Source organism: Perognathus longimembris, chromosome 27 (assembly GCF_023159225.1).
Source record: "Perognathus longimembris pacificus isolate PPM17 chromosome 27, ASM2315922v1, whole genome shotgun sequence".
NCBI classification, from domain to species: Eukaryota; Metazoa; Chordata; class Mammalia; order Rodentia; family Heteromyidae; genus Perognathus; species Perognathus longimembris.
This window is the reverse complement of record NC_063187.1, coordinates 7,616,119-7,685,398: the sequence shown is the minus strand read 5'-3', so window position 1 is coordinate 7,685,398 and position 69,280 is coordinate 7,616,119. Positions and strand designations below refer to the sequence as shown.

The 69,280-nt window shown below is 48.1% G+C and overlaps 2 protein-coding genes and 1 long non-coding RNA gene across 5 annotated transcripts; 1 reads left to right on the top strand and 2 right to left on the bottom strand.

Annotated features, from left to right (window-relative positions):
• Positions 1-4,704: 4,704 nt before the first annotated feature.
• Positions 4,705-14,214, bottom strand: Ccdc77 (coiled-coil domain containing 77). Of its 3 annotated transcripts, none has more exons than XM_048335167.1 (12): positions 14,096-14,214; positions 13,648-13,701; positions 12,669-12,909; positions 11,270-11,412; positions 10,195-10,291; positions 8,940-9,012; positions 7,954-8,045; positions 7,055-7,203; positions 6,640-6,859; positions 5,896-6,021; positions 5,630-5,782; positions 4,705-4,894 (listed from the first exon to the last, which is right to left on the bottom strand). In XM_048335167.1, the coding sequence occupies exons 2-12, from the start codon at positions 13,683-13,685 to the stop codon at positions 4,748-4,750; spliced, it is 1,479 nt and encodes a 492-aa protein (XP_048191124.1). In that variant the 5' UTR covers positions 13,686-13,701; positions 14,096-14,214; the 3' UTR covers positions 4,705-4,747. The 3 variants fall into 3 exon arrangements, with proteins under 3 accessions (XP_048191124.1, XP_048191123.1, XP_048191122.1); XM_048335166.1 differs by having other exon boundaries at positions 13,648-13,722; positions 14,086-14,207; XM_048335165.1 differs by having other exon boundaries at positions 13,648-13,722; positions 14,096-14,207.
• Positions 14,215-16,594: 2,380 nt separating this feature from the next.
• Kdm5a (lysine demethylase 5A) lies at positions 16,595-63,797 on the top strand. The gene is made up of 28 exons (XM_048335147.1): positions 16,595-16,802; positions 20,843-20,920; positions 22,012-22,134; positions 22,892-23,062; positions 25,128-25,262; positions 26,964-27,069; positions 28,249-28,340; positions 29,136-29,294; positions 29,896-30,015; positions 31,226-31,384; positions 32,367-32,548; positions 34,306-34,468; positions 36,368-36,487; positions 39,043-39,237; positions 40,288-40,469; positions 40,933-41,057; positions 41,596-41,746; positions 44,330-44,444; positions 45,817-46,172; positions 47,862-48,000; positions 49,148-49,327; positions 49,905-50,066; positions 52,560-53,111; positions 53,447-53,590; positions 54,951-55,110; positions 56,548-56,768; positions 57,247-57,657; positions 62,263-63,797. Exons 1-28 carry the CDS (start codon positions 16,638-16,640, stop codon positions 62,467-62,469), a joined length of 5,073 nt encoding a protein of 1,690 aa, XP_048191104.1. The 5' UTR covers positions 16,595-16,637; the 3' UTR covers positions 62,470-63,797.
• On the bottom strand, positions 50,769-51,568 carry LOC125342839. Its single transcript, XR_007209269.1, has 2 exons — positions 51,509-51,568; positions 50,769-51,275 (listed from the first exon to the last, which is right to left on the bottom strand). It is a non-coding gene; the product is annotated as an uncharacterized LOC125342839 (long non-coding RNA).
• Positions 63,798-69,280: the final 5,483 nt, after the last annotated feature.

Sequence of the window (69,280 nt, the reverse complement as noted above, 5' to 3'; positions counted from 1 at the left end):
CCCTCACCTGCAGGTGTGGCGGGGCCAGGCAGGGGCTGCCAGTCAGCAGTTGGAGGTGACCCAGCTGGGAGCAGCCAAGGCTTGGCCAGCCTGGGCTTCTTCAAGGTGACCTGAAGGTCAGAGAGCCTGGATCCGGGTCTTTAGCCCGCTGGTGCTCAGAGGCCTTCCCCGTGGCCAGCCTGCTCTTCCACACGTGTGTGCACGCACACACACACGTGAGCGTATGCCCACGCGCACACACACGGGTGCACATGCGGATGTGGGTGTGTGGCTGTGTGCTCCGAAGCAGGTGTGCTTGTGTGGGCATGGAGTGGGGTTGTACGTGCATGCGCACGTGTTGCACATTTGCATGTGTGTGTGTCCGTGCACACACGTGTGCTCATGTGCCTACAGTGTGTGTGTGTGTGTGTGCAAACCATTGCCGCAAGCCATCGGTGTCCCTGGCTCATATCACGGGGAGGAAAGGGGCTGGGCTTCGTGGAGGAGTTCTAACTTCACACCCGAGATCCAATGGGTTTTCTTCCTTTCTTTGTGCCAGTACTGAGGCTTGAACTCAGGGCCGCAGGCCCTCTCGTGGCTTTTCTGCACCCTTTACTTCCAGCTTTTCCTGGGTGGGCGGAGATAAGCGTCTCAGGGACCTTTCCGCCCGGGCTGACTTCGAGCCGTGGTCCTCCGATCTCAGCCTCCCGAGTCGCCGGGATGACGGGCGGGCGCCGTGAGCCGCCGCTGCCCGGTGCAGTGATTTCTGTTGTTGATTTCCTTTTCCTGGTCGGCGGTGGAGAAGAAACCCAGGCGAGGCCTTGGGCCCCCTCTGCAAGCGCTCCACGACCGAGCCTCAGCCCAGCCCTTGGATCCGGTGCGTTGTCTTGTTTGGTGGAGGGAGAGAGTCGCACTGGGATTTGAACTCGGGGCCTTGCGCTTGTGAGCTCAACCGTGTGACTCTCCTCTTTGCAGGGGGGAGGGGCTCCCCCGTCCCAGGCAGCATCCCCTGCTCCCCGCTCTTCACTCCAGGGAGGATCTTTATCCCTGTCCTTCCTTCCCTGAGTCCACGCCTCCAAATCTTTCTGCAGAGTTGGTTACTATGGGGGTCACCCCCCCCCAGAAGGTGGTGAGGGGCATGAGCTCACGGCTTTATATGCTGTACCGTTGGAGTTCCACAGCACTCCCCCTCCCCCCGGGGTCCTTTCTCCGGAGAAGCTGGGATTGCAGGGGTGTGCTACCACGCCTGGATCACTGAATGTTTCTTACTACCGTTCAACGAGACGCTGGGATACAGGGGCCCTGGGTTCATTCTCCATCCCCGTGAGGCTCTGGTGCTCTGTAGTTGCTCATGGAAGGGTGCCTTCCCCTGATCACACAGGGTATGGCTCAGTGGTAGAATGCTTACCTAGCGCGTACGAGGTCCTGGCCAGCATGGAGAGAGAGAGGGACGGGAGTGGGGGGGGTGGGGGTGGAGACAGAGAAAGACAGAGAGTGACAGAGAAAGAGAGAAAGAGAGAGAGAAATAGAGAGAACTGGGGTACGGAAGTTTCTCCTCAGGCACCAGGCCCTGCACTCAGCTCTACTAACCCACCTTAGGGCTTTGCGGGGAAGAACAGTGATCTAGAAGCCTGGCGTATGTGCGCAGAGCCACCCACCAGCGCCGGCGGCCAAGCCCCCAGACAGACTTGGTGAAACCCTTCTTTGTGTGGGTTTGGAGGTGCAGGCGGGCCAGGGAACCCCAGCCTGCCGCCTGCTCCTCAATCACTGCGAGATCTCCTATCTGGAAAGCCGGGCTCGGGTTGCAGCCGCCCCCCCCCCCCCTTGATGATGGGGCTGGGGCTCAGGTTTCCCGGGCGGGCCTGGCGGTGTTATCTAAGTATGGCTGCTGGGGGTCTGGCTGGGGCCCACACCGTCCTCTCCCAGAACAGACTGGCCTTTGAGTCGGTGGCCGCCACCCCGGCTGGCTGGCGATGGAGGGGAGAAAACAAAAATGCCCAGTGTATCCAGATGGCTCCCTGGAATTCGGGGAGGCCCTGGGGAAGCCCCGCGAGGCGGGGTTCAGAGCCACGCTGCCCGGCTCCCTCCCCTCCGAGCAAGCCCACCGCCCCAGCCCCTCCAGCCGCCTGTACCACCGGGCAGTCGCCAGCTTTACGGTTGGAAGGACAAGTACAACTTGGTGTTATTTTTAACAAAAATCTTTTGGGGGGTGGTTATGGGGGTTTGAACTCAGGGCCTTGTTCTTTGCTGGGCAGGCCTGCTACCACTTGAGCCATGCCTCCAGCCAGCGCTTATTGATTGAGAGATGGGTGTGTGTGTCTGTCTTATTTCCTTTTTGCCCAGGCTGGCCTCGAACCTTGATCCTCTTGATCTCTGCCTCTGGAGTAAGCTGATGTGAGGCCAGGTCTTTTTATCTTGCTGATATCCAGCTGGTCTCACACTCGGGGTGGGGGGGGGGGGTTGCTCAAGCAATCGCCTCGCTTCAGGCTCCAGAGCTTCTCTTTGACAGGTTCCGAGTGAACCCTGAGGAGGCTTGAGCCCGGCCTCACAAAGGCTGGCCACCCGCCTCCCCCGTGCGCTCAGATCTCCTTATCTCTGAGCCCCATTACCTTGGCTGTCTAGACGGGAAAAGGGGGGTAGGTTTCGCTTCAATTACACGCGCCGTTCTCGGGGAAAGCAAGCCCACAGGGTTTCTCTTTACTCGGTGGTAGGGCCGGGGGACGAAAGCCAGAACCCTGCGTGTGCCAGGCCGATGAGGGACACTCGAGCTCTGCCCCGGTCCTTTGTGTGTGGCATTTGCTGCTTTGAGCCGGGGTCTCCCGGCTACCATGGCCTGGCCTGGGATTGCATCTGACACTGCACCGGGAGCTGGGATTACAGGTGTCTGCCACTACGCTCAGCTCCAGGGAATAAGGAGAGGACACCGGTGGCTTGTGGCTACAACTTCGGACCTGGGCAGGGGCGGCTCCCGCCTGTCATCCCAGCTACTCAGGAGGCTGAGACCGGAGGATGGAGTCCGAAGGCAGCCCGGGCAGGAGAGTCCGTGAGACTCTCACGTCCACTGAGCCAGCAGGAAACTGGAAGTGGCCCCGTGGCTCACGTGGTAGAGCGCCAGCCTGGAGCAAAAGCCATTCAGGGACAGTGCCCAGGTCCTGAGTTCAAGCCCCAGGACCGACAGCCGACTGGAGGTGAAACTGGCCGAGGATGCGGAACTGGAGGAGCTCAAGGCTTTGACGGGAAGGCAAATGGGAAGGGAGCTATTCTCTGCAGGGCTTATCAGGGGGCAGGCGGCCTGGACTCTCACCTGAGGGGGGGCCAGGAGGAGGGCCGGCGTCCTGGGCGGAAGCCCAGACGTCACCGTGCTTCTGCCCCGATGGCTGAGCCAGGACCAAGCGAGATCTACATGATGATAACGCACAGACCTCCTTAGAAATCTGGGTCCCCGTTTAATATTTAATTGCCCTCTCTCAATGTCAAGGCAAGCTTGCCAATTAAAAGGCTCGCGGCAGCCAGCAGGGGCCGTACTGCCCTGGTACCGATCGGAGCCGGCGGTGCCGTGGCTAGCTGGCGGGGTGACCGGCGGGCGGGCAGGGGCGGGCAGGGGTGGGCCGAGGGGGAGCTGCTGTTTATTACGGTTGCAGTCGGGTTCACAGGTAGAGGGAGGCAGAGGAGGCAAAGCTGGGCGCTGGTGGCTCACGGCCGTCATCCTAGCTCCTTAGGAGGCCAACAACGGGAGGATCGTGGTTCAAGGCCGGCCCAGGCAGAAAACCCCAGAGACTCGGTCTCCCCAGGGGAAGCTGGATGTGGGGTGCACATCTGTCATCGCGGGGGGGGGGGGGGGCCTCCTGTGCTGGGATGGGAGGCATGTGTCACCTCGCTCAGCCAAACGTTTGTCTCACACACCGCAAGGTTGTGGCTGCGTGTGCGTGTGTGCGTGTGTGTGTCCCCCATCCTGCTGCTGACCTCGAGGCGCTTCCCGGAATAAACCCAGCTATGCAGCCCCAGGGCACGGAGGGACGGGCGAGTTGTTACAAAGTGTTCCCCGAGCTCATTTGGGGAAAGTTACAGACTCTTAACCACATCCTTTATTGAAAATAGTTCACTTGAAACACACAGATTAAAACAAACAAACATGGGGCTGGGGATATAGCCTAGTGGCAAGAGTGCCTGCCTCGGATACACGAGGCCCTAGGTTCGATTCCCCAGCACCACATATACAGAAAACGGCCAGAAGCGGCGCTGTGGCTCGGTACTCGGACCCTGAGTCCAAGGCCCAGGACTGGCCAAAAAAAAAACCAAAAAAAAAACCAAAAAAAAAACCACAAACAAACATGGATAAAATGTCAAACTTTTTCACACAAGGGTCCCCGTGCCTGGGCTCTGGGCTGAGGCCGGGCCCCAGGGCGGGGTGTCTGGTGCCCCCTGGTGGCCGCCCGGGGCAGGCTCGCGACAGGAGCTGCCCGGCTGATGGGCAGCGTGGCCTTTGCCCCACTACCCCCCCCCCCCAAGTGTCCTGCCCACTGACCCCGGCCAAGCTCACGGCCAAGACGGTTCTTCCTCAGTTTCACCATCGTTTTAAAGACATAAAAAGTCAAAACATCTGAGAGAAATGATAAATAACCCGGGCCCCCACCCCCACCCCCCAAACAAGGCTACGGTAGGACAGTGAAATGACAGGTAGGGTGTCACCCCGGCGAGCCCCCGCCCAGCTCTCCGCCTGCCGGGGGCCTGGGCGGGGCCTGGGCGTGGTCGGCGGGGCCCGCCCGGGTCAGCAGAGCCTCAGCTGGTTCTCCAGCCCGAATACTTTGGACTTGAGGTTCCGCAGCTCCCCTTGGATCTTGTGCGCCCGCCGGTTGCTGCTGCGGACCTCGCAGAGCATGGCCAGGTCCTTGTTGGCCTGGGTGCTCAGGGTGGCCTGCGGAGTGGGGGGAGGGGGAGGGGGCACGGGCTGAGCGCGGCCTGGTGCCGGGCACCGCCAGGCGGGCGCGATCCGAGGGTCGCCTCCGGCCACCGTCACGCACTCGGTGACGGAGGGAGCGTGGGAGAAGGCAGGCGCGTCCCCGCCCTGCCGTCGGGGGAGGAGCCTGCAGGTGGGCGTCGGTAAGCAGGCGGCAATGGCTACCAGAGAGACCGCGGAAACAGCGGGGGCGCGGCTCTCCCCAAACGGACCTTGCCATGCTCGGCCACCACTGGGCTTTGCGGGGGACCCCGGATGTCGGCAAGGGGTCCCAAGGTGACACGGAACCACAACTCCCAGGTTTGCTCGGAAGGACTTGGGGTGTGTGCCGGTCCTGGGAAATTTGAACTCGGGGCCTGGGTGCTGTCCCTGAGCTTTCTCACTCATGGCTGGCGCTCTACCACCTGAGCCACGGCTCCACTTCCCACGTGCTGTGGCTCATCGGAGCTAAGGGTCTCATGGCCCTTCCTGCCTGGGCTGGCTCTGGACTCCATCTAGGATTACAGGCGTGAGTCACTGGTGCCAGGCCTAGACACACGTATTCGTCACTCCCTTTGTTTTTTGCCTGCGCTTATGGGAGGGCACCTAAACTGATTTTCAGGGTGGGGGGGCTTCTCGGGGTGCCCGGGGCTCTTCTGGGGAGCCCTGCGTCTCCGCCCGGCCCTCCCGGCGGTCCTGGGGTCCAGCTCCTACCCTGTAGAGCATCTGCTCCAGGTCTTTGAGCTTCTGCCGGAGGCCCCGGATGTCGGTCTTGAAGCCCTCCACCTCCAGGGCGCGCCGGTGCTCCAGGGCCTCGTAGCGTTTGGTCATCATCTGCAAGCGCTTCCCCATCTTGTGCGAGCGGTCCTGACGGGGCAACGGGGTGGGTGAGCTGGAGGGAGGGGAGGGGATCCACTGGCAGGCAGGGGTGCGGCTGCCCCCCCCCACCCTCCCACCCCACCAGGTAGAGCCTCTCCTGCCTTGAAAATCTCCCTCCTGGCGCCCTCCTCCTCCCGAATGCGGGCGAGCTCCTCCTCCAGGGAAATGCACTGCTCCTGGTACATGGCGGACAGCTTCTGCTCCTGTACTAACTTGTCCTTCAGGGACTGCGGGACAAAGGGACAAAGGGCCGCGGGGATGAGGGAGGCGGCAGCGGGGAGGCGTGCTAAGCCCCGGGGAGGCGGCTCAGCGGCAGAGCAAAAAGCTCACACAGTGCCTAGGCCCCGAGTTCGAGCCCCAGGACTGGCAGAAGGAAAGGAAGAGAAAGAGTGTGGCAGAGAACTCTGGAGAAGGCGTGGAAACCTATTTCCAGACTCTTCTCTCAGCCCTTGTCCCCAGGTACACTACTAGAAACTGATGCTCGTACTGGGGCTTGAACTCGGGGCCCGGATGCTAGCCCTTAGCTTTCTGCTCAAGCCCAGTGCTCTGCCACCTGAGCCACAGCTCCACCTCTGGCTTTCTGGTGGCTGGTGGACTTCAGAGTCTCACGGACTTTCCTGCCTGGGCCGGCTTGGCACCAGGTCCTCCACATCCCGCATCTCCTTGGCAGCTGGGGTGGCAGGGGTGAGCCGCTGGCCCCGAGCGGGCCCACGGAGGGAGTGAAGGAGTGCATGCATGCACGCATGCACGTGTGGCACTGCCAATAATACCCAGCAGCCGTCGCGGCACTTACTCCCCGCGCACGAGCGCGCGGGCTTCGCTTCCAGGAAGACGAGGGCCGTTACCTTCAGGTACTCGTGCTGGGTGGGGTGCGTCTCGTGGAAGGCCGGCAGGGCCCGTCCGCTCCTGTCCTCCTTCTTCCTGCCCTGCCCCCGGCACTGCCTGAGCTCCGACACCAGGTGGTCCTTCTCCAGCATCCACGACTGCTCTTTGCTCTGGCTGTCACACCGCAGCTGTAAGAAGTCTTTGGTGCTCTCGTACAGCAGCTCCTGCGTGTGGTGGAGGCTGGGGGTGGGGGGAGGGGGGCAGAGGCGGACACGGGGATGTTCGGGCCGCACGCCTGCCAGCCCGAGGCCAGCCTGGGCCGGGAAGTCCAGCGAGGACCTCGAGGCGGGGCTCCCGCGGGAAGGCGGGGAAGGCTGAGGGCTGGAGGCGCGTGGCGAGGGGGTGGGGGGGGTGGGCGTGGTCGTCCGGGCTCACCTCCTCGTGAGCTCCTTGATCCTGTGCTGGTTCCGCTGCTGCTGAACCTGGATCTCCTCCAGGTGGATCCTCCGGTCCTCCATCAGGCTGTGCACCTGCTCCCGGGACAGCCTGGTCTGCTCCTCCAGCTGCGCCTGCAGCGCTTCTACCTACACAGGCCGACAGGGGGCGCCACTCGCTCCCGCCTCCACCGCGGCCCGCGGCCCCAGGCCCACGGCCGGCCCCAAAGCGTGGCGGGACGGCCACTCGGCTCTGAATCTACATCACAGGGGGACGGTGGCAAAGTCTCCTCCCCCCCGCCCCCCGCCCCCCAGGCCTGTCCTGGACTCCCTTTCGCCCCTTGGGGACTGGCGGCCATCGAAGACAACCTCATGCACACAGGAACAGGATGACGCTTTTCAGTTCTGGGGTTTCAAAACGTACAGCAAAATGAACATGTAAGCTGGAGGCAGAGCTTGAGGCCCTGAGTTCAAGCCCCAACCCCTGTACATCAATGCAATGGCAAGAGCATTTCCTTTTGCTGTCATGACCCTAGAGAGAGAGGCCCAAGGTAGAACCTGCTGTGGAAACCAGCACACCCAAGCCACAGAAACGTCAGTGCAACTGGGTGAAAACATCTCGACCCAGGTGCGCTACCGAGGCCAGGAAGACAGGATGCGATTGGCTGCTGTCCCGGGTCTGACAACCCGTGTTCCGACCAGGGCCATCTGTCAGCGTGACTACCAGGCAAACGCCCACTTGAGGACAATGTGGTGGGCTGCAGATTGGGAGAAGCCCTTCTAGAACGTTCGCAGAGAACTCAGGGTTTTACAACCTAAGCGCTTAGAAGCCAGGGGCCTCCACTTCCTGGGTCGCGTGCCACGGTCCTGCCCGGAAGCAGGTGTGGGGGACACTGTCACCTGCAGGGCCAGCGTGTCCGTGTCCCGCGGGTGGTGCTCGGAACCGTCTTCCTTTTCTCTCAACGCGGCTCTTTTCCTGCTTATTTTAGGGTCTGAAATGCAAAACAAAACCTCGTCAGGAACTTCCCTCAGCTTTTCTCTCTGCTGCTCAAGGGCCAGCACCAAGCGCATAGGCAGAGGAGACAGGGACAACGTACAGCTAAGTATTCAACCTAATTATCCCAGGATTTCCTCCAGATAATCGCGTGGACCTTGAGCGGGTCAATCAAGTTGGGTCTACAGTCTCCAAAAAGAATCAAGCGGGGGTGGGGGGGAGGTGGAAAGGCACACAGGGAGGGAGGGAGGAAGGGAGGGAGGGAGGGAGGGCATTCACATGCAGCCATGGCATTCGATGTATGCAACCTGAGGGTGGCAGCAATGAGGAGGAAGATGGAGGAAGAACCCCAACTAACCACCGGAACCCCGGAAGTGGCACTGCGGCTCAAGTGCTACAACCTTGGGCCAAAGAGCTCAGGGACGGCGCCCAGGCCCAGGCCCTGAGTGCGCACGCGCACACGCACGCTAAAGAATGAACGAGAGATGCCTATTTGAAAACCACCAGCAGACAGCCTGCGATGAGTCTCTGAAGCGAAACGAAACCAAGTGAAGTGAAATCAAGTCAACCTGAGTCAAGCAAAATGGAGGAAAGCAAAACAGAAGAAACGAAGGCGCGTGGGTACGGTAGCGGATACGTTCACTGTCGGGGACACTGCTCTCCTGACTCCGTGTAACTAATACCTAAGTGCTGTCTGCACCCCACGGACGCGTGCCATCGCTGTGTCAGTAAGAAAGGGACAGCGACCCTAAAACAACAATCACGAGCAAAGAGAGCCAGCGCTACACAGCACTGAATTTCCCGCGTGGCCTGGGGGAGCTGGGGGCGCCAGAGGCTGGGCGGCGTGGGAGGGAGTCTGTCTGTCCGGGGTGAGGGTGCTGCGGCTGGTTACCTGCTTTGCAGGAGGAGGGCCGCCCCGGCTCCTGTGCCCCCACAGGCTGGACGGTCTTCTGGGGAATGGTGACCTGAAGCGGTAAGGAAGGGTGAGGTGTTGGCAAAATCCAAAGCATGAACGCGTGCACCCAGCCAGGGGGCGGGCCGTGGGCTGTGTGGGCAGAGCTGCGGCTGGCTGGGTAGAAGCCCGTGCTGAGGACGCGAGTGAGGACATAGTTCACTGGTGGCTCATGCCCGTCATCCCGCATGCTCAGGAGGCTGAGATCTGAGGATGGAGGTTCGAAGCCAGCCTGGGCAGGAAAGTCCTCCCAGAAAAGCCAGAAGTGGAGCTGGGGCTCATGTGGTAAGAGTGCTTGGCTTGAGTAAAAAATGCTAAGGGACAGTGTCCGTCTGGGCCCTGAATTCAAGCCCCAGGATGGGCACGCGTGCATGAAAATAAATACATTAAATATATTAAGCACTTAAATGTATTTACCATTTAACACATATTACATACACTTAATATATTTGGAATATACTTAATATGCACTACTAAAACGTATTAAGTAGAAATACACTAAATACATAACTACGTTAAAGAAATGTCGCAAGGCCCTTTATAAAATGCCTGTGGAAAGTGTTCTTTACCAGTTATGGAAAATACACACGCACAAAAAAACCTACTGAAACCCTTTATGAAAGTGAACAATTGCCTGGGTGTGGTGGCACACCCCCCAAACCTCAGGGTTTGGGGAGTCAGGAGGACCTGGGATTCAAGGCCAGCCTGGTCTGCATACTCTCACGCGCGCACACACACACAGATATAGATGTGCAAATATTTCTGAGTAGAAAGCTAGATGTACACATGCCTATTAGTAACGGTTTGCCTGGGGTTTAGAGTTAGAGGGCACTTCTGTATAATGGGTCCCTGTCTTCGAGTGTGTTTACACGTGTGTCGTCAGTATAAATAAGGTTTTAAACGTGGACTCCACACGGAGACGTTCTCCTCGCGGTCGGCCTCTTGTCTGTGACCGTCTGGCACTGGCCCCTTTACGCTTTCGCTTTGTTTTCTTCTTCTGTGGTGCTGGCCATGAACTCGGCCCTCCCGCAGGCTAGGTGAGCGCTCCCCCCCCCCCCCCCCCCCCCGAGGCCGTTTGGTGTTCTAGTTCTACATAGTGGGATGGAGGTCAGAGTGGGGAGGGGACGGCTGGGCGCGCTCGGTGCCGTCGGGGCCGTCTGACTCCGGGCTCGCCCTGCGTGCCGGCTGCACTCACCTTGTGGGGCGGCTCCTTGTAGAAGTACGTCACTTCCCCGCTGTCCGTTCCCACGAGGGCCAGCAGGCTCTGGATCTTCTTCTTGTCTTCCAGCTCCCTGCCGTGCTCACGGGAAGCAAGTGCACGTCACGTGCCACGCACACGCAGACACACCCCTCTCCTTTGACAGGAGCTCCCCTCTGACAAATCGTCAGGCCGCAGCGACCTCGAATTGCAACTGGCCCGGGGCTGGGCACTGGGGGCTCATGTCCGTCACCCTGACCACTCGGGATCTGGGGGGGTCACGGCGTGAAGCCAGCCCAGGCAGGAAAGTGACATTCTTCTTCCCAATGAGCCACCGGGAGGCTGGAAGTGGAGCTGTGGTTCAAGGGGTTGAGTGCCAGCCTTGAGTTTGGGATGGCGCCCAGGCCCCGAGTTCAAACTCCAGGACTGGTACGTAAAAAAATAAAACCCACAAGTGGAGGCGTAGGGTATGGTTCAAGTGGAAGAACACCAGCTTTGAGTAAAAGTGAAGGGACGATGTGAGGCCTTGAGATCAGCCTCAATACTGCTCCCTGCTACCCAAAAAAAAGAAAGAAAAGAAAAAAAAAAGCTATTTGCCACTTGCTGAGCATGGGTGAAACCTGGCACGAGGCTAAGACTCAAAGGACCGCACGGTTCTGCTCCTCGGGCGTCACAGACTCAGAGAAGCAGAGAGCAGTGTGTCGCCAACGAGCGGAGCCCTTCCCGAGGGCAGCGCCGGACCCAGGGCCTCCGCTGCGAAGTCTGGGCTCTGCCCACGAGAGCCGCCTGAACCCCACCGCTGGGCGGTATGGGGAAGAGCAAAGGCTCTGCCTCTCAAAGGCACTTCGGCCCCCGTCACCACTGAAGGGCGGTCGTAATCCTCGTACGTGTCCCGTGCCCAGAGAAGTCTGCTCACAGGGGCTTGCCCTGGAAGCCTCCCGGTTACTGTCCTGCATGCAGGCAGAGCTCCGGCTCAGTCTGCTTCCCGGGGGACAGAACCTGGGGACGGGGCTACCGCCTGCAGTGTCATTTAGACTTGTTCCTCTGACCTGTCCCTTCTTCTGCATTATACCTGATTCTCAGCCGGTCGTTTTCGGAGTAGAGGCGTAAAACGTGCTCCCGTTCCTGGAAGAGGCACACCTGCATGTCGCTCAGGGCTTTCTGCAACTCGGCAATTTCTTCCTCCCTCTGCTGCAAATCCCAGTCGAGCTTGTGCTGCAAGAAACCAGTGTGTGTGTGTGTGTGTGTGAGTATGAGAAAATCCTGGGGCTCAAAGGAGCATGGAGAAGTCCATTGGTATGGAAATAGTCTCAAGATCCAGGTTCACTAATCAGAATTCAACCGGGATGTGTAGTTTCTAATTGTGTGCGTGTGTGTGTCTGTGTACAGGTACTGGGGCTCGAATCAGGGCCTGGTCTTTTGGCTCTTTCACTCAAGGCTAGAACTCTACTACCGGAGCCACAGCTCCACTTCCAGATTTTGTGGTGGTTCATTGGAGATAAGAATCTCACAAAAGACTGCCCGGGCTGGCTTCCAACTGCGATCCTCAGATCTCAGCCTCCTGAGTCGTTAGGATGACAGGTGTGAGCCACCAGTGCTTGGCTGTTTTCAAATTATTATTATTATTACTGTGGTACCAGGGGTCTGGGCTCAGGGCCTTGGGCTTATTAGGCAGTTTACCACACCCTCAGCCCTGGACTTGAGCTGAAGGATGAGCTGGGGTGTGGCTCAGTTGCAGAGCACATGCTTAGCTTGCTTGAGGCCTTGAGTTCCATCAGGTGACAGAGACAGAGCTGTAGATTACCGTGTGGACAGGCAAGAAGGGAGTTCACATTTGTGAGCCCCTCCTTCCTGTGGGAGTAGAAGCCCGATCTGGGCTGACAGAGCTCTAAGATAGGCTGCGGGCCGCAGACCTGAGGGAGAGAGTTGGACAAGGACCCAGCCCCTACCCACTTAGGTAGAAAACTGCTGGGCGGTGATTGAGAGTGTGGCCAAACAGGCCACATCAGCTTGTTCTAGAACGTGAAGGGCCTTTCTGGCTCTCACCTTGACCTCTAGCTCTCCCCAGCCTGCCCAAGAAACACCAGGTGATGCCTGGTGACACTCGATTGGTGGCCCAATCTAGTGGGCAGGGGCCAGAGAAGCTACTCACACCCTATTACCCACAGGACAACCTCCTCTCCCCCTGCATGGTTATCCAGGCTGTGAGTCAGCAATGCCAAAAGAAGGGCCAGAGGTGTGACTCGGTGGCAGACAGAGCACCTGCCTCACATGCATGAGGGACCCGAGTGCGAACCCCCCCAAAGCAATCAGAAAAGAAGCTACGGAGGCAAGAAGGATGCTGACCGGTAGCCAGCTGGCAAGGAAGGAATAGCTGCAAGTGTGTGCGCCGCTAATGGCAGAGAGAAGCTGTGGTGTCTAGACTTGGGCTGCTTGGGAGGCGGAGACCGCGGCACCTGGACTGCTTTTACCTGCCCTTCACAAACTTCCTTGTAGAGCTCCAGCTTCCGCAGGAGGTCCTCGTTTTCCATCTCACACGCCGCCATCTTCTTCTGATAATACTCCAGGAGCTCCTGGGAAGGGCAGAGGACTGCCAGGCGGTCTTTGGTTGAAGGCAAGGGAGTCGACTCCATCGAGTCCGCCATCGCCCTCCATCTGGGGGGGCTCCTGCACTCCGAGCAGGTGCCGCAGCGGTGGGCGGCGATGGTCGTTCTAAGGGGAGTCAGGAAGCAGGTCTTCGTTACAGGCCCTGGACAGCTGCAACCCGTTGTAATCGCATAGATGGAAGGTTGGGGGGGGGGGCGGTGTTCTTCAAGCGCTTGCGACTAAAGTGCTTGTACGTGTTCAAACTCACTTGTAAACTGTCTTTAAAACTGGATGCAATGCATGTGAGAGACTAAAAAATAAATCTAGCGTGTAAATGGAGGATGGCGACCCTGTAACCACAAAACCGAGACGGCAGTGGGAGCATGTGTTCAAATGCTGGCTGCTCCCTAGAATCTGGGAGCCAGTGGCCCCATGGCTGGCCCTGACCCGGGATGAGCCTTGCACTCCACTACGGTGTACTGTTTGTTCCTTTTTTTTTTTTGGCCAGTCCTGGGGCTTGGACTCAGGGCCTGAGCACTGTCCCTGGCTTCCTTTTTGCTCAAGGTTAGCACTCTGCCACTTGAGCCACAGCGCCTCTTCTGGCCATTTTCTAGATATGTGGTGCTGGAGAATCGAACCCAGGGCTTCATGTATAGGAGGCGAGCTCTCTTGCCACTAGGCCATATCCCCAGTCCCCCCCCCCCTCGCCCATTTTTTTTAAAATCTAAATTCTGAGTAAGAGTAGAGAAATGAGATCTACCATGGTTCAAATCAAGACTGAACATGAACCCTTCTAGCTCCCGTTATGTCTTGGACTAAGGCTGCGGCGTCTTAAGCAATTTAAAAACAAAACACATATCTTACTTTTTGCAGACTGGGGTGGGTGTCGGGGTAAAGTTCATGCTGTCTTATTCACACCTAACAAATACATGGAAACTCCTAATGAAGGGCCGGGAAGAGAAGACACAGGTTATACCTTCCCTCCTCTTTCTCTTGCACACACACACATACACACACACATACACACACACACACACAGAGTAAACCAACAACAAAAGGGTTTAAATTTGTTTTAAAATTTAAATCACACCTCCTGGCCTTTGACCCCCCCCCCCCCCATTTGTTTGCCAATGAGGAAACCGAGGGCCAGTGCAGTGTGGGGCGGGGGGATGCGGGGACCCAGCTTCGCTTCATTCTGGCCCCTCAACACCCCCCGGGTCTCCCCCAGACCCCGACCCCGGGTTGCTTCCCCCACCCCTACCCCCGATCCCCTGCCTCGACACCCCAAAACCCGCCACTCACTCCGCGGCGCCGAGTCCCAACCGAAAACCCCACACTCAAACCGGGAAGCTCCGCGGCGCCACACGCCGGGCCAATCGCTCGCGAGCTGGCACGGCCGTTGGGACTCTGCGCCAATAGGAAGGTCGTTCGCGCGGAAGCCCCGCCCCGTCCCTCCCTCCGCCGGGCGTCGGGCCGCGCTGAGGCCGCCGGGAATTGTAGTTTCCTCCTGCGCACACGCTCCAGCCAGGCCCGGGACGCTGAGGCACTCCCGGGGCGTGGATCATGGGTCAGGGGTGGTGCCCAGTTTCTCGACTCTGGGGTTCTGTGCTCGACTTCCATTTCTATAGTGCCCATTAGCGCACTGTTTCCATCCTACAGCAGCAGTCCCTGCCTCCTCCTTCCAAGAGTGTGAGGCACCCTGCGCAAGTTCAAACCCAATGCGGGTCACCTCTCCAGAAGAGCCAGCTACAGGGGCTGGACGGATAGATGAAAGCCGGGGACTATTCGTGGGGTAGGTCTTAAAGATAGCCGAATGAGAGCTGCAATGGCCGGCCTCCCAACTCTTCTCTCTGGCCACGTTGTCTTTATCATCAACATCTTCCTAGCCATCAAGAATCTTTATTTCCAGGGCTGGGGATATGCCCTAGTGGCAAGAGTGCTTGACTTGTATACACGAGGCCCTGGGTTCAATTCCCCAGCACCACATATATAGAAAATGGCCAGAAGTGGCACTGTGGCTCAAGTGGCAGAATGCTAGCCTTGAGCAAAAAGAAGCCAGGGGCAGTGCTCAGGCCCTGAGTTCAAGCCCTAGGACTGGCCAAAAAAAAATATCTTACTCATGCTTTTTTTTTTTTTAACCAATACTGGAGTTTGAATTCAGGGCCTCACATTTGCTAGGCAGTCACTTTACCACTTGACCTATGCGCCTCCACACCGCCCCCCCCCCCAATCCCTTTGCTTGAACTTTTTGCATAAGGTCTCTTCATTTGTCCTGGGTTGGTCTAGACAAAGAACTTCCTCGCGATGCTTTTCATGTAGCTGGGATGATGATAAAGTGACATTGCCAACGCCAAGTTTATGCGTGGGGATGGAAGGAGTCCCGGACTTTTTTTTACCCTGGCTGGCCTTGAACCATGATCCTCCTGATGCTTAGCTGAGATTCTAGGTGAGAGCCAGTGTTGACTAGTCTTGTTTTTTGGGTTTTGATTAGGTGAACGTACCCATCCTCTTAGGAGTGATTCAGCAAACAACTCCCTAGACATCAGATCCTACAGCAACCACTGTGGAAGCGGAGGACGCAGGGGATGCAGGACAACCTGTTAAGGCTTTCGATCATTAGCAACCAATTGGCCCAGTGCAGGTGGCTCTCGCAGGAGGCTGCCATCTGAAGATCGCGGTTCAAAGCCAGCCCTGGGCAGGAAAGGCTACGAGATTCTCATCCCAATTACATCGGCATAAACCCAGAAGTGGAGGTGTGGCTCCAGTGACAGGGCGCCATTCTGCAGTAGACAAAGCTCAGGGACAGCTAGCTAGCTTCCCCGGGGCCCTGAGTTCAAATCAAGCTCCGGCACCGGCGGACACAGACACGGTTATTCTAGCGGGTGGTGCCCAGGAACCGGCCGGAGTCAAAAGCGGTCGCCGATCGCTAGACAACCAACGTGGAGGCAACTCGGGAGCCGGCGGGCGGAGGAGCGGGAGGTTCAGAGGGACGGGTTCGAGTCCAGGCTGTCGGGGAGAAGCGGCAGGTGCAAGCGCGGCCCGGGGAGGGCGTTCGTCCAGTACTGGCCGTCCAGGGGAACGAGGGAGCACCGAGAGAGGAATGCCGGACGCAGGCAGGGGGCGGCAGGCTCCCGGGAAACCCAGGGCCGGGCCCGGGCCCAGGCCGCACCGCGGGCCGCAGGCCAGGCGCGTCCCCGGGCCGCACACGCGCACAAAAGGGAAGCCGTCGGCCGGCGCCGGAAGTGGCGCCTCCACGCCGGAAGCAGAGCCTCCGCTCTGGGAGGCCGCGCACGTTCCTCCGCGCCGGAAGCGCGCGGGAGTCCCGCCTCGCCCGGGCCCGCTTCCGGCCGCTCCCCGCCCCGCCCCCCCCCCCGTGTTTCTCTCCGTGGGTTCCCCTCACGGCTCGCCTGTGCGGAATGGCCAGGCCGCGCACCATGTCGGAGGGTCAGAAAACGAGGCGCTCGCGGGCTTCTGGGAAGGCGAGGAGGGGCGAGGGAGGGCGTCGCGGAGGAGGGACTCTGTTTCCGGCGGTGGCGGAGGGATTTGCGCGTGGGAGGGGTGTGCGCTCACTTCCGGGACGCCGTGGCGGAGGGATCTGGAGGCACTCTCACTTCCGGAAAGTCCTGGCTCGCAGAGGAAAAGCCCTGAAGGAAACCATAACAAACGACCGGGGGAGGCGGCTCCGGGTCCCCGAGGGTGGCGGTTCTCCTCAGAGGATGAGGCGCCGCGGCCCGCGCCTGGGGTGGTGAGAGGGCGCGGCGGGTCCCGGCCCTCCGTTCTCCAGTGACCGCCCCTCACGCGCGCGGACCCCCTCCTCCTCACCACCCCCCCCGCCCCCGGACGCCCGGACTGCCATGGCGGGCGTCGGGCCCGGGGGCTACGCGGCGGAGTTCGTGCCGCCCCCGGAGTGCCCGGTCTTCGAGCCCAGCTGGGAGGAGTTCACCGACCCGCTCAGCTTCATCGGCCGCATCCGGCCTCTGGCCGAGAAGACCGGCATCTGCAAAATCCGGCCGCCCAAGGTACCCTGTGGGAGCCCGGGAGTGGGGGTGGGGTGGGGGGGGGGAATGGGAAGATGGGGAGAGGACGGGAGCAGTGTGGGGGCCCTCGGCGCCGACTCTTCTCCAGAAGGACCTTTTCCTGGAGACCCCCTTCCCTCAGTTCTCAACACCTGGGGCTCCCATTTGGGCACGGCTGTCTTTGCTTAGTATTTTCTTGAGGTCCTCTGGACGGGTCTCATGATGTGTGTGTGGGGGGCGGGGTGCGCCCTTCCTAAGGGGGAGCACTTGCACACTGATATGTCTCTGGATAGGGGGGCAAGAGTAACAAAAGGCGTCTGATACATGCCCTATCCTCAGGTACAGCCCTTGGGGTGTGTACGTCCAGGCCCGCGAATGCTTTGCGTAGCCGTTGTTTGCAGGCCGCCTCTCGGGAGCAAGAGTTTTTTTTTTGAGGGGGGGGGCTTTTTCTTTTCTGAGTACTGGGGATTGAACCTAGGATGTTGCACTTGCCAGTCAAGCACCTTGCCACTGAGCTACATTCCATCCCAAGAATTTCTTAAATGGTAATGGTGTGGGGGGGAAGGTGGAAGATGACACAAGTTTTCTTGTGCGCCCCCCTCTCCTCCACCCCCCCCCCAATCCCAGACAGTCCCAAGATAATTACTGCTGCAATGAGAAAGATCAGCCTGGGGCGGGGGATAAAGAAATTGTTATTTTTAAGTTTAGAGGTTTAGGAAGAATTGGTCAATAATGAAGATGGGAGGGAGAACCTGTTGAAACATCTTGATATAAGGAACTAAAGAGCAAAGATGCCAGAACTGTAATTATTATGAATAAGTAGGCTTGCTTGCATGTTGTTTAATTAGAACTCTGTGTGTGTGTGTGTGTGTGTGTGTGTGTGTGTGTGTTCTGGGGCTTGAACTCTGGGTCTAGCCACTGTCCCTTAAGCTTTTTCTATTCTAGGTTACCTACGGCTCAACCAGCTTGAGCCACAGCTTCACATCCCACTGTTTGGTGGTTAATTGGATGAGTCTCATGGTCTTTAGTGCTCAGTTTGTCTTTGGACCTCCATCCCCAGATCTCAGCCTCCTGAGCCACTGGTGCCAGCTTGCTTAATTATAATTACTGTTTTAAATAGCTATTATACTTTGATAAAGACAGTTAATGACAAGAGGTTGGCTGATAGACTCAAGGTCAAAAAAGGTTTTTTCTTTCCACACGAGACTGCTGGACAGCATGCGTTAGGGTCAACTGGATATTTGTTAAAGGGCAGATCTCTGGGCCTTACTAACAGTGGGGTCAGCTTCTGCATATGAAGGTTTTGGACTTTTCATTGGAGTTGTCAAGACAGGGTCTCACTGTGTAGTTCAGGCTGACCTGAAACTTGTGACCCTCCTGCCTCACCTTCTCAAGTGCTAGGATTACGATTGTGTGTCACCGTGCCAGGCTTCAGATGACTAGATGCAGATGAAAGATTGAGCCTTTGCCTTACACAGTGCTCCTTAAGACATTGTGCTTTATTGCCCAGTAATAGCAGAGAGAAACAGGCACTGTGACCAGTGTTGCTTTTGAAAAATTGTTTGCTCTACCAAACAGCCACAGTAATATGAACTATAGCGAGTGAAAAGCTTAAGAGAGGAGTTGATTTGGCACTTTGGGGTTGTTCAAAAGCCTAGTCTGTAAATAAGGTTCTTGCTTTACAGACAGGCAAGTCTAGGTAAGTTAAGACACTAGGTGTGTTACCTTGGGCAGGTGGCAAAATGGGTTTTGTGCCTGATGTTCTTGAGTCCATTCTTTGCTCTTCCCACTGTGCTGTTGCGGTCCAGCACAGGTTTGCTGAAGGCCTCTTCAAGAGTGTAGATGATCATTTGCCAGCCAAGTGCTGAGTCGTTGCTGTGAAGATAGGCATCCCCACCCCCACTTTCCTTCCTCCACCACCTTAATAGTTACAAAATCTTAAGCCTTGACGTTTTTCTCAAAACTTTTATTTTCATCTAACTCCAAATGCATTTATTTGTTAGAAATTCTATTCAAGGGTCCTTTAGCTACAATACTTTCTTTTTAAAGGTTATAATTATTACTGTGTACCCCCAGACTGGCCACGAAATTGGATTCTTCCTGTCTCAAGTTTCTCCAGGCCTGGAATTACATGTTTGCACCATATATGGCTTTATGTTTTTGATTGAAATGGAGTCTTGGAAACTGTTTGCCTTTGATGGTCTTGAACCACAGTCCTCCAAATTCCAGCCTCCTTATATAGGTAGTATTGCAGACATAAGTCACTACACCTGGCTTTATAACCTTATTTGAAATATGTGGTCTCTTTTTAGTTATAGCACAATCTGGAAGGTGCCGTTGGTCTACTGGTTTGTTTACTGGTTGTGGGGTTATGTTTTTATTTTTTCAATTAACTTATTTATTGTCAAAGTGATGTTACAGTGAGGTTAGAGTCTCATACATAAGGCAGTGAGTACATTTCTTACCAAACTTGTTACCTCATTTTTCTCCCACCTTTCCCCTACCATAAAGGGTAGGGGTTTTTAAGGTTGAACTCAGGGCTTCTTATTAAGCAGATGCTTTACCACTGAGCCATGCCTCCAGCCCTGTTTGTTTTTTTTTTTTTTTTTTTTTGGCCAGTCCTGGGCCTTGGACTCAGGGCCTGAGCACTGTCCCTGGCTTCTTCCCGCTCAAGGCTAGCACTCTGCCACTTGAGCCACAGTGCCGCTTCTGGCCGTTTTTCTGTATATGTGGTGCTGGGGAATCGAACCTAGGGCCTCGTGTATCCGAGGCAGGCACTCTTGCCACTAGGCTATCTCCCCAGCCCCTCCAGCCCTGTTTTTGACAGTTTTTTTTTTTTTTTTGGCCAGTCCTGGGCCTTGGACTCAGGGCCTGAGCACTGTCCCTGGCTTCTTCCCGCTCAAGGCTAGTACTCTGCCACTTGAGCCACAGCGCCGCTTCTGGCCGTTTTCTGTATATGTGGTGCTGGGGAATCGAACCTAGGGCCTCATGTATCCGAGGCAGGCACTCTTGCCACTAGGCTATATCCCCAGCCCTTTGACAGTTATTTTTAAGATAAGGTTTTGCTTTCTGCCCAAGTGTGCTCCTGGAGTACAGTCTGCTGATTTTAGACTTCTTGTAGGTGCTGAGGTAACAGGCATGCAACACATGAATCCAGTGATGGGGTCTTGTGACCTTTTCTGTCCCATCTGGCCTGGAACTGCAGTTCTCCAGTCTCTGCCTCCTAAGTAGTTTAGGATGACAGGAATACACCACTGTACCTGACTATGTATGTGTTGAGAAAGGGTCTCATGGACTTTGCTACGCAGGCTGGTCTGTGGCCATTGATTGTCCTGTTTTTGGCCTCCAAAATTGCTAGGATTAGAGATATGAGCTACCCGCAGGATTCGTTCCCTTTCAAAGAATATATCTGGGCTGGGAACGTGGCTTAGTGGTAGAGTGCTTGCCTTACATGCATGAAGCCCTGGATGTGATTCCTCAGTACCACATGTACAGAAAAAGGTGGAAGTGGTGCTATGGCTTTCAAGTGGTAGAGTGCTATCCTTGAGCAAAAAGAAGCCAGGGACAGTGTTCAGGCTCTGAGTCCAAGCCCCAGGACTGGCCCCCCAAAAAAAGAACATATTTGGGTGCCCAGAAGCTGGCCTTCAAACATAACATAACATTTGTTTAACATAGATTGTAATATACTTATAAGTATAGAAAAACCCTAAATACTTTAAAAAATATTTCTGTTTAACCTTTACCCTTTTTAAAATAAATATTTTTTTCTTTTGGTTTACTGGGTATTTGTGGTACGTAAGCTCATTGCATTTTTCTTGAGTAACATTGGAAAGCATGACTGTGGAATGTAAATAGCAGGTCTGGTGAGATTTAGGACTGCTTCCTGAAGTAATGGTGAAAAATGAGGACATACATATATATACATACATTATATATATATATATATGCGAATCTGATGTTGCTGTAGTTTGTGGCAATTCACCCCTTATTAAAGGGAATAAATAATGGACTCCTTGCACACATACAAAAATCTTTCTGTCTAGGATTGGCAGCCTCCTTTTGCATGTGAAGTAAAAACCTTCCGTTTTACACCTAGAATCCAGCGCCTGAATGAACTTGAGGTGAGTATCATGACACCAGTTTTGCTTCCTAATTTTTGTCATGCATGCTAAGCAAATACTTTACCGTTGACTGCAGCCCAGCGCAGCCTCTTCTGACACCTTGTGTTATGCCTCTAGGGAGAGAACTTTCAGAAGCTCATATGTCAGAGCCCAGAGTATGGGTTAATAGTGAATGGTTTGGTTTGTTTGTTTTTTCCCCCAAGTCTGTACCAGCTGAGTCACATCTCTTGTCAATTTTTGCTGTTTAATTGGAGATATGATTCTCAGATCTTAGCTTCTTGAGTAGCTAGGATTTACAGGCATGAGCCACTAGCATCCTGGTTTCCTTTAGGCTCCCCTAAAACATTAATTTTCTGAGATGTTGATTGTTTCTGTTAGTCTCTTACAAATGTTTAGTTGCTAATGAAAAGGTTTCTTTTTGTTGTTATTTTTGTGCTAGTACTGGGGCTTGAACTCCAGGGCCTAGGCACTGTACCTGAGCTTTTTGTTGTTGTTGTTCAAGGTTAGTATTCAATCACTTGAGCCACAGCTCCACTTCCAACTTTTTTTTAGTAGTTAGTGATAAGAGTTTCATGGGCTTTCCTGCTCAGGCTGGCTTTGAACTGTGATCTTCAGATTTCAGCCTCTTGAGTAGCTAGGATTTCAGGCCTGGCTGCCTATGAGAATTTTTTACATGTATTAAAGTAACTCTGGGGGGCTGGGAATATGGCCTGGTGGCAAAGAGTGCTTGCCTCGTATACTTGAAGCCCTGGGTTCAATTCCCCAGCACCACATATACAGAAAATGGCCAGAAGTGGCACTGTGGCTCAAGTGGCAGCCAGGGACAGTGTTCAGGCCTTGAGTCCAAGGCCCAGGACTGGCCAAATAAATAAATAAATAAAGTAACTCTGCCTGAGTAAATAAAGCTTATTAGAAGTATTTTGCCTCTGTAGTATAGGTGTTGTATGTGTGTGTGCTTGTGTGTTTAGACTAAGCAGTAATGAAACCTTTGAGCTTCTTTATAGGAATGAACATCTTTATTATGGTTAAGGCTCAGTTGTTTTCAGATATAAAAGTTTCTGCTTCTCATTTCTATACTTGTCTACTATCAGGCAATGACCAGAGTGAGACTGGACTTCTTGGATCAACTGGCAAAATTTTGGGAACTTCAAGGATCTAATTTGAAGATACCTGTGGTGGAAAGAAAAATACTGGACCTCTATGCTTTGAGCAAGGTAAGGCTTGTGCCTGACATATAAAGTGGGCAGGGGGGTGGGGTGTAGCTCATTGGTAGAAGTGCCAGGTCCCAACCCCTGCAAAACACGCATGTGCACATACAATACACGTGCACTTGCTAGGCTGGAGGTCCACCACTTGAGCCACTCCTCCAGTCTTGTAGCTTCTTGCCGTTGTAAATTTCTACGCTATGACATCATGTCATTCCAGCCTTCATTGTGCCTTACCTCCGTAATAACTGTACAGTTGCCAGATGCTCTGTTATCTTTTTACTCTGGTACATGGCACAGTCCCACATTCCAGCAACAAAGGGACACATAGATGGGAGGGCCCATAATCCAGGCTGCATAAAGCAAGATCCTCTCTTGAAAATAACCAGTATACTGAGTGGTATTTCTGTGTATGTATAGTTTTCTCACAGTGTAATTGTACAAAATATATAAATTGGTTAATTTGTGGTGTTAGTATTGTACCCTTGGATTCAGGACCTTCTGGACTTGGAACGGCCAGATAAAACAGAGTCTCAAAGATTTGAATACCCTGTTTTGGAGATAGGACACTAATATTGATCAAATTTTAGAGTTTAAAATCTCCAAAACCATTGTGTCTACTTCTTTAAATACTACCATATACTTGTTGAAAGGAAATTTGAAATCTCAGCCTAGAATTGCTTTTATGTTAAACAAACATGACGTAGTGTTATGATGCTGGAATCTACCTTTGTTCCTTCACTGAGGCTCTGTGTGCTTTTTTCAGATCGTTGCCAGTGAAGGAGGATTTGAAATGGTCACCAAGGAAAAGAAATGGTCTAACGTCGGGAGCCGCTTGGGATATCTACCAGGAAAAGGAACTGGCTCTCTTCTGAAGTCCCACTATGAAAGAATTCTCTACCCCTACGAGCTGTTCCAATCTGGTGTCAGCCTTATGGTAAGAAGCGTCGTTGTTCCTAGTGGATAGATCTGAGTTGTCAAGTAGGTGCTTTATTTAGACTATGTTCTCCACAAGTCAGGCAGGATGCATAGGGAGGTGGAATAGATTTCTTCAGGTGGCAGCATTTAGTTAAACATCATTGCTGTTTCTGGTGGTTTAGAAGACAGAGCAATGGGAATTGAAGGATATTTTCTTATTTCACCATAAGCCTTCATGAGTTAAGTGTTTTGAAAAATTCTTCGTGTTCATTTCATAGGATTTCATTGTAGCTCAGGCTGACCTGGGCTTAAACTCAGTCCAGGTGCTATCCTGAGCTCTTTTGCTCAAGGGTAATGCTTCAGTACTTGAACCACAGCTCTACTTTGGGCATTTGGGTGGTTAATTGGAAATGAGTCTCACATACTTTGCCGTCTGGAATTACTCTGTACTGTGATCTTCAGATCTCAGCTTCCTGGGTAGCTAGGATTACAGGCATACGCTACTGGCACCCAGAAGACCTTGAAATTGTGATCCTCTTACCTCAGCTTCCTAATACTAGGATTATAGGCATATACTACCCTGCCCAAACTTGGTATCCTATTTAGTAAGTCCCTAACACTAGGTCACTAAGATTTTCTTCTTTGTTTTTGTGTAGAAGTTTTATAATTTCGGCTTTTGTACTTAGGTCCATGATTATATTGAGTCAGTTTTGGGGAGGCAGAATAGTGATAAGGAGGGTATAAATTCTCTCTCTCTGTCTCTTTTTTTTTTTTTTTGGTGGGGAAGAATGACTTGTACAGCACTATTTTACAAAAGAGTATCCTTTTCCCAATGAAGTAACCTGTCTATCAACTTGGTTAAAAATCGGTTGATTGGGGCTGGGGATATAGCCTAGTGGCAAGAGTGCCTGCCTCGGATACCCGAGGCCCTAGGTTCGATTCCCCAGCACCACATATACAGAAAACGGCCAGAAGCGGCGCTGTGGCTCAAGTGGCAGAGTACTAGCCTTGAGCGGGAAGAAGCCAGGGACAGTGCTCAGGCCCTGAGTCCAAGGCCCAGGACTGGCAAAAAAAAAAAAAAAAAATCGGTTGATTCTAAGTATGTAGACTGATTTCTGGACATTGCTGTCCCATTGGTCTGTGTATAGTAGGCCCCCACCCCCTACATCTGGTTTCATTCTCACTGATTAATTGCTCTGAAAATATGAAATGGAAAATTTCAGACATAAGTACCTCATAACTTTTAAGTTGCATGTACGATAATAGTAACTATCACAGTTTTTAGATCTGTGGTTGGAGTTATTATGGTGCTGTGTTTAAATCACCCTTGCTTTATTTACATAATGGCCCCAAATTTGAGGGTAGTGATGCTGGAGTTCAGATCCGCTTGCAGAGAAGCTGCACACAGTACTCTCAAAATGTAGGTGGAGAGGTGAAAGGCCAGGAGATGTTTTGGGGAGAGAGAGAGAGACCACATTCACATGGCTTACTGTAGTATGTTGGACTTTAGGTCCACAGAGAACCTGTCATGTATGTCTGTCCTAGCACTCAATAATTACCATGCCATGTAGTATACATTGTAGTTTTCTAGTAAATTTTGATATTTAGTAATATAAGTCCTCTAACTTTTAAACTTTCCAAACAGTTTGCTTTTTGACACAAATTTTAGAATTAGCTTTCAGTTTTATAGAAATCCCTGCTGGGTTTTTTTTTTCGTGGTGGTTTTTTTGTTGTTGTTTTTTTGCCAGTCTTGGGGCTTGAACTCAGGGCCTGAGCACTGTCCCTGGCTGCTTTTTGCTCAAGGGTAGCACTCTGCCAACTTGAGCCACAGCGCTACTTCTGGCTTTTTCTAGATAGTGGTGCTGAGGAATCAAATCTTCATGTATACAAGGCGAGCACTCTTGACACTAGGCCATATCCCCAACCCCCCTGCTGAGTTTTGGTAGGTCAGTTCTAGGGAGAATGACCATCTGATTTTGTGTCGTTTTAGGGAGTTCCTGGAAATTTGTTATTTCTCCACCATTTCTCCACCAGTGGTCTCTTATTAATGAAAACTGCTGTTTTTCTGTACTCTGATCTGTTAGGGTGTCCAGATGCCGACTTTAGAAATGAAGGAGAAAGTGGAGCCTGAGGTCCTCAGCACTGATACTCAGGCTTCCCCGGAGTCAGGAGCAAGAATGAACATCCTGCCAAAAAGAACAAGACGGGTCAAGTCCCAGGTATCAACGTGCCAAGGCCATGCTTGTCTTGTTGTTGGTTGTTTTTGTGCTGGTACTGGGGCTTGAACTTAGCTTTTTGGCTCAAGGCTGCTGCTCTACCGCTTGAGCCACAGCTCTACTTTGGCAGTTTTGGTGGTTCATCGAAAATAAGATTTCCTGCTTGGGCTGGTTTGGCACCTTGAGCCTCAAACTTAAGTCTCCTTTATTAAAAGTATGATGACAGTGAGAGCCAGCAGCATTGCTGTGAGCTGTATTTGATCGGAGGAAGTGTGTGGACATGGGGAAACCATGCATATGCTGTTACCCTTTAGCACTTGAGAAGACACATCCTTCTTCCCTTTCCCCCAGTTGCCCCCTCCCGTCCCCACAAATTATATAGTTCATTTTGCAGACTCAGTATTGTTCAGTTTGCATTTCTTTTATGGCTAGAGAGGTTGAGGAGTTTCTCATACATTTATTGGCCATTGTTGCTTTATCTTCTGAGAGGTCTCTTTATTCCTTTGCTCATTTTTTTAGTTGAGCTACTGATTTGGTGGGGGTGGTTATTTTCTTGAGTTCCTTGTATATTTCAGCTTAGAAATTAGGTCTCTATCATATGAATAGGTGTTAAAGATCTTCTATCTGTAGACTGTCTTTTTAACTTAGTAACTATGTTCTTTTTTTTTTTTTTGCCAGTCCTGGGGCTTGAACTCAGGGCCTGAGCACTGTCCCTGGCTTCCTTTTGCTGAAGGCTAGCACTTTGCCACTTGAGCCACAGCGCCACTTCTGGCCTTTCTATATATGTGGTGCTGAGGAATCGAGCCCAGGGCTTCATGTACATGAGGCAAGCACTCTTGCTACTAGGCCATATTCCCATCCCAGTAGCTATGTTCTTATCCGTGCAGAACCTTTTTAATTTGATGCAACCCCATTTGTTGATTCCAATTTGCTGATCCCTAAAGGTATTTTTAATAAAACTATTAGAGGAAAAAAGTAAAGAATGTACTAACCTGTAGAACTTCTATATTATAGAAGGGACGTATCAAAGGGAAGAGGGATAAAACATGGTTTTCTAGGCATCTCTTTCCTTACGTACAGGGAAGAATTTTCTCAGTAGCTGACAGCACACCTTTCAACCTATATAGAGGGTCATACTTATAAGTAAATAAATTGTTGGTAATGGAATAGAATTACTCTTTTTGAACATAAGCCCTTGTACTTGGTAGGCAGGAGCTCTGCTGCTTAAACTATGCCCTTACAACCCCTTTTTTTTGCTTTAAGTTATTTTGTGATCTTTGCCTCCCAAGTAGCTGGGTATGGTAACAAGTGTAAGCAACCTCACCTGGTGGAACAGAATTATTCTTAAAAGCCACTAAGTATAGCTCACTCAGTGTAGAGTACCTGTTTGCATGTATCTTGCCCTGGGATCAATCTGTAGCATGGAAACAAGAAAGAAAGAAAGAAAAAAAGAAAGCAAGCACTCAGGAGATGAGAACGGAATCAGCTTCCCCCAAGACCAAAGTAAACTGGGAGCTAGAAATTTTTTTCATTTGAATTATAGGACCCAAGACACAGGATTATTTTTTTTGACTTGGTAGCTCAACCTTGAAAAATAGTCCTAGTGTTGGCATTCAAGGCCAGCCCAGCAAGAACCTTATCTTGGAAAAATAAATGTATGAATTAGCTCATCGTGCTAATGTGAGTTTTCGTCTTATATTTTAGTCAGACTCTGGAGATGTGCATAAAAACACAGAACTGAAGAAACTCCAGATTTTTGGGGCTGGACCCAAAGTTGTGGGTCTAGCAGTGGGAGCAAAAGATAAAGAAGGTAAAGTCTGTTACTGGTCTTGAAAAGAAATGAAATGCAACAGTATGTTTGTAAGAAGATTCAAATGATACTTGAATTTCAGATTGTGCTGGGAGTTCAGAATTGTAAATTTGAGACTCGGTTTCTAGGTAAACTGCCTCCTTCACAGCAGATACTTTGAAGTTAAGATGTGAAGAGCAATTAGCATGTTGAATTCTTACAGTTTTAGAATTTTCTTCTCCATGTGTAATATAACACAAATGCATTGCAGCTCTAAAATGCTAGTTCAGTCCCACCAGTAATGGTGAAGTCACTGGTTTTCACCTAGTGATCTGAGGCTTGTAAGGTTCAAATTAGAAGGGAAATAGAGGGTCCTTAGACATTTAATACAAAAACATACTGGAAAGAGCTTACAACTTTAAAATTGTAACCATTTAATTTTAAAAAATAATTGCCCTTGATAAAATATGATATCATAAATAAACTCATTTTTCTTTAAAATGCCTAGTTCTCTTCAGCTTTGCATGTTGGAAACTTTGTGAGTAGAACTGCTAATGAAGAAATCAAGTTCCTGTTCTCCCAATGTGCTGTGTCAGTGTGAAAGCTCATTTAACACAGAGCAGCTGGGCATGTTTGACTTACATTTATGAGAATTAATGAAGTACTAATCACATATGTTAGGCATTTATGATATGGAAAGTCATATCATAAAATTCAGATTGTGGACAGAACTGTAAGGGATCCGATAATACTGTTCCACACTCGGGAGATTTAATGTGGTAGAATTTGCTAAGAACATTACAGTGGCTTTTGTTGCCCTTTTGAGAATGAAGGACGCTACCTTAGTCATTTGTGGTTACTGTGCCTGGCTGGCAGTGATCCTACAAATGAGCGTGAGCCCCTTGAGACCTGCCTGTGGGCACACGCATAAGTGCCACGTACTTGCCCACTGCACACATGCTGCAGTGCAGCACCAGTGGTTAAACTCCAGCTGGTGCTTGATTGTCTGGATTAGAATCCAAACCCACCACCAACTGGCTGTGTGACTTTAGCAAGTATGTGACTTTTATATAGCTTTATCCAGAGATAATTTAACTCATAGTGTTGTGAGATTAACTGAAATAATTTAAAGTAGTGTCTGGTCCATAGTAAGCTCTCAACATTAGTTTTTACTATTACTATATAACTTTTTATTTCAAGATGAGGTCACCCGAAGACGAAAAGTTACCAACAGGTCAGACGCATTTAACATGCACATGAGACAACGGAAAGGAACTCTGTCTGTTAACTTTGTAAGTGCTTTGGGATGTGTCAGGAGGGAAAGGATTTGTTTCGTTTCAGTTTTGCTCTTTTTATCTTGATAAATCCTGGTGTGCTTTACTTAGCTCATGTGGTTACAAGACCTGGTGGCAAATACAGAGCTGGAGCTTGGGTGTTGGTGTGATGTAACCTTGCTTTGTCTCGTGTATGTAGACTGTCTGCCCTTAGTCATACGCCTGTGGGTGACTAAAATGAGAAGGTGATAGAAATAGATAGATATTGTGGAGCCCAGCGTCCACCTCTGTGGCCCCATTCAAGTGTAGACTGAAAATCTACACTCGTCACTATTTCCTGAGTAGTGCAGTAGCACAGCTGGGTTTGCTGTTGTGAGCGCTCTAGAGGTGACTGAGCATATGTGACGGCATGCATCACCAATACACGAGGGGCTTGAGCATCGGTGGGTTTTGGTAGCCATGGGACTGTCTGGGTGGGTGGGGGCCTGGAACAGATCCTGGCAGATACCAAAGCCTCTTACCACATCTGGGCAAGGAGTGTTGCAGGCAGTTCTCAGTTCTCCTCCTGTACCAAAGCGTATTCGTGAATGCAGGAAAAGGAATGGCATCTTGAAAACAAATTGATTTGCCCTCTTGATTGTAACGAATTGATTTACTTGTATTTGCTAAAAGTTCTAGAGGAACATTTAGGGAACTTTATGGAAAAAATGTTGAAGTTTTGTTCGAAATAGCGTACATTTTGTTGTAGCGAAAGAGTTTGTGGAAAAACAGCAGTTTCTATCACAGAAAGTAGACTGTGTCTTATTTTAACAGGTTGATCTCTACGTGTGTATGTTTTGTGGTCGAGGAAACAACGAGGACAGGCTGCTTTTGTGTGATGGATGTGACGACAGCTATCACACTTTTTGTCTAATTCCACCTCTACCGGACGTGCCCAAGGGAGATTGGAGGTGCCCTAAGTGTGTTGCTGAGGTATGGGCCTAGGAGCAGTAATGCACGCGCACATAACCCGCTCCCAGAGCTGGCAACATAACCATGTGTCAGCTTGTCTCCAAAGCCTGTTCTGACTCCTAGCTACATCATTCTGTTTTTTCAGTTGAGGGAGATTTGTGATTAGATCATTGGTATTGCTACACTAAAGAGGAAGAAAAATTATAGCTTTTGTCTTTTCTTTCAGTAATGGGGTTTGAGTTTAGGGCCTTGCACTTTCTTGATGTATTTTCTCAGTTGGTGCGCGACCACTTGAGTCATGACTTTAACCCTGCTTTGTGCTGGTTATTTTGGAGTTGGGGTCGTGTGTGTGTGTGTGTGTATACATGTACGTGTACATACATATATATGTATACCACATTTTATTGACCCATTCATCTGTTGTATGGCATCTGGGCTGTTCCCATGGCCTGGCTATGGTGAATAGTTCTCCATGGCTCTGCAGGTACCTTCCTTGTATCCTGCGTTGCAATCTTTTGGAGTGCCCAGGAGTGGTATCGCTGTATCATCTACCTGCAAATTTGGTGGTACTTCAGTTAGTACAGTTTTAATTAGTTCATCTTAGACATATTTTTCTCTCTAGGAATGTAACAAACCCCGAGAAGCCTTTGGATTTGAACAAGCTGTACGAGAGTATACACTTCAAAGCTTTGGGGAGATGGCAGATAATTTTAAGTCTGATTATTTCAATATGCCAGTCCATGTAAGTAACCGTCTTTTCTGTCCATTTGGAGAGGTCCAAAGTGTAAATAGTTTGTGTTTCATTTTCAATATTTTATGGAAAACCAGGGACCGAGTGCAAAAGATGAGAGAATACTGAATCTTGAAATGAGGGGGTTTGGGCCAGGTGCCAGTGGCTTGTGCCTATAACCCTACCTACTTTGGAGTCTGAGATTTGAGGATTGCTGTTTAAAGCCAACCTCAGTGGGGAAATCTGATGAGAGAGTCAGTCTCTCCTCCCTCTCCCCCTCTCCCCCCCTCTCCCCCTCTCCCCCCCCTCTCCCCCTCTCTCCCCCCCTCTCCCCCCCTCTCCCCCCTCTCTCCCCCTCTCTCCCCCTCTCTCCCCCTCTCTCCCCCTCTCTCCCCCTCTCTCCCCCTCTCTCCCCCTCTCTCCCTCCCCCCTCTCTCCCCCCTCTCTCCCTCCCCCCCCCCTCTCTCTCTCCAGTCCTGGGGACTGGACTCAGGACCTGAGCACTGTCCCTGGCTTCTTTTTGCTCAAGCCTAGCACTCTGCCACTTGGGCCACAGCGCCACTTCTGGCCATTTTCTGTATATGTGGTGCTGGGGAATTGAACCCAGGGCTTCATGTATACGAGGCAAGCACTCTTGCCACTAGGCCATATCCCCAGCCCTCTGATGAGACTCTTAACTCTAATAAACTACAAAAAAAGCCAGAACTGGAGCTATGTATGGCTTAAGTGTATGGCCTTGAGCAAAAGAAGTAAGCCCCAGGAACTGCACAAAAATAAAAAGGGGGTTGGCATTTTGTACTCTCCTATTATGAAACCTGTTCCAGTGTTGGTTTCGTGAGCTTTTCTTTGAAGAATCCTTTATAGAAAAGCTGAAGTACTTGGCTGTTATGTGGAGTTTACTCCTTTCCCTAATAAATGTTGGGCGTTTTAAGTTCTAGCAGAAATAAGGCTCCGCTTTGTTATTGGCATTTCCTTGTTTCACATTCTGTTCATCTTTGTCCTGAAGAAAGAAGCAGTTTTTTCTAGAAAAAGAGTTCACATTCATAGTTTTTCTGAATATCCAGGTTATCTTTAGCTTTCCACAGCTGTTGTCATTATGAAAAGCTAGGAGCCTGTTAATTTTGCCTGGGAAGTGTGGATTTGTAAAAATGTCATCTTGCATTCACTTGGGCTGTGTATTATTAGAGAGTCAGCAGCAGGTCATTCTTGTTTTCCTGTGTAGATGGTGCCTACAGAGCTAGTGGAGAAGGAGTTCTGGAGGCTGGTTAGCAGCATTGAGGAAGATGTTATTGTCGAGTACGGTGCTGACATCTCCTCAAAGGACTTTGGAAGTGGATTTCCTGTGAAGGATGGTCGGAGGAAGATGTTCCCAGAGGAAGAGGTGCATAGAAAACTACCTTTCTCTCATACTAAATCTGTGTGGTTCCGACATAACAGTCTTCGGTCTCATGAACAAGGCAAAATACTTTTAAGAAATGACTGCATTTTAAAGCTAATTAGTTCTTTTAACTTATTCCATGTGTGCATATGTATATATTTATTTTTGGCTGCATTGGGGTTTGAACTAAGGGCCTCATGCCTTTATTTTTTTATTATTTTTTTTTTTTGGCCAGTCCTGGGCCTTGGACTCAGGGCCTGAGCACTGTCCCTGGCTTCTTCCCGCTCAAGGCTAGCACTCTGCCACTTGAGCCACAGCGCCGCTTCTGGCCGTTTTCTGTATGTGTGGTGCTGGGGAATCGAACCTAGGGCCTCGTGTATCCGAGGCAGGCACTCTTGCCACTAGGCTATATCCCCAGCCCCTCATGCCTTTATTAGCTTGCTTGGCTGGCACATTCTCACTGGAATCACATTTCTAAACCTGCTTTTTGCTGATTATTTTTGGAGATGGAGTCTTAGCAGACTTTTCTGCCTAGACTGGCCTTGTGATCTTTTCGCCTTCTTAGTGGTTAGGATTATAGGAATAAGGCCAGCGCCTGGCTATTATTTCCTGTATTTTTAAGTGTGTGACTCTCTTCTGTTGTTTTACCTGCCAGACTTTTAATAATGTATACTGAAAAAATTCTTTTAGAGCCTTGGGGGTTAACCTAGAACTTTGTACATGCTAAACATGTGCTATACTACAAAATAATATTTAAAATTTCTTGTTCTCTTCAGGAAAACAAGGAATATACTGCATTAGTAGGGGGTGTTGTAAACATACATGTCGGCATAAGGCAAATGCTGACAAAAATTAATATTTAACTTTTTTGGGTATTGACCTTGTCTCTTAACTGAAGAGATTATTTTTTAGCCAACTAGCTTTCAAGTCAACCAAAACATATTGAATAGCATGTGTTGAATCCCCGTCCCATCTTCTCTTACAGGAGTATGCACTATCTGGATGGAATTTGAACAATATGCCCGTCCTGGAGCAGTCTGTTCTTGCGCACATTAACGTGGACATTTCTGGCATGAAGGTGCCTTGGCTCTATGTGGGGATGTGTTTCTCTTCTTTTTGCTGGCACATTGAAGATCACTGGAGCTACTCCATTAATTATTTGCATTGGTAGGTACAGGTCTCTGCATAGCATGCGCATTTGAGGCCTCTTTTTGGTGCTGGGGATAGAATCCAGAGGCTCACACATCCTGAGTCCGTGCTCTACCACTGAGCTACTCCCCTGTGGGGTCTGTGGTCTTTTTTGAATATGTAGTAATGTTACATATACATGTAATAATTTATTAGGGAGACTGACTTAATAAGTATTTACTACCCAAAAGGAGGATACTTTGGTGGGGAAAGGATGGAGAAGTGGCTCAGCCACCTTCTTTTATAAAGCATATTTAAATAGCAAAACCTAGAGTTTTAGAGTATGTGAGTGATATGTGTGTGTGTTGTCAGAGGAGATGTGCACTGTCCACTGTCCTGATGAATTAGGTCCTCAGCCCAGTTTTTTATCTTGCAGCTTCACTTCCGGCTTTGTTGTGGTTAATTGGAGATGAGAATCTTATAAACTTTACTGTTGGGGCTGGCTTTGAACTGTAATCCTCAGGTCTAAGCCCTGAGTGGCTAGGATTATAGGTATGAACAACTGGCTACCAGCTTTCACCCCAATTTCAATGAATCTTGATCTATGAAAAAAATAAGATGCTTAGAGTTTATGTAAGGAACTTACCTTCACTTTTTGCAATTTTAGAAAGCTGTGGGTGCCCCCCCCCCCTTCTTTGTGGTTGAATTCTCAGTGCTTGGAGCACCTCTAGCACTAAAATGTTTCTTTCAGTAGTATTTTCCCTTAAAATATCCCTTTAAATTCATTTGTTGAATTTCTTTAATCTCACAGCTTTTACTTACTCTATCAGTTCCTTCCAATGTACTATGATATTACTATCTTAACTAGATATTTTGTCTTCATTGAGAAAATAATCAGATTGGTTAAGTAGGAAATGTGATCTTCTTGCTCTCCCTTATTGTTGTGCTGTGTAGGAGCTGCTAGCCTTATGTGTCTACTTAAACTAGTTAAGGAGAAGTAGAATTACAGACTTCGATAGCCCACGTTGCACTGACCTCATGAGGTGCTTTATAGTTGTATGTGACTGGGAGCTGTTGCATGTTCCAGCAAAACAGAATCTCATTATCCTCTCAGTAAACTCTGTTCCTGATGGAGTAGCACTGGCTGGTCTAGAGTCCCCGGAACTGCAGGAGGATTTGAAAGTATTGCATGAGTATCTCGCCTAATCAAATATATTCCCTAGGGGTAAACTACTTTAGCATTCTAAATGAGCTCTGAATAAATAACTATAAATATTCTACTAAAACCTAATAAACATGATGCCATGTTCTTGGTCCTTAAGGTTTATAGGAAGCTATCTTTAAGATTTCATTAGTTTCTAGTGTTGGCTTATTTCCTTGGCCAGGAAAACTGAGCTCAGGGAAGTCACTCATAGGTATTCTGGAACTTCTGTGTTGTTCCTTGTGGGGATAACTGGAGTGTCTGGTGTGCTTGTGATGAAGTAGATTCCTGTGGAACAGTGCTTATTTTTTATCTAGTGTCTTCTCTATTTGAAGACATTTTGGCTGACTCCCCTTGGGTGTGTTGCTTTATTTTCTAATGGTGACAGTGTGTACCTCTATCCCTATCTATCCCTTTGCTGTACCTCCAGTGATGACCAGTAGCACAGACTGTGGGGGGGTGGCCAGCGGTAAGGGCATGTCGCCTGTGGCGCTGGGCTCTCCACAGCTGTTCTCCATTTAGTGGGTGGGAGTTGGGGGCTTGGTCTCATTGGTACCGTGTTCTCTGTAGCTGAACTCTTGACTTCTTTTGCTAGGGGCGAGCCAAAGACATGGTATGGGGTACCGTCTCATGCTGCAGAACAGTTGGAGGAAGTGATGAGGGAGCTGGCCCCTGAGCTTTTCGAGTCCCAGCCTGACCTCCTGCATCAACTAGTCACCATCATGAACCCCAACGTGCTGATGGAGCATGGGGTGCCTGTGAGTCTTCCGTGTCTCTCTTCAGTGCTTTTCAAGTTACTTCAGCTCTTGATTAAATACAGTCACAACGTATGTTTTGTTTGTAACTGGAAGTCACAGGTCATGTCATCTATTAGCCAAATTAGAATTTATACAATGACTGAGAACAGCTTTTACTTGACCGAAAAGTGTTTTCTTGAAGTAGGAATCCGATTTGATGAATAGTTGCCTAGTCATATAGCCGGGCTTCCAGCAAATGGTTATATTCTTGTTTGGACAAATGTTTTATAGTCATTACTATTCCAAATATTAGTATTTTAAACAGTAGGTATAATAACTAATCTTTACCTTTTTTTTTATTACCATATATTTGCTATTCAAGGAGGTTGCTCTTCTAGCCTCCCTCCCCCTACGTCTACGGCAATTGCAAGAGGTTTCATTGCTCTGTTTTTGTCCTTGTCCAGGGTTTTCACACATTCATCCTCTTCCACCCTGGTTTGCTGACTCCCTCTCAAGTACTCATCTCCCACAGAGCTTATTTTCTGTCCCCTCCCTAACCCCTTATTGATGAGCAGATTTCTTTGAGGTTTTTTATGCTGTGTTCATAATTGGAAGGTGTTTCAAGACAATTACCCACCCTCTGTGTTCCTTTTTTTTTTTTTTTTTTTGGCCAGTCCTTGGGGCCTTGGACTCAGGGCCCGAGCACTGTCCCTGGCTTCTTCACGCTCAAGGCTAGCACTATGCCACCTGAGCCACAGCGCCCCTTCTGGCCGTTTTCCATATATGTGGTGCTGGGGAATCGAACCGAGAGCTTCATGTGTAGGAGGCAAGTGCTCTTGCCACTAGGCCATATTCCCAGCCCCTCTGTTTTCCTTTTTTATGTAAATATCTCAGTTTTTAATACATGAGATAATGAAGCAATATATGCTACGAATGTCTTTTTTCCTTTCAACACAGTTTTGAGAACAACTGTCAGACTTAAATTACTACAATATGATAAAGTATAAATTTAAGAGAATTTCCATGTGATGAAAAATTGAAATAAGTTTTTCTTTCTGATGCTACTCGTGGCATAGAACCCAAGGCCTTTATAAGCTTAGACAAGTACTCTACCACGAGTGGTAGAGGATCCCTGGATTTTGTGCTACGATTATTGGATTACAGATGTGGGCTACCATTGCCAGTTCCTCATAGCTGTAATAAAAGTAAGGTGAATGGTGTTAATTTGTTTTTTGAAGAGTGAGTTTATGGTCTGGGGGAACGGTTCAAATGAAGTGGTAGAGCCACCATCCTTCCTAACAAGGTCGAGGCCCTGAGTTCAAAAGTAGTACTGCCAACAACAACAAAAAAGTGGCAACAAAATCTCTGACACTTAAAGACACATGGTTTTATCACAAAATGGCACATGAACACTGATTTCGGGGTATTTCATATGACATATTAACTGATCAGTTTAGCTAGTTTATAAAATTTTATCCGAAGATTGTAGGCAATTTCATTATTTGCCACTGTTTACAGCACAGGAATTTTAAAGTTCTCGTGAGTAAAAATTACCTATTTATCTGTTTACTTATTTGTGTCAGTTGTAGGGCCAGGGCCTGGATACTGTCCCTGAGCTTTTTGCTTGAGACTAATGCTCTACCACTTTGAGCCCCACAGCTCCACTTCTGGTTTTCTGGTGCTTAATTGGAAATAAGAGTCTCATAGGGACTTTTGTGCCCAGGCCGACTTTGAATTGTGATCCTCAGATCTCACCCTTGTGAGTAGCTAGGAAAAAACATATTAATCATTAGGAAATGAGTACCTTAGTGAGCATCTTTATTGTTTTCCGTTTAGAAAATGTGTTTGAAACCGACTGATGAAATCTGTCTCCCTTTGTTGTTTTGTTCTTTTATACCCCTGTTCCCAATTTGCATTTAGGTGTACAGGACCAATCAATGTGCTGGCGAGTTTGTAGTGACGTTTCCTCGTGCCTATCACTCCGGATTCAACCAGGGCTACAACTTTGCGGAGGCTGTGAACTTCTGTACTGCCGACTGGGTCGGTTCTTTAGCAAGTGGCTGTTACATGTCTCCCAAAACCCTACAAAAGGAGCTCAGGAGCCACACTTACTTGGCTGGGTCTAAGTGTGCATTTCCGTGGTAGTAAATGATGGGCTGTTGTCACTAAAAAAGTTGAGGAGAGTTTCCATCACATTGCTCCAGAAGGTTTAATAGTTCTTCTTCCCATCCATTCACTAGTTTCCCTATTCTTTTTGAACTTGAAATGAGCAGTTGTTTATTTCTCAGTGCAATACAGTTTCTCTGTTCTATGAGAGCAGAGGTGGTAGAGCATCTGCTTAGCCATCACAAGGCCCTGAGTTCATACCTCAGTACTATAAGAACAAATTTGTAAATAATGTCAGCAGTCACTAGTTTGCTTTTGTATGAGGTCGATATCAGAAGGTTTATTAGGTAATTATGATTGCGGAAAGGCTACACTGACTTGTTCTTTTAGTTTTAATGATTTTTCCCCTCTCATCTTTGGGGAAATCTTTCAGTACCATTGAATCTTAGATTGTGTGTGTGTATCTTTTAATTTTTATCGTTAACTATAGAAAGCTAAGTAAAGTGGGATGGGATGACATGGGATCTTGTAATGTTGCCCAAACTATACTAGAGACTCCTGCCTCAGCCCTCTGTGCATCGGGACTGCAGGTGTGAAATGCCATATATGGCTTGTGAGCACTCCTGTTAATCCAGTTAGGTTATACTTCTCTATTATTAGTCCATGGAAGCAGCACATTTAGCATGAACAAGATGTTTAGGATTTGCCTTGGGCTTGAGCTCTACTTCTTAAAACAATTGACATTTGCTGAGTTTGACTTAACCCATACTTTACTGAGTGTAAGGTGGGAAGCAGGGTTTCTGCAGATAAGGGTGTAGGTATGTTGTCTACCTTTACCGTTGTGATGACTCTTTGTGGGAAGCTCTTTTACCAGGCCTAACTATTTAAAGGTGCTGACACATTCACTTAAAACCCAGAGTAAATGCTTGTGGTGAGAGCCCTTGGTATACTTTAGAAAAAAGTATACTTGGAGCAGCGTTATCTCTGAAACGGTAGCAGGCCTTTTTCTGAGCTATCACGCATAATCATTTCTATTGTATGTGGCTTTCTTGCATGTTATAATTAGGAACTGCAAACCCCACCATTTGGTTTTTCTTCTACTTGCTCTTATATAGCTGCATAAGAAATATTTAAAGCGTAAAAAAGAAATAAGACATGGAAGAGTTGTATGTTGTTCATAGACAAGATAGGTGCTAATTATGCATTCAACATATATTTCCTTGGGAATGGTTGTCTCTTTGAAGAGCATGGAAGACTGCTTGATTCAGATAGAGCCTCATACTATGTGTTCTTTTTGTTCTTTCCCATTGTTCTCAACATAGAAGTTCCAAAAGACTACTTCTATCTTTGAATTTTTTCTCTTTACCTTACAGTTTCCAAATTCAAATAAGCAACTTTTCAGCCACTGTGGTTTTTCCATTCTAGCACAGGAAATAAGTGTGTGTGTATGAAATATAGCTACTTTCATAATTCGGTTTGTACCTCGGAAGTCACAGAAATGTCCAGAATTTATATCAGGAGTATGGCTTTGTTTATTTTGATGGTGCTTTTCTGTGCTAATGATGCACTCCCCTACTGAGCCACATCAGCTTCAGAGAGTAGCTGTTGACTATGGAAAATTGTCATTTAGCAATTTATTTCCGTTAGGGAAAACAGGGTGTTAGCTATGATTTCACTCCTTTGAACCCTTCCTGTGAGGCTGGTTGATTTGGGGCTTCTGGAAGCTTAAAACAACTTTTGATTTGGCTCTTGGAAACAAAAAGAAAAGACAATGTGTATTGATTAAATAGTACTCTCCCTTCATTTTTTTCTTCTTTTCTAATAATGTGTCCTTTTTGTTCTGTGAAAGGCTGAATGCTAAATACTTCCACTTAACATTTTATAGTTGGAACTTCTTTTTTCTTTTGTGCCAGTACTGGGGCTTGAACTCAGAGACTCACACTCTTAACTTGGCTTTTTTGCTCAAGGCTTGCACTCTTGTATCACTGAGTCACAGTTATACTGCTCGCTTTTTTTGTAGTTAATTGGAGATAAATGTCTCATGGACTGTTTTGCCTGGGGTTCTCTTTGAACCTAGATCCTCAGATATCAGTCTCCTAAATAGCTAGGATTACAAGTGTAAGCCACCAACCACCCTGCTTAAGATTTCCTGTTGTTACATATTTTTTCTTTTCCCTTTATGGCTAACCATTTGTTAGATTGACCTCAGTTTTCTGCCTCCTCTTATACCAAGGAACTCCATTTTCCTTGTCCACATCATAAGTAGAAAATGAGTTTGGGACAGAAGCTTTTAGTATCTCAGATGATGGGAATCTCTGGGAAGGGCCTGTGAAATTCTTGCTGGGTCACAGAGTTAATGCTCACAGTTGCCTCTTAGGTTCAGGTAAGACTTGTTATTCTGTCTTTATAATCAAAGGGAGGATCGGGTGGGTAGAGCTTCTGCCTGGGATGTCATGAACAAGAAATGTAATTTGGAAATCTGTTCTCAGCTACCCATTGGTCGTCAGTGTGTAAATCACTACCGAAGGCTGAGGCGCCACTGTGTCTTCTCGCACGAGGAACTCATTTTCAAAATGGCTGCAGATCCGGAATGTCTGGATGTGGGGCTGGCTGCCATGGTCTGCAAAGAGTTGACTCTCATGACTGAAGAAGAAACACGACTAAGGGAGTCCGTAGTTCAGATGGTGAGTCCACTGAGCACAGTGGCTGCTTTGGATCTGTCTGATGGAACGTAGGAAAAAAATGGAACACGTAGAAAGAATTTTTACCTTTGATTTCCTTTGGCGTTGAACAGAAAAATCAGTAAGATTTCTTTGAAGGACATTTTATATTTTAGTAGTTACTATTTTGGTTTCTTCAGGTTCCAAAACTTCTAAGAAACATGATGTCATTTAGGTTTTTCTTTCTTTCTTTTTTTTTGGCCAATCCTAGGGCTTGAACTCAGGGCCTAGGCAGGGTCCCTGAAATTGTGTGTGCGCGCGCATGCGTGTGTGCGCATGTGTGCTTTGCCAGTCCTGGACCTTGAACTCTGGGCCTGAGCACTGTCCCTGGCTTCTTTTTTGCTCAAGGCTAGCACTCTACCACTCGAGCCACAGCGCCACGTCTGGCTTTTTTTGTTTATATAGTGCTGAGGAATCACCATACTAGTCAAGCACTCTACCAGTAAGCCACATTCCCAGCCCTCTTTTATTTCTTATTAGCACATAATTGTACAGAGGGGTTTCATTGTGATGTTTCCTTACATGCTTTTAACATACTCACAAATTTACCCTCTCTGTTACCTTTTCATTTCCTGGCTCTCTCCACCTTTTAAACAGTTTCTAGTCTACTTTCATACTCTATGAAGTACTTAGATCATATTTACCTTTACCATGACCCGCCTCTCTCACCCTCCCCTCCTCTAGTTTCCCCTTTTTTGCACTCATTCATTTTGAGGATCATGGTTCAAAGAATCATGCAAGTGGAGGTATGTGTGGCTCAAGTGGTAGCGTGCCAGCCTTGAGTAAAAAAGCAAAATAAGACTGCTGGCTTTGAACCATGATCTTCGGGTCTCAGCCTCCTGAGTAGCTAGGATTACAGTAGCATGAGCCACCATCGCCCTCCTGCTAGGAAGTATTTTCTTATCATGCCATTCACTTGTATCCTGAATGAGTGATGTACCTATTGGAAAGGAGTTTGTTTTTGAGGCTTTGAAGATGAAGAAAAGTTAATGTGTGCTGTCACTGTTGTTTCAGGGTGTCCTGATGTCAGAAGAAGAAGTGTTTGAGCTTGTTCCTGATGACGAACGACAGTGCTCAGCCTGCAGAACCACCTGTTTCCTCTCAGCTCTCACCTGCTCCTGTAATCCCGAGCGGCTAGTGTGTCTCTACCACCCAGCTGATCTGTGCCCCTGCCCCATGCAGAAGAAATGTCTTAGGTAAAGTGAGATCATTATACCTTTCCTGTGTCTGAACTCTAGTAACTTTCCTACCTGTTTTCTATCTGCTCAAGGACTAGGTCCTGAACGTGGAAGCTACAATTACTCTTTATCAGTTAATTCCACATGTTTCTTGTCTCTCTCTCTACATTAAAACTGTGATACACCATCCCCATACTGGAGATTGGATAGACAAGCACTTACCACTTGAGCACCACCCACAATCTTGTGGGCATCTTTCATTTTCTCATTTATTTTCAAGTTGTCCTTGGGTTTTAAAGGTTTTATTTCTGTGGGTTTTTGTTGTGTGTGTGTGTTTTTTTTTTTTTTTAAAACCTCCCTTCTCTGTGGTATAAATGTCAGGATACAGTCCTGTGACCCTGCAGTCCACACCTCTATCCATGTACCATCTTTTCTCATTTATTTGCAAGTTTTAAAGTTTCTAATTTCTATTTTTTTGTAGATACCGCTACCCACTAGAAGACCTCCCTTCCCTCCTCTATGGCGTGAAAGTCAGGGCGCAGTCCTATGACACTTGGGTCAGTCGTGTCACAGAGGCACTGTCCGATAACCTCAGCCACAAGAAAGGTTACGTTTCCTCTTTTGTAGGCCTGCGCTGTGGTGTCCTCACTTTGTCCCCTGCTTCAAGGATAGTGGAGACTCAGGCGCTCCTTGGATAGTGTCTATTTGAGAAACTTCCTCTTGAGACATAGGGTTTCATGTAACCTGGAGTTCACTCTGGAGCCCAGGCTGGCTTCTAACGTGTAATCCTCCTGCCTTGGCCTCCTAAGTGTGAGGGTTACAGGTGTGTGTGTGCCACCACACTCGGCAGAGGTCTTCTTTTAAGGGAAAAGCTGACAGACACCAGACGGGCCGGGTAGCTTGTAGCTCATTATGTTTGCTGCTAATTGACTAATACTCAAAGCTTTATTGAAAGAGAAATGATCTCCAGGCTTTGGGAATGGGTTCAGGTACCTGCTAGAAACTTTCCCAGCATTGGTAAGATTTTTCACAGCTGTGTTAGATTTCTGCTCCTTGCTTGATGACCTACTTGGGGGAGGTTGATGAAGGTTTGAAGCATGTGGCCATACATAGCATGTGGTTTCCCCTCCATGTTATTTTACAGATTTGGTTGAACTGAGAGTAATGCTGGAAGATGCTGAGGATAGGAAATACCCAGAGAACGATCTCTTTCGAAAACTCAGGGATGCTGTTAAAGAAGCTGAGACCTGTGCTTCTGTGGCTCAGCTGCTGCTTAGCAAGAAGCAGAAACATAGGTAAATGAAAGGAGCATTCATTCCTCCTCATTGCCTATCTCTTTCAGGAGAAAAGTTGGAGCTTTAGCTGGTGTGATCTCTTGTAGTCCTGGTTCTCCCTTCTCCAGGAATGTGAATGCCTCTGTCTTCTTTCCTGCCTGCTTTCCCACTCCCTTCCTCTCTTCATTTTCAGAAGTTGGGGGAGCTCAGAATAGTTAAAGCTGGTTGTAAACTTGTACACGAGGAAGACAGACAATGGACCTTCTGTGCCGAGTGCTAGGAGCCACACTGACTGTGTGTGTGTTTGTGTGTGTTTCTGTCTGTCTCTGTCTCTTATGTGTCTGTCTGTCTCTGAGGGACAAAGACCTGCCTTCTGTGCAGGAAAGACTAAGTCTGCCAAATTTGTTTACCCAGTTTAAGCAGCACCTGGCATCCCTATCTTTCTGGGTATGTGTGATAACCTCAAGTCAGGTTTCTGAAACCCAGTTCCCAAGTCCCCTGGCTCATGCAAATACAAGTTTACTTTTTCAAGCTGTGGTGGCAGTGTCCTCTTTCACATTGAATAGAAGAAACCCCCTGGGGAGATCCATTGCTTGTATCTGAGAAGAGAGCTTAGTGAATTTTCGCCTCAGTTCAGACTGTCTTTTTTAGTTGATAGTAACTTACCAGGGCTCCTTTTTTCTTTTGTTAGGTCCCAAATTAAACTTTCTTTTCTTTCCAGTCCTGGGGCTTGAACTCAGGGCATGAACACTGCCCCTGGCTTCTTTTTGCTCAAGGCTCTACCACTTGAGCCACAGCGCCACTTTGGGCTTTTTCTATATATGTGGTGCAAGCACTCTACCACTACACCATATTCCACAGCCCCCCCGCACCCCCCCCCCCAAATTAAGCTTTCTTAATAGTTTAGATCCAGAAGTTCTGGAGAAAGTGTTTTTTGTTTTTTGTTTTTAGTTCAGGTGACACTTGCTTTATAATCTGTTAAGGAGGGTAACAGCTTAGTCCACATTTTCCTTCCTCACAGAGCAGCACACATGTGCATGCACACACACACACCCTCCTTGCCTTTCTCAGAGTGCTCATGCTTCCTACTGAATTCCCTCTATTTGTTCCGCCCTTGTTTTAAGTCTTGTTTTTAACTCTTATTCCTGTTTTATCTTCTTACCCTATCACCTTCTGGTGGACTAATTCTGATTTTAATTTATGTCACCTTACCTATGCTCCCCTTCCTCCCCCCCCCCCCCCCAACACACACACACACTAGAACGTACACTAAGCCCAGTGTCAGGGTGTTTGGGCTGCTTTTCATTACCTGATCTCTTGTCCCTCCATGGTAGGTGTGTGATCAAGGGCAGCGTGGGGAGATGATACCACAGGCTGAAGGCAGGTGGCAGCAGAGAGTAGTCTAGAAGATACGGGCAGGCAGCAGGAGCCTACAAGTGTATGCCCTCTTTTTTTTTTTTTGGTCAGTTGTGAGGCTTGAACTCGGGGCCTGGGTACTGTCCCTGAGCTCACCACTTTGAGCCACAGCTCCACTTCTGACTTTCTGGCGGTTCATTGGAGATATGGGTCTCAGGGACTTTCCTGCCTGGGCTGGCTTTGAAACTATAATCTGCAGATTTTAGCCTTCCAGGTAGCTAGGATTATAGACATGAGTCACCAGTCAGCGCCTGGCTGTGTACCTTTCGTTAAATGCGTTTTGTATATATATATATATATATACATATATATATGTGTGTGTATATATATATAATCGCTTCATAGGCGTTTCAAGACATTCCTGTATCTGCTGTTACACCTTCCTCTACTTCTCCCTATTCCCTGTCCTCCTTCCTCGTCTCTTCTTCTGAGACATCTCACTATGTAGTCCCAAGTGGCCAGTCATCCTTGTTCACTTCCTGAATGTCTGGTATTACAGGGTTTGCCGCCATGTCTGGTTATGAGTGGCCTGTTCTATAGTAGTGCATACTGGGTTTGGAAATACTTGGTTGTGCATGTGCACATGTGTTTGTGTGTACTGGGGTTTGCGCTCAGGGGCTTTCATCTTTGAGATAGGTTCTTGTGGACTTTCTGTCAGAGCTGGCTTCCAACTGTAATCCTACAGAGTAGGTGAGATTAAAGGAATTAGCCATTGCCACCCAGTGTGAATTTTTAAAATCTCTTTTATTAGAAAACCTTCCTTAGAGACATTGTCCAGTGGGTCTTGTCATTGGACTACTAACTCCATTGAAGAATTTACTAAAAGCACAGGTACAGATAACTTTTAGAAAAATGAGTATACACCTAGATTTTGGAACAAGTCTATGTTGCTCAGTAGCTATGCCAGGTTAGAGCTCCTTGTTTCTAATGGTGAGTTGCTCAACACTCGGGTTTCATTTTCTCCTGCACTTAATGTGGGACTAGGATGGGGACACTCGAGTGCTTTGAGTTACTAACAACTGCCAGGCGTACAAATTAATGCTGACGTGATCACCATTGCCGTGGGACTCCTCTGACGCCAGAATTCTAGAATTGCTTGGGTTTGAATGGTGCAGAGACTAGGAGCCCCAGGAGAGACTGGGATGACTTAAGTTTTTCTTACTGTGCCTCAATATTATTCCACACCAGACAGAGCCCAGATAGTGGGAGAACGCGGACCAAATTGACTGTAGAAGAACTGAAGGCCTTTGTCCAACAACTTTTTAGTCTTCCGTGTGTCATCAGCCAAGCTCGACAAGTGAAGGTGGAGTATGCGTCCTTTCCTTGGGTCTTTGGGTGGGGACCACCATTCAGGGCTCACAGAATGGCCTCTGTGCACTAGTTTTTGCTCTGTTTCTTTTCTCACATATTTGCTGTCAAATATTTAAGGTGTTCAGTAAGCAGTCTCCTGGATTTTTATTGTTTTGGGGGTATGTTTGTTTGTTTTGGGATTGTAAAAGGAATAAAGCTAAGACTAGCTTAGAATTTTTTTTCCCTGTTAATTTTAGCTTGTACACGCCTCTTAACATAAATGTGGACGAAAAACAAAGAATCTTAGTGTGGTGGAAATTAATACACAAACTTACTAAAAATGCAAAACTTGGAGATTCCAGGGCCCTGGGTTTATAATATTAAAATATCAAAACTGTATGTCAAATGCATTATTCTACATATTTTGTCAATTTACAAAACCTAGTAACAATTATATTCCTGTCTTACTCCATTTTATAGAGCACTTTGGTAGTTGATTACTCTTTCTTAATTGACTCTCTTTTAGGCATCGGTGGCACTGTATTCTCCTTCTCTTAGATAAATCTCTTTGCCCTTTCTCCAGACTAATAAATGTAGACCATGAGGAGGCTAAGCCCTTTCTTTATTCCAACCGTGCGGGCGCTCTGATTTGTCCATTGTCGATAAATACCACCTGTATCTTGTTGATGCCCAAATCTCCCCCTCTGGCTTCCTCCTTCTCGATTGACATAATCCAGATGCATAGTATGTGTATATGGACTATTTGTTTCCTTGCTTGCTTTCTGTACTGCAGTTTGAACTTGGGGTCTTGCATGGGCTAGGCAGAGTAAAAGCCATCTTAAAAAAAAACTTTTAATGCTGGGCACCAGTGGCTCACACCTGTAATTCTAGCTATACAAGAGGCTGAAATCTGAGGAGCATCTTATTTCTAATTAACCACTCAAAAACCAGAAATGGAGCTATGATTCAAAGTGGTAGAGTACGCTAGGCTTGAGCAAAAAGAGCTCAGAAACAACACTCAGGCCCTGAGTTCAAGCCCTACAGCCAATCCCTCCCCCTAAAAAAATAAATAAATACACATCTTTTAATGAGCCAAGTGAATAAAAATCCTAGGCTCCATTATTCCTCATTTCATTTCCCTATGCCCAGTCTCTTAAGCAAGTGCTGCCTCTAAGATGTATCTCATAGTAAACCATTTGTTATCAACTGCCTCCATTGGTTAAATATTCTGAGTGTGCCGCAATCTCCTCTGTGGATTACCGCCTCTTAGCTGCTTCCTCTTCTGTTCTGTCCTCCAGCCAGATGGTCATCTCAAACATAAATCTGTCTATCCCATCCTCATTCTGTATCTTTTAAAATTTTCTTTTTCTTTTTATGTTTTTCAGAATCTGCTGGATGATGTGGAAGAGTTTCATGAACGTGCTCAGAAGGCCATGCTGGATGAAACACCAGATTCTTCCAAACTCCAGATGCTGATAGATATGGGTTCTAGTCTCTATGTGGAGCTTCCTGAGTTACCCCGGCTGAAACAAGAGCTCCAGCAGGCTCGGTGGCTGGACGAAGTGAGGCTGACCCTGTCCGACCCTCAGCAGGTTACCCTGGATGTCATGAAGAAACTGATTGACTCTGGTGTAGGCCTGGCACCCCACCACGCCGTGGAGAAAGCAATGGCTGAGCTGCAGGAGCTCCTTACAGTCTCTGAGCGGTGGGAGGAAAAGGCGAAGGCCTGCCTGCAGGCAAGGTGAAGACATCTTGGTGACTGTTACTTCTTCGAGAACCTTAGCAAGTAGAATGGGAAGGAGGAATGTAAGGGGCCTGTTTCATGAAATGGTTAACTTGACCCAGCACAAAGATTGCAAACGGGGCTGCATGTAGACAATTTCAGATAGGTAGCTTGGACTCAGAGCAGGAGAGTTTGTTGAGCTTGGATAGGAATTGCTGAAAAAGAACAGTAGGATTGAAATAGAAGGGAGAAATGTCATTAACTGAGTGTAAGAAACATATAAGGGTGTGTTCAGGTGACAAATGACCTTTCATGGAATGAAGGCTTTAGTTAGGACAGTAACTGGAGAACAGGCTTAGATAGAAGTGCATCATTAGTACTGATACCACACTGGGCTTAATGAGGTTAAGTAAAGTGATATGCTATATATGTATCACTAATTTGACAGTTGTTGGTAGTAATAGTTGAAGTCCTTTTTTTTTTTTTCAAAACCTCCTTTGTAATTTGATCAGTCACAGTTTCTGATGATGGTGCCTCCATATCTCTTATTTTACTCCATTATCTTGACCTGTGATCTTCACAGGAATTCAGACAGTTGAGGTTAATGAGGAAAATGAAACTGATGAAGTAGGGTGATAGGGTGGGTGGCCACAGTGGAGGTATACTCCTTTTCTCTAAGCCCTCCCCAAATTACCTTTCTAAAGCACACCTTCATGGTTTGGATCCATTAGCACGGAGTATTGAGTCCCTTTTTTTGGAGGTTTGGGGGCTGCTCCTGGGGCTTGAACTCAGGGCCTGGGTGCTGTCCCTGAGCTGCTTTTGCTCAAGGCTAGCACTCTACCACTTGAGCCACAGAGCCACTTCTAGCTTTTTCTGTGTATATGGTACTGAGGAATCGAACCCAGGGCTTCATGCATGCTAAGCAAGCATTCTACCACTAAGCCACCTTCCCAGCCCCTGTAAATTTATTTTATATAGATACTGCCTGTTAGATAATTTTACTGTCTCCAGAAGTACCCCACTGACACTCCCCACATGCAGATTGAACTCTTTAACTTCTTCCTGTCCACCCTTCCCTTGTTTGTGAATTCTATAAGTCACATGTCCTTTATATATGAGAATACCCACGTAGGTAGCTGGCTTTGCTCCCTTCTGTTTCCTTGCCCTCACTTGCAGTTGTGTGGTTTTTCCTGAATGGTTCTGGTTTTGATTTTTGCAAGTCAGAAAGAAATTTTTCCTTCCAGTAGGTAGAGAATGCCAGGGTGAAAGTTACTTTGTCTCAGTGCTTTGAATCTGCCATCCTGCCTGCTATTCTGAAGAATAAGCATCTTCTTGGCTTGGCTGTGGCTGCTCAGAGGATAGTTTTTCATTCCCCGGGACTGCCATCCCAGCTGGTGTGGTCCACTGCAGCAGCTCCGTCTGTGATCGCACTTCCCCTTGACTCTGCTCTGTCACCCTCAAGGGGAAGTTCGGATTCCTTAGCCCTGGGTCATCAAGACACTTGATCCATTATGCATCAGGTCTCATTTGTGTGTCATTCATCTCATATTCTGTTCCACACATAGCATTCCTGAAGCATACCCTGTTCCCACTCCTTGTCATTTGTGGAGTGGGGAACTTGTCCTCTCATCATTTCCTGTGGGGACCCCCCTGCCCCTGGCCTCCCCTTTTTCTTCATGTTTTCCTCTTGTTTTGATGCTCATTTAGACCCCGGCACAGTGTAGCAAGTTTAGAAAGCATTGTGAATGAAGCCAAGAACATTCCAGCCTTTCTACCCAACGTGTTGTCCTTGAAAGAGGCCCTGCACAAGGCTCGAGAATGGACGGCTAAGGTGGAAGCTCTCCAGGTAAGCAGACTGGCATGGGCCTGCCTGGCAGGGAGTGTCTGCCACACACAGGAATCCTTGAAACTTCTCATTCCTTAGGATAGAATAACCACAATAAAATAATAGTGTTTACAATTCACCTATTCTTCCATCTGATTCCATCATTGAAACCAAAGACTACCTTTTAAATATAACTTGTTACAAAAGGTGATAGAATTAGCTATTCAGTGCTTACCAATTTTTTTTTAATTACCTGCTGCATCCTTTGAATCTTTTCACATGCATGAATAAGACATGGGAAAATAAGATGAAATTAACATTTACTGAACATCTAGTATTTTTAATACTTTTTTAGATGTTTAGGAACAGGAATGTGAGGGAAGTGATATAAATGCATATTTTTCTTAGATACACCTTTGTAACTCGAAATAGTGAGATCAGTGCTGAAGTAAGCATGGAGTGTGGTAGTATACAACCTAAAACCTCAAAACGTTGAGGCCAGAGAGATACTGAGTTCAAGGAATGCCTGGGCCTACCTTGTGGTTGAAACCTTGTCTCCTGCACCACACCCCCCCCCCCCAAAAAAAAGCCCTAAGTAGTATTGGTAGTGTTGAATATATAAATAATTGAGATGTAGAACTAAACCCAAAGAAAAGCCTGCCCTTCTAGGAGACTGTTGCTTTCAAGAAAGAACATTTTCTAGTTGTATTGACTCCTCTTCCATGCTGTGACTTTTGAGTTAACTTTTTCTGGGACTTGGCTGCCACTGGTTTTTCCTCTTAGAACCTCTGTTTTGATCAGGGCTGCTCCTTTGTCTCTCTGATCAAATCAGGCAGTGTGGTTGTGTAATAATCTTAATTGGCTTATTTATGGTTGAAAGGTAACAAGCTGTCTTACGTCTGTCTCCTTGGTAGTCTGCCCGGCCCTTTTCTTCGGTGGAGTACCGATGAGTGGGTGCTGAGTAAGTGGGCAGGTTCTGATGGTAACTTCTCTATAGGATGCAGGGTTCAGGAGGACAGTTTATCCAGGCTTATCTGGAAGGGGTTCTGGGGGCATTTGGCAGGAATTTGGCATAAGAGGGAAGACTTTTTTCTACATTCTCCTAATGTATTATATTTCAGGCTCCATAAAAGAAGTGAAGTTGTAAGACTCTGCTTCTGTCTTTCAGAGCGGCAGCAATTACGCCTACTTGGAGCAACTTGAGAGCTTATCTGCTAAAGGACGCCCCATCCCCGTGCGCCTTGATGCTCTGCCCCAGGTGGAATCGCAGGTCGCAGCAGCACGAGCCTGGAGAGAGCGGACGGGGCGCACCTTTCTGAAGAAGAACTCCAGCCACACGCTGCTGCAGGTAACCAGGGCCCTTGGTGTCCAGGCACTCAGCTCTCCATCAGCAGCTGCTAACCTCAACCCCCTGGCCAGTCATAGCACGGGTGAGGGTTGTTCCTAGCTTCGTCTGGTCTTTCTAGCCAGTGATATCTCCCAGGTAACACCAGATGTGAGTCTGAAATCTGGAGCCTTAGACTCATTTCCTGATAAGCTTGTGCGGTCTCCAGAATAAGCAGTCAGCCTGGATATTGTCTCTGGTTATTGGACTCTGTCCCTGACAGATCTTCTTTCCCAGAAGCACACGTTCAAATCCTTGTCCTTGTTGTGGTGAGCAGATTGATAATGGTAGTTCGAAGACAGGCTCTGGAGTGAGACCGTTTCAGATTGGAGGACTGGCTCCTCTTCTTGCCAGCCCTATGTCCTTGCGCAAGTTGTTCCCTGAGTCTGTCTCCTTTATTTGTAGAGTGTGGAAATAAACGCATAGGGTTGCACAGGCTAAGTTAGATGCGTACATAAAGTTCTTAAGGTTCGGGAACATGGGCTCTTTTATTATTTTTACTTTAGAAAACCACGGTTTCTATTTTGGTTTTGTTTTCTAGGTGCTGAGTCCCCGAACTGACATTGGTATATATGGAAGTGGTAAAAACAGGAGGAAAAAAGTGAAAGAATTAATAGAAAAAGAAAAAGAGAAGGACTTAGAGCTTGAGCCCTTGAGTGATTTGGAGGATGGACTGGAGGAAACGAGAGATACAGCCATGGTGGTAAGAAACTGGGAAGATGTTAACAGGTGTAGTGTTTTACATTTGTGTACTGTACCATAGGAGTTTTTGTTGTTATTGTTGTTGTTTTTTTTTTTTTCGCCAGTCCTGGGCCTTGGACTCAGGACCTGAGCACTGTCCCTGGCTTCTTCCCTCTCAAGGCTAGCACTCTGCCACTTGAGCTACAGCGCCGCTTCTGGCCGTTTTCCGTATATGTGGTGCTGGGGACTCGAACCTAGGGCCTCGTGTATCCGAGGCAGGCACTCTTGCCACTAGGCCATATCCCCAGCCCCTGTTGTTGTTTTTTGGTGCCAGTCCTGAGGCTTGAACTCAGGGCCTGGGTATTGTTCCTGAGATTCTTTTTCCTCAAGGGTAGCACTCTACCCCTGAGTCACAGTGCCACTTACAGACTTTTCTGAGTAGCTTATTGGAGATGAGAGTCTCACAGACTTTCCTACCCAGGCTGCCTTCAAACTGCCATCCTTAGATCTCAGCCTCCTGAGTACTTGGGATTACAGGCATGAGCCACCAGCACTTGGCCTAGGACTTTTAAAAAATATAATTACATTGTTACTATTAAGGTATGGATTTATTTTCTTATACGTCTGTAATTATAGTGCAAAAAAGTTTACTATTCTTTTTTCCACATATCAGTTCTTTATTGTTTTGTTGTGTAATATCCATCAAAGTTGGACATAATTTGCCTTTTCTTTTCTCTTTGTGGTAAGGATCAAACTTAGGCCTCTTGCTTACTAGTCAAAGCACTCTATCACTGAGCTTTATTCCCAGCCTGCTCAGAACATTTGCCTGTTCTATTTTCCCCTCCCTCTGAGATACTGGAGTTTAAATTTGAGGGCCTACTTGCTAGGCAGGCATACTCTCAGCCCTATTTTACTACGCGTTTTCTATTGTAAGTAAGATCAAATTTGCTGTGCACCACTCTTCTTTGAAATTAGTTAGAAAGGGAATTAGTTTAATAAAATTTTGTGGCTCTTCATACTGTTGTGCTTTTCAAAGCAATTGTAACTAGCTTATTGGTGTCAAATACTCTTAAATCTCTCCCTTTCCTTAGCTTTTGGGAGGACATTGAGTGGTCAATAAAAGTGTTTATAGCAATGAGAATTATGAGGGTTTTTTGAACCAAACTTCAGTCAGGCATTTTGCTGGCTAATTGGAGATGGGACTCTCCAGGCAGGAGCCACTGGTGCCTGGCTTTTTTAGCTTTTTTTTTTTTTATTTTTTTTTTTTTGGCCAGTCCTGGGCCTTGGACTCAGGACCTGAGCACTGTCCCTGGCTTCCTTTTTGCTCAAGGCTAGCACTCTGCCACTTGAGCCACAGCGCCACTTCTGGCCGTTTTCTGTATATGTGGTGCTGGGGAATCGAACCCAGGGCCTCATGTATACGAGGCAAGCTCTCTTGCCACTAGGCCATATCCCCAGCCCCACTTTTTTAGCTTTTTAGAACAGGAAGAAACTAGGAATGGTGGCTCCTTCCTGTAATCCTAGCTACTCAGGAGGCTGAGATCTGAGGGTCTTTATTCAGAGCCAGCCTGGTCAGGAATGTCTGTGACACTGTCATCTCCAGTTAACCACACAAAAAGCTGGACGCGGAGCTGTGGCTCTAGTGCTAGAACAGTAGCCTTGAACACAAAATCTCAGGGACGGCATGCAAGTTCTGAGTCCAAGCCCCAGGACTGGCACTAAAACAAAAAAGAATGGGAAGAATTAGGATTACTAGAAGAAGAAAAATAAATCCGACTGTCAGGAGTTGGGAACTGCATATATGTGTAACTTGGTACTCTTCCTTCTGCCTATAAGTGATCCAGTTTTGAGGACAGTGAAAATGGTTTCTCTTTAGAGAGCCTGCCTAGTAAGTCAGTCTTTCTAGAAAAGTAGAACTGGAAATTATTTCAAAATTGTTTCAGAGCAGCCCATATTTTAAAAAGGAAATTCATCAACAATATTTATGTTTTTCTTCCTATGAGCTACTTTGTTGAAGTAAGTTTCATAGGAGTATTATAATTGGTCATTAGGCTTTGTTGTTCTAGCTCCAGATGAGATGGAGAGAGGTCTTCTATACACAACCATTTGTATAGAACTCTGTTTGAGATGGACCAAAGGATTACTGCGTATTTAGATTGTGCCAGGCATAAGTGAGGCACTTAATTTTTAAAACGGGATGAAGTTGATAATGTGGCTGAGTTGTACACATCAGGCCCTCTGAAACCCAGGGTTAGTACCCAAGTTGCTTCATTTGCAGATGGTATATGCTCTCTTCCTACCTTAGAGAAGCGCTCAGAGGAAGTATTATGCTGCTGCAAATTAAATTGTCAAGTCTGACGGTACCTTTCCATGTCAGGATGCTGGTGTGGAATTTTCAGAAGTGGTTTACAGTTGCTCTTTGGAGAAAGACCCCTTCCCTTGGCCTTGAGCGTTTATTTAGTGTTTGGGGGTGGATTGCATTGACAGCTTTCCTTTAAATGTTTGTCTTGTGCAGGTGGCAGTTTTCAAGGAACGGGAGCAAAAAGAGATTGAAGCCATGCACTCCCTCAGGGCAGCCAACCTGGCCAAGATGACGGTGGTGGACCGTCCCGAGGAAGTCAAGTTCTGTATTTGCCGCAAGGCAGCCAGCGGGTTTATGCTGCAGTGTGAGCTCTGCAAGGACTGGTTCCACAACAGCTGTGTTCCCCTTCCTAAGTCAGGTTCCCAGAAGAAAGGGTCCAGTTGGCAGGCTAAAGAAGTCAAATTCCTGTGCCCTCTCTGCATGAGGTCTCGAAGGCCCAGGCTAGAGACCATTTTGTCACTCCTGGTATCCCTTCAAAAGCTGCCTGTACGGTTGCCTGAGGGAGAGGCCCTGCAGTGTTTGACGGAACGTGCTATGAGCTGGCAAGATAGAGCACGGCAGGCCCTGGCCACAGATGAACTGTCCTCTGCTCTGGCCAAACTATCTGTTCTGAGCCAGCGCATGGTGGAGCAGGCTGCTCGAGAAAAGACCGAGAAGATCATCAGTGCAGAACTCCAAAAAGCAGCCGCCAATCCAGACTTACAGGCAAGATTAGGGTTTACATTCTCTTTCTGTTTCCTGTGTGTGTATCAGTAATAAGTGGACTAGTACTGCTAAAGTAGCTTGCCAGCAGTTTCATGAGCCCCGCCCATCTTCCTGCTCCATAGACCTGTAGAATTTTCTGAGTACCTGGCAAAGTCATTGTGAGCTACTCCTTGCAGGTCCTATTAACCTAGACCACAGCAGCTTAATTAATTCATCTAGTTTTTGCTGACCGTTGAAGACATCTTAGGTCCTTCACCAGTTGGCTACAGTCTCTTGATCTTACATACCCATGTTCACTTAGTAGATCTCGGCTCATCCTGGAATTCTTTGTTTAGGGACACTTGTCTAGTTTTCAACAGTCAGCATTTAACCGGGTGGTGAGCAGTGTGTCATCTTCTCCTCGGCAAACAGTGGACTACGACGACGAAGAGACAGATTCCGACGAAGACATTCGAGAGACTTACGGCTATGACATAAAGGTAATTATGGGGGCTGGGGATATGGCCTAGTGGCAAGAGTGCTTGCCTTGTATACATGAAGCCCTGGGTTCAATTCCCCAGCACCACATATACAAAAAATGGCCAGAAGTGGTGCTGTGGCTCAAGTGGCAGAGTGCTAGCCTTGTGCAAAAAGAAGCCAGGGACAGTGCTCAGGCCCTGAGTCCAAGGCCCAGGACTGGAAGAAAAAAAAAAAAAAGGTAATTATGGACAGGCTGGTGGGTATGGACCTTATTTGCTGAGTTCTTGCCAGTGAATCCTTGTTCCTCTAGTAATATCCATTATGTGTTTTCTTTTGTTTCTGTGCTGGTCCTAGGGCTTGAACTCAGGACCTGAGTGCTGTCGCTTGGCTTTTTTTGCTCTACCACTTGAGCCCCCCAGTTCTACTTCTGGCTTTTTAAATTGCAGATAAGAGTCTCACTCTTGGACTTTCCTGCCTGGGCTAGCTTCAAAGCATGCTCCTCAGATGTCAGGCTCCTGAGTAGCTTGAATTACAGCTGTGAGCAACCAGTGCCTAGCTGTGTTTTTAACCCTGGCAGAAGCAGCAGATTCATACTTCCAGTCCCCCTCCCCTGAAAGCAACCACATGTGGTAATGGAAAGAGTGCAGCTACCTGGTGGATGGTTCTCCACAGGTGTATTTATTCCAGCCCATAGGGCCCTCCTTTGCAGTTCTCATTCCCCCCAAGGGCGCCCTGGGCTATGCTGCCTCTTGTGATGTCATGGGTCTTGGGTGCCTTTCACTCTTCATTACCCAGTTGACTGGCTTCCAGTATTCTCTGTTGAAACAGCAGTGTGGTTTCAATCTGGTTGCTCTCTATTTTTAAGGCTATGCAGGTGAGCTTAAAGTATCCACAGTTTTTATTGATCAAGTTGTTTATGTGTTGTAGAGTGAATGATGGACTATTTAGTAATAACTATTGTGTTTATTGTCTCTATATGCTGTCTTCAGCTTTATTCTCTTGGTTTGAAATTACAGTCATTATATTTTTAAATCTCAAATAGACTTTATTTTATACTATAGCTAATTCCAGTATTAGTTTATTAGAAGCTTTAAATCTGAAAATCTTCTCTTTTTTTTGCCAGTCCTGGGGCTTGAACTCAGGGCCTGGGCACTGTCCCTGAGCTGCTTTTTGCTCAAGATTAGCACTCCCAGTTAACCCACAGCGCCACTTCAGTCTTTCTCTGTGTATGTGGTACTGAGGAATCGAACCCAGGGGTTCATGCATGCTAGGCGAGTGCTCAACCACTAAGCCACCTTCCCAGTCCCAAACCTTCCTTTTCAGTCCTTGCTGTGGTGTCAGATCCATAGTTCTAATGCTGAAGCCTTCTCTGTCCTTCAGGATACAGCCAGTGTGAAATCCTCCAGTAGTCTGGAGCCCAATCTTTTTTGTGATGAAGAGATTCCCATCAAGTCTGAGGAAGTGGTGACACACATGTGGACGGCACCTTCGTTCTGTGCAGAGCACGCGTATTCTTCTGCTTCCAAGAGCTGTTCGCAAGGTATTACACGTTCAAAGGGGAGAAGAAAAGCTATAAACCCTCCCCGCACCCCCTTGCCCCACACCCCGGTCCTGAGATTTTTTAACTTGGAGACTTAGGCTTGCTTGCTCAGCTTGCTTGCTTGGCTGGCACTCTGTCTCTTGAGCCACTCCTCCAGATGGACCCTTTTCCGCTTACTTTTGTTTTGTTTTGTTTTTTGCCAGTCCTGGGGCTTGAACTCAGGGCCTGAGCACTGTCCCTGGCTTCTTTTTGCTCAAGGCTAGCACTACTCCTACCACTTCAACCACAGTGCCACTTCTGGCTTTTTCTGCTTATTTTTGGACATGGAGTCTCTCGGATTTCTCGGCCTAGGCTACCTTCAAACTCAGTCTTCTAGATCTCAGCCTCCTGAGAGGCTAACATTGCAGGCCCAAGTCACCAACTTTTAGCTATGAATCTCCCTTGAATTGAACCCAGTGCTGACTATGAAATGCTAATAAAATTTGAAAAGGTTTCTTTGGTTAGAAAAGCCTTTTTTTTTCTTTTCTTCCCTGTCCTGGGGCTTGAATTCATTTCCTTAGCTTAAGGCCAGCACTCTGCCATTTGAGCCACATCTCTACATGTGGCTTTTTAAGCTGGTTAATGGGAGATAAAAGTCTTAGGAACTTTCTTGTCCCAGTTGGCTTTAAACTGCAGTCCTCAGATCTCAGCCTCCAAAGTAGCTAGGATTATAGGCATGAACCACCAGTGCCTAGCTATGTTTTTTATTATTAGATGATACCCCCCAAACTTAGCCTTTACAGATTCTGCACGAAACAATTTTGGTAGCCCCTATAGCTGCATCTCCTGTTCTGTAAACTCTGGGGGTCTGCTTTCACCCTCCTCTGGATCATTGCAACTTGTGGACTCATTGCTTCTTAAGAATTTTCTTGCTTGAGTCTGAGTGTCTGAGGTTGCTAGAAAGTTCTTTCTCTTCTTGGCAAGTAATTTCTCTGTAATGCTTGCTTTTCTTTTCCCCCGTGAAAAGTCAGCCTTACTTACTCTGGAAGATGAAGGCTGTTTTTTCTCTGTAGTGAAAGGTAGGATTTTGTGGAGCCATTTACTCTCACAGGGCAATTTCCTGTTTATTATTTGTAGGTTAAGGAATTTAGCAATAAGAAAATCAGCTTTAAACTCCTAACTCAGTTTAGAAAATTGTAGCTGTTTTTGTCGTGTGTTTTTTGCTTCTTCATTTCAGCCTCCTGGTTTGAGGGGCGGGGTGTGCGCCTGTCCCTCTGCCTGCTCCGCAGCTGGTGGGGGGAGGAGGCACTCTGGAGCCCAGGAGCTGGAGGCTGTCCCGGGATGTAGCACAGCCTCATCTCAGATGCTCCGGCACGGTTGGGGCGGGACAGTGGAAGCATTGCCTCTGCCCTCAGTCCTCACTGTTGTGTTTTGCTTTACGGTACTGTTTTTGGGAAGGTTCTAGCACCCCAAGGAAGCAACCTCGGAAGAGCCCCTTAGTTCCCCGGAGTTTGGAACCTCCCGTGTTGGAGCTGTCCCCAGGGGCGAAAGCCCAGTTGGAAGAGCTCATGATGGCCGGAGACCTCCTGGAAGTGTCTCTCGATGAGACGCAACACATATGGCGGATTTTGCAGGCCACACACCCGCCCTCAGAAGATCGATTCCTGCACATCATGGAGGTATGGGTGCCGTGCGCGTTTCAGGGAGTGGGTTTAGAGCTGTTTAATGCCCATGCTGTCAAAGGGATGGCTAAGTGGAAAGCAGTCTGGTTATCTTGGCTATTTCTTCTACGTAGCTAGAGTGATTCTGCTTTATGATGTTTTTCTCTTGAGACTTTATTCTCCTCCCCTCCTCCATACTTAGCACTATAGATTGATAATCTTTTAGGACTTTTTTTTTTTTGGTCAGTCCTGGGGCACTCGGGGCCTGGGTGCTGTCCCTGAGCTGCTTTTGCTCAAGGCTAGCACTCTACCACTTGACCCACAGCACCACTTCTAGCCTTTTCTGTGTATGTGGTGCTGAGGAATCGAGCCCAGGGCTTCTTCATGCATGCTAGGCAAGCACTCTACCACTCGGCCACATTCCCAGCCCAAGCACTCTTTTTTAAATAACACTTTGCACATGCCTGGTATTAAAACAGTTTCTTTATTTCTGAAGGATGACAGCATGGAAGAGAAACCCTTAAAAATGAAAGGAAAGGACTCCTCAGAGAAGAAACGGAAACGAAAGCTGGAAAAGGCAGAACAGCTTTTTGGAGAAGGAAAACCGAAGTCTAAGGAGACAAAGAAAATGGACAAACCTAAAAAGAAGAAATTAAAATTAAATGCAGAGAAATCAAAGGAGCTGAATAAACTGGCCAAGAAGCTAGCGAAAGAAGAAGAGAGAAAGAAAAAGAAAGAAAAGGCTGCCGCAGCCAAAGTGGAACTTGTGAAGGAGAGTACTGAGAAGAAGAGAGAGAAGAAAGTGCTGGACATTCCTTCCAAGTACGACTGGTCAGGGGCGGAGGAGTCTGACGACGAGAACGCGGTGTGTGCTTCCCAGAGCTGCCAGAGGCCCTGTAAGGACAAGGTGAGTTCTGGCGGGGGCGGGGTCAGGGGGGAGAAGAGGAGGGAGAGGAGCGGCCGAGGCCATGCGCCTCATTGCACTGGCAGTACCAGAAATGCCTGGTCAGACCTCAGCCCAGCCACACACACTCGCTGCATGTGTCCACCTCCGAGCAGCGTCACACCCAGAGGCCTGACCTCGCCCACACTTCAGGCGGGCCTGCCGGGCCTGCCCTCCTGAATAGAACACGACTTTCCTTTTTTCCCCAATCAATATCTTAGAGTCATAAAGGCATGCCTTAAAATTTTTTCAACTCTTGAGTTTTAAGTAACTTGATGTTAGCCATTCCTCAGGTAATGGAACTGGTGTGACCTTCTGAGACAAACAGAAGTGATCACAAAAATCTCAGTTCTTTGAATGATCCAAGGCATCTAACATGCAAAACATCGCTAAGGAGCTGGGGGGGGGGGGGGAGGAGGCGGGGCGATGCCTGCAATCCCAGTACCTGGGAGGCTGAGGCGGGAGAGAACCTTGCCTTTGAGACCAGCCTGAGCTACAGAATGAGACCCTGTCTCAACTAAACAAACAAGTCTAGATAAAACTTGGAGTTTTAATGTTGTTTTGTTCATTATATTACTTTTATTTAGAATTTTAGTAACTTCTCAGTTTGAAAATGAGAATCGATAAAATTACACCACTGTCCTTGAAGTTTGTGCTCAAACTTAACCTTCTGGGTCAGACGTATTTCATGCTTGCAGGGGTGGGGAGTTCACTCTGTCCCACTTACAGATGAAGTGACCAAGTGGCTGAGCCTACTTGTGGCACAGCCAACAGTAGATCCCAGTTCCCTGGCTCCTGGAAGGTTCCGGGTTAATACCCAGCCTCTCAGTAATTCAGGTACTGGGTTGGAGGTGTGGCTCAGGCGGTAGAGAGCCAGCCAATGAGCCAAAACATTAGGTACTTTGTTGAGTCCCAATCTTGAACAAAAACATAAGTAATTCAGATGTAAGATGCCACACCCCCAGCTAGTGGCCCTGCCTTCCCCGTGTCAGGTTTCTTGGGGGGGGAGGGGCTTGCTATTCACTTTTGGAAACCATCCTATAGTAGAATTGCACTCTTAGTCTTTCTGTAAATTGTAATATGAGTTATTGGTTTTATATCCTGGTCACACTGTCTGCACTTCTGCATCTTCATATAATAAGCATTTTTATATTCCTATGCAGGCATTTTAATAGATGGATGATATGTATGCATTATTTTGGGGTTCATTTTTCTCCCTGTTGATAGTGGAGAGGCTTCAGGCTGGCGCGGGTAGCCTGCTGCTGTGTTCACGCAGCACCATGTTGCCAGGCCCTTCCTTCCTCCAGCTCCTCAGGTGCTCACTGCTTCCAGTCCAGCCGCAGGAGCCAAGCTTTCCTTCTCGAGCTTGCTTACTCTTCCTGTTTGTATCTGTCACCACCTTCTCTCTTCTTTCTCCTCATCACTCCATCAGGTGGCATGTTGTCCCTGCCCTTTGCTAGCACAGGGACACAGCAGGCTCTGCCTGCCTTACAGTAGGCTGTAGAGTGAAACATGGGCTCTCCGGGGGCCCATCTTGCACCCTTGATGCGAGGAAACCACAGTGATTCCCAACACAGGGGTCCAGTGGACGTGTAGAGCAAGGGGCAGAGGTGGTTGCTGCCGAAAATGCCCTGGCTCCTCGGCGTTTATTCTTTTTTTTTTTTTTTGGCCAGTCCTGGGCCTTGGACTCAGGGCCTGAGCACTGTCCCTGGCTTCTTCCCGCTCAAGGCTAGCACTCTGCCACTTGAGCCACAGCGCCACTTCTGGCCGTTTTCTGTATATGTGGTGCTGGGGAATTGAACCTAGGGCCTCGTGTATCCGAGGCAGGCACTCTTGCCACTAGGCCATATTCCCAGCCCTCGGTGTTTATTCTTGACACTGGTTTTGCTACGTTACAGGTAATTTTCTTTTTAGTTTTAGCGTTCTGAGCCAAGATATCTCTTTGTAGTTTGAGCCTGGGTGTGTCTTTGTAGACCAGGCTGTCCTAGAACTCACTGTGAAACTCAAGTTGCCATCAAATTCACCATTCTCCTTCACCAATTTCCCAGGTGCTGGGCTTGCAGGCATGCACCACCAAGCCTGGCTCTGGTATATTCCTTTTCCTCCTAGGTTGTGTATGTATGTAAATATGCACATGTATATTGTAGATATTTATACATACCTACATATACATATATTTTCCCCTCTCCCCAAGTTATTTTTTCAGGTAGAGCTTTTGCCTGGGGCCAGACACATTTACTACAAGCGTGAGCTACCACCACATCTGAATTCAAAGACTTGTAAAAAGCTCTTTCTTCAGTTACTAAATGCAAGTAGATACTGATAGCTAAAGCGAAAAGGAACTACTTTCAAGAAATTAGTTTTAAGCGGGTCACTTGTGGCTCACACCTGTAATCCTAGCTAATTTAGGAGGCTGAGATCTGAGGTCACTGAAGCCAGCCAGAACAGGAAAGTCCTATGAGATTATCTCAAACCAATCACCAAAAAGCCAAAAGTGGAGCTGTGGCTCAAACTAGTAGAGTGCTAGCCTTGAGCAAAAAAAATCTCAGAGACAACACTCAGGCCCTGAGTTCAAGCCCCAGGACTGGCACCAAAAAAAAAAAAAAAATAGTTTTGAAGTTTAGACACTTTTTGTTTCTCAAGTCTGCCTTACACATTCAGTTCTAATTGGTACTAAGAGTGAAGCCAGGGGCTGGGGATATGGCCTAGTGGCAAGAGAGCTTGCCTCGTATACATGAGGCCCTGGGTTCAATTCCCCAGCACCACATATACAGAAAACGGCCAGAAGTGGCGCTGTGGCTCAAGTGGCAGAGTGCTAGCCTTGAGCAAAAGGAAGCCAGGGACAGTGCTCAGGCCCTGAGTCCAAGGCTCAGGACTGGCAAAAAAAAAAAAAAAAAGAGTGAAGCCAGTTTGAAAGAGCAAATTATTTAGGCTGACACATAGGTCGCTTTTTTTTGTTTTGTTGGTATCCTCATTTTACTTAGGGAAATACTCTTTTCTCTCAGTTTCATACTTTTTTTTCCTTAGCCACTAGTACTCCCATAGGAGTTTGGCATAAAAATTAAGAAATTTAAACTTAGGAACTTGGATTTTTACATTTACTGTTTACTAGACCCTCTGATTTTAAATGATTTTTGTGGTGCTATCGCCTCAACCAAACGATTTGCCAGTTAGTCGGTGGCTTCATTTATCACAGGTTGTCAAGGCTGGATTAAGTAAATGTATAACACGCACATGGTGTTGAGATGGGGTAACCAGTGATCCCAGTGTACTTGGGGCTTTTCCAGTTGTCATTCTGAAATTCCCACACATTGGGAAATCTGTCATTCCTGTGCAGACTAGGAAAGCCGGTCTCTTAATGTTTAGAGCACAAAAATTATGTATGTACGTACATACTTATGTGCCATATCTCAGGAGGTGAACAGTTTCCACCTTTAGATCTGGCTTTTGCAAGGAACTTTTTACTTTCAGTAAAATGCAGAAAACGATACTGAGGATATTAGACTTTGTCACCAATGTGCTGCACATTTACTTAATCCAGCCTTTGTCACCGAGCTAAGTGACTGTTTTCTCATCATCCTTGGGACAGGAATATGTTTTAGGAATGAATGACATGTACTATGCGATGAGTTTCTGAGGTGGTACTATATAGCAAACACACATGTCCAACTGACATCATTTCCTCTGTTCACGCCTACCCTCTCTCCTCCCTCCTTACCACAGGGGGAAAGGAGAGAAGCTTCTTTCATCTTAACTGCCACAATCACTTTGCAAATATAAAAGGCAAAAGTTAACTTTGCTGCTAACTCTAGGTCCAAGGTTTAAAGTCGCCAGACCACAGTCCTCTCTGGGCCTCCGTCATCGTGGTGCTCTCCAAGGGGTCAGAAGTTGCCTGGCATCGGCCATTGGCACCTGTCAGTTTTCCAGCCTAATTGTCAACCTACAATGTTCATTGATCTGTGTCTTTGACTATTTGATTGGTTGATTTGTAAGATTTGACCTTTTACCTTTGCTAACTTTTTATAGGGAGTTGTATTTGTAACAGAAGAAGAGAAGAATAAAAAATAGTAGTTTTTAAAGTGGCCTATGTGACTGCTTTTCTAAAAAGGTATTTAATGCTCTTAGTACTTTGGCTTCTCTCTCTGAACTAAAGCTAATGCCAGGATTGCCTTCCCACGTTGTCCTCCTCTTCCTTTCTTCCTTGATGATTGCGTTGTCTTTAGAGCCTAGACATTGTTCATGCTAGTAAGCTACTCGGCTGCTCTATGAGGCGATTCTTTCTTGGCAAGTTGTACACGTTTCAGCCTGGCACGGAGCCCCAGGTATTCGTGAGCTGATGGAGTGCCTAAGAGGCCCAATTCTGTGGACACGCTGTAGTAGAAGATATTGGGGGGTATTAACTTCTCAGCTTCTTTCTTTGAAAATAACCCCAAAGACGTCCTTGTCTGTCTGCGGACCTCACGGTTGTGTGCTGTCATTGAAGCCAAGACAGCCGTGTGGGTTTGCTTGGTTCTGGGCTCCCCACGGCGTGACCGGCACGTTCTCCACTCTTGTTCTTGTCTTCCTCAGGTGGACTGGGTGCAGTGTGACGGTGGCTGCGACCAGTGGTTCCATCAGGTGTGTGTGGGGGTGTCTCCAGAAATGGCCGAGAGTGAGGACTACATCTGTATGAACTGCGCGAAGAAGCCGGATCCAGACAGCCCAGGGCACGCGGCCCCGCCCTCCTTCCTCATGAGCTACAAACTACCCATGGAGGGCCTGAAAGAAGCCAGTTAGCAGATGCCGTTCGCCTGGGCACTTGGGGGGGGCGAACCACACTGAGACGCTGTCAAGGAGAGTGGTCTAGAGCCACTCAGAATGTCGCTTCCAAAGATGAGTGGCCTTCAGAGGAAGTCCTTCTAAGTGCTGCCTTCCTGTGTGCAAGCGTGCGTCTGTGGAGGACGCCGCCGGGGTGCAGCCACCAGTACCCAGCGCTCGTCTCCTTCAGAATGACTTTCTGAATTGAGGTCGACACTTGGGCGGGCTTCCTTCCGGTGGCCGAGGGCCCTGGCACGTGGATGTGCTAGCGGATGTGTAGGGGTGACCCGTAGCTGGCTGGCGTTGGGTAGGGGGCCGCAGGCCAGGGCAGTCTCGTCTCAGGCTGAAGCGGAGACGGAGCACCACGTGGCTCCCGCCGTGAGCTGGCACTTAACGCCCCACCTGTCTGAGTGGGAGCACCAGGCCGAAGCTACTCCTGTGAGAAGCCATGGCATAGTCGCCAGGCTGTAGACCTCAGCGTGTGCCTTCCCTTCGTGCAGAGAGGGGTGCCGGTGGGACTGAACCTCAAGACGGGGAGCCAGAGAAGGGCAGGAACATGGATCCAGGCTTCCGGAAAGACGACGACTGGTAGTGAGGTTGAGCCTCAGCGCTGCATGCTTCCCTGGAAACCTCCACCCGCAAGCGTCCAGACGCCACCAGGCTTCGGCATGGCCACGGGCAAGACCAGCACACAAGCAAGCTCTTTGCCCTGCGCCCCCACGCCTGCCGCCGCACGCAGCGTCCCAGCACGGCCCCGGCTGCCTCAGGAGGCGGGCCTGTAGTACCTCTGGGTGATGAAGTTGTTTTAGTAAATCCGTTTTTAAAAAGAAAAAACAAAGGACTTGTTTTTACTTTTTCTAAATGTCTCTGACTACTGACTTGTATAAATAGATTATTTTTCCTTTTTTGATATGCACATATGGATATATAAATATATATTTACTGTTACCAGCAGCACACGGCCGTTTGGTCTGGGAGCTTGCTTTCCTCTGTCTTGCTGTTTTGATAAACCCCGCGGCTCCCTCGTGGTACAGCCCCCGCCCATCCCCACCTGCCGTCTTCCGTTGGTTTTTTTGTTCAGATGGTTGCGTCTGCTCGGGTGGGACGTGGTGGCTCTGTTCGCTGGCGGGAAACGGTCTTCCTCCGGTCTCTGCTGGCTGGGTTCCGTCATCTGTGAATGTTTGAGACTATGGTGCTGCGTCCTCTGTGTCCTCCCTCAAGGTGTTAGGGGGGCTGTATGTAAACTCTTAACAGAAGGGGATTAACGTTTTTTTCTAAAGGACATAAAAATAGTGTTTTGTCTTTTCTGTCCCGTGTCCTTTTGTTTTGGTTTGACTTAAATTCGTGTTTTTATTTTTAAAGGAAGTGATGGGAGGGCGACCTAGAACAGAATAGTCTCTCCCGCCTGCCTGTTTCTTCTTAAGGCGTGTCATAACTAGAAGTGAAATAGGTACTGTCTAGTTGCAGTGTGAGTGGGTACAAGATTTAACTCAGAAGGTATGTTACAAAAACTAAAAGGCTCCTATAGAATCCAGTTTCTGTGGTTTGTACTCCCTATTTCATTTTTTGTTTTTGTCACTCACACTTCCCTTGATGGTAGCTAACAGCTTGAATACTCTGACCCAATATGAGGTCCAGAAGTTGTAACACGCGCATCTTGAGATTCTAAACTCAGTGTGTGATTTAGGATTTTAACAAACCAATTTCATAAAAGATGATTGTCACTTACTGCAGAATTTCATCTAGATGGTACAGAAAGAGCACACTATACATACATATATATATATATTTACTTTTTGGTCTTTGAAAAAGGATTCAAGTAATTGTCTTGAACTTCAAGACAGTTTAAAAAAATAGAGTGGGGCTGGGAATGTGGCCTGGTGGTAGAGTGCTTGCCTTGCATGCATGAAGCCCTGGGTTGGATTCCTCAGCACCACATAGACAGAAAAAGCCAGAAGTGGCGCTGTGGCTCAAGCGGTAGAGTGCTAGCCTTGAGCAAAAGAAGAGAATATGTGTAACTTAAAATTTCAAGAATGTAAAATATAAATGGTGGCTGCACAGAATTCCTTTTCAAATGTGGGTTTTCCTTTCACGCGTGTGGATTGCCGTGTGGGTATCCACTGCGGGAGTGGGCAGGGGCGGGGGGAGGAGGGGCTGTGCCTCTCCCTGTTGGGGAAAACAGTCTCCACCCATCCATGGCTCTGTCACTGTGATAAGGAGTATTTATTCTCCAGTTAGACCAAGGCTGAGAATACAAGAAGTTAGTGGCACACACACACACACACACACCTCTGCACATAAATATAAAAACGGCTGTGAAAGTAAGGTGTATGTATGGAAATAATGATCTCATACAAAAGCTTTGTTTCACTTAGAGTGTGTTTCGTGTGCGCTATTCTGCTCTGTAGTTGACACTTAGGGTGCAACTTGATTTCTTGTTTCCATTCCTTCCTGTCCCCCTCAGTCATCGTTCTTCACTAGTGTTTTAAATTGGACTTTTCACCTGCTTTCAACCTGCCTTCGTTGTACGTATCGTGGCGAAGGCAATGGAAAGATGGCAAAAAGTGGGTGACGAGACTGCTTACCATTTCCAGAAGCCCGTGAGTAGCATTAGTGGGTGGCTTTCCCCCCTCCCTCTGCTGTGCAGAAATTTCAACCAGCTATGCTTACAGGCGTCACACTTGGGCCTCGTAAAGACCAGTTGATGGTGTGCCTTACTCAGGATGAGAAAGGCAGACCGCCCGGTCCTAGACACTAAGGCAGACACTGGCAGACCATAAACTGGGCGTGGTTTTACCTGAGCTTTGCTATCCTTGATTTTTGTTTTAATCGGTGTCTTAAGAAGTTGATTCTTTTTTTTTTTTGCCTGTTCTGGGCCTGCCTGGGTACTGTCCCTAAACTTTTGTTCAAGACTCACACACTACCACCTGAACTAGAGCGCCACTTCCAGCTTTTTCTGTGTCTAATTGGCGATAAAGAGTCTCACAGACTTTTCTGTCCCAGCTGACTTTGAACCGTGATCCTCAGATCTCAGCCTCCTGAGGAGCTAGGATGACAGGCATGAGCCCCCAGCACTGGGCGTCTTCCCCCCTCCCCTCAGTCTGGATGCTTTTCAGTGCACAGATAGAAACTGCATGTCAGGATTTTAATTCTGTAGTACACTTGTAGATTAACCAGTACATAAAAAGGCGGATAGAAAGGAAAAAGTAAGGCCTCTAAAGTGCACGTTTGTTCGCTTTTTAAGAAAGAAAGTAACAAGTCTGAGTGGGATTTGTGAATTACAATTTGTGCACAATTTGTGCAATCCAGATCCCACACAACCACATTCAAGCTTCATTATCTTCACCTGTACTAGAAAGTTGCTTTGCCAGGAGGTCCTTCGGTATACTTTTTTTGGTGTCTATCAGTATGTGTGTATGTGTGTACTGGGGCTTGAACTGAAGTCTTAAGACACTGTGCCTTAGCTTTTTTGATCAAGGCTGGTGCTCTACCAGTTGGGCCACAACTCCACTTCCAACTTCTTTGGTGGCTGACAGGATAGAATCTCATGGACTTTCCTACCTAGGTTGACTTTGAATCTCCACCCTCAGATCTAGCCGCCTGAGTAGCTAGGATTAGGGGTGAGAGCCCCCCAGCGCCCATCTGAAATCATGTTAAAGCATACCATTACTGTGTCAACTGTGGACTGCCAGGTAGTGTTTGCAACATGGGTGGGTGTTCGAGGCGTCCCTTGTCTTCGATTATATAGTTCTATCTACAAGGTGTGTGTGTGTGTAAGATATAGCACTGTACCTAAGCTCCTTTTGCTCGGGTGCTGGTGGCTCACCCCTGTAATCCTAGCTACTTAGGAGGCTGAGAGCAGATGATCGTGGTTCAAAGCCAGCTCAGACAGGAATGTCTGTAAATGTTAACCTCCAGTTAACCAACAGAAACCGGGAAGTGGTGCCATGGCTCAAAGTGCTATCTTTGAGCCAAAAGAATTCGGGGACAGTGCCCAGGCCCCAGGTACAAGCCTACAAGCCCCACAACCAAAATAAAGTGTGTGTGTGTACGCACGTGTGCGTGATCAGGTTCCCCAGCTCCCCCCCCACCCCCCGTCACTTACATTTGGTGGTCAGCTTCAAACATCACCAAGCAAACGTGAAGTTTGGCGGGGAGCGGGTGTGCGGGAGCCACATTGAATGGGTGCCAGGCCAGGCTCTTGTTTATTCGCCCTCTTAACGGCAGCGTAGCTGAGCCGGGGTCACGTGATGAGCACTGTGATCAGCTGATCGCCGCGGGGAATACTGCTTCTGGAAAGTGAACTGGACGCCGGCTGGCTTCTTGAGATGTCCCTTTGCAGCAAGCTGGCAACAAGGAAGACAAACATCTTGCCTTTCCCGTGATGAGCAGTTCAGACCTCAGGTTACTTCAGAGAAGCAAATGACCCTTCCCACCCACCCCCACCCCCGTTGCCAAGGTTACCAGGGGGTGCCAGGATGAGAGACATGTCACTGCTGAAAGTATTATGCTTTTTTTTGTTTTAGTCCGTGACTGGGACTCGAATTTGGTACCTGATGCTTTTCCTCATTGGTTAGTGCTCTACCAACTGAGCCATGCTTCCAACCCCAAAAGTGTTATGCTTCTGCTTAAAACTGGTCTCATTTTCAGGAAACCTGTGAGTATTTATAAATTGGGAAGAAAGTTGGTGGGAAGAGGGAAGGGAAAACAATCTGGTTATCTCTTAACTGGGAAAATTTTCTTGCCAACAAGGTTGAGGTTTCACAAGGTGACAAGTCCTCATTTAAAAAAAATCCTATGAGGTCCCCTGGTTTTTTGGATTAAGGAACATTTACAAGTTGTCTAGAGGTGTAGTTAACAATTTTCTGCAGTGTAAAAAAAAAAACAACACAATAACTTTTCCAAAGGTGGATCGAGGGTTTTTTTTTTTTTTTTTTTTTTTTTTTGGCCAGTCCTGGGGCTTGGACTCAGGGCCTGAGCACTGTCCCTGGCTTCTTTTTGCTCAAGGCTAGCACTCTGCCACTTGAGCCACAGCGCCACTTCTGGCCATTTTCTGTATATGTGGTGCTGGGGAATCGAACCCAGGGCCTCATGTATATGAGGCAGGCACTCTTGCCACTTAGGCCATATCCCCAGCCCGGATCAAGGGTTTTTAAGTCCAATTTGAACTACAGCTTGAGTCTCTGTAGTCTCAATCCAAGCCCGGGGATGTGGCTCTGTGGTTGAGTACTTGCCCACCCTGCCAAGGGTCCTCGTAAAACAAAGCAAAACAAAAACTAGACTTAGGAATCAAGGCATCCGGATTTTAGTACGCCATGTGCCCTTACCCTAGCTATTCAGAGGTCATGGTTTCACGTGCATCTTCGGGCATTTAAGGTATAGCCCCTCTCCTTGACAGAGGAAGGATAGCGGGCTGGTTTTAAGGAGGTCTCTCCTTCAACAGGGTTTTTTAGGGTGTATAGAGGCAAGTAGTCAAGTCCCCACTGAAAGGAAAATGTCCCCCTGTGCCTTGACCAGGGCCCTCGGAACCGGTACGGACTCTCCATTCGAGCCTGGGCATCGCTCGCCGCCGTGCAGGCTTCTGCCGCTGGGGTCTGGACGTCGCAGAGTCGAGCGGGCGTATCCATGCCCTGCGCCGGCGCGTCTGCCCGTGTGGAGGTAAGGTGGCAGGCCTTCCCCGTTTCACCGGCTACACACGTCACTTCGTCTCGCGAGCCTCCTTTGTGCGCCCTGACGCTGGGCAGTCCAGCCAGCCTTAGCCTCTGATCTCGCCCTGCCATCCGTGATGCTGCTTCTAACACTTCCTCTTCTTCTTTTTCTTTTTCTATCGTGAATTGATTGCTTACGGAAAGAATAAAGCATTTGTTTCTATCTTGAGTAAATGCCAGATCTGTTTAGTTTATTTCTCCCTGACTACATTTCTCTAGTTTCTCCCGGCTTTGGCATAGAACGGCCCACTCTTCAGAACTCGGGGTGCCTGCTTTGCTCTTCCCTCCAAACCTCGGAAGTCCACACAGCTTCACGGACTCGCGCTGTTCTCAGCCTGACGGCTTAAGACAGCTCACCGGTGCTTTTCCGTGGGCCTGCGGTAAGGGCACCTCATCGGTATCGTTTACAAGGGATGGAGGAAAATATCTAACTGGTTTAAGTCTTCCCTTTATCTGCTTGGTGAGCTGTGTGGTCTTCAGGTTTTACTTTAATCTGCATTCACGAGATAGCCTTGTACCGTTCGGATGTGTGCTGACCACCGGATGGACAGTGAGAGAGACTGTCACCCACCCCTGTCCACCATGGTTCCTCCTCCTCCTCACTGTATGACCTCAGCCAACCCAAACAAGGAATTGTGTCAGAACCGCATGGGGGGTGGGGGAGGGAGGACGGGATAATACATTTAGAAAGGCATAAAGTAGCAATGGGAATAGTGATGTGACTCTCATCTCCACTGAACCACCAGAAAACCAGAAGTGGCGCTGTGGCTCAAAGTGGTAGAGCGCTAGCCTTGAGCTGAAAGAGCTCAGGGACGGCGCCCAGGCCCTGAGTTCAAGCCCCACCACCGACAAAGGGGAGAAAAAAGAAAAAAGCGGCTAGAAGGACAGCTGTGGCTTAAGTGGTAGACCACTATCCTTGAGCAAAAAAGCATGCGGGCCCTGAGTTCAAACCCTTGGATTGGCACAAAATTAAAAGTAGGAATCAATAATTGTCCTTTCCAGATTGTAAACCGTAAAAGACAAAAGTGCTTTCTATTTAATCTGTACAGTGCTTGGTCCAAGAAACGCCTCTTGTTAATCGG

Excerpts from the sequence above, each read along its gene's own strand:
- Kdm5a (XM_048335147.1), top strand. The coding sequence starts at position 16,638 with ATGGCGGGCGTCGGGCCCGGGGGCTACGCGGCGGAGTTCGTGCCGCCC. Across the intron at positions 20,921-22,011 it reads AGCGCCTGAATGAACTTGAG|GCAATGACCAGAGTGAGACT; the intron begins GTGAGTATCATG and ends GTCTACTATCAG. Across the intron at positions 53,591-54,950 it reads CTTACGGCTATGACATAAAG|GATACAGCCAGTGTGAAATC; the intron begins GTAATTATGGGG and ends TCTGTCCTTCAG.
- Ccdc77 (XM_048335167.1), bottom strand. The coding sequence starts at position 13,685 with ATGAACTTTACCCCGACACCCACCCCAGTCTGCAAAAA. Across the intron at positions 6,022-6,639 it reads CCCAGCACGAGTACCTGAAG|TCCCTGAAGGACAAGTTAGT; the intron begins GTAACGGCCCTC and ends TTTGTCCCGCAG. Across the intron at positions 5,783-5,895 it reads CCAGGAGGGAGATTTTCAAG|GACCGCTCGCACAAGATGGG; the intron begins GCAGGAGAGGCT and ends TTGCCCCGTCAG.